Source organism: Cornus florida, unplaced genomic scaffold (assembly GCF_030987335.1).
Source record: "Cornus florida cultivar Cherokee Brave unplaced genomic scaffold, ASM3098733v1 CherokeeBrave_3.0.0_Hap2_Chr08, whole genome shotgun sequence".
Classification (NCBI taxonomy): domain Eukaryota; kingdom Viridiplantae; phylum Streptophyta; class Magnoliopsida; order Cornales; family Cornaceae; genus Cornus; species Cornus florida.
In genome coordinates this window covers 74,012,268-74,084,356 of record NW_026775578.1, presented here as the reverse complement: position 1 = coordinate 74,084,356, position 72,089 = coordinate 74,012,268, and the positions used below count along the sequence as shown (strand labels likewise).

The 72,089-nt window shown below is 36.8% G+C and overlaps 2 protein-coding genes across 6 annotated transcripts; both read left to right on the top strand.

The window, feature by feature from the left end:
* Positions 1-45,137: 45,137 nt before the first annotated feature.
* On the top strand, positions 45,138-50,753 carry LOC132268126 (trehalose-phosphate phosphatase A-like). 5 transcript variants are annotated; one of them, XM_059768864.1, is made up of 14 exons: positions 45,138-45,232; positions 47,296-47,352; positions 47,446-47,503; positions 47,665-47,926; positions 48,018-48,158; positions 48,278-48,349; positions 48,499-48,621; positions 48,734-48,790; positions 48,903-49,004; positions 49,268-49,345; positions 49,456-49,525; positions 49,637-49,707; positions 49,805-49,897; positions 50,423-50,753. In XM_059768864.1, exons 3-14 carry the CDS (start codon positions 47,460-47,462, stop codon positions 50,474-50,476), a joined length of 1,167 nt encoding a protein of 388 aa, XP_059624847.1. In that variant the 5' UTR covers positions 45,138-45,232; positions 47,296-47,352; positions 47,446-47,459; the 3' UTR covers positions 50,477-50,753. The 5 variants fall into 5 exon arrangements, with proteins under 5 accessions (XP_059624847.1, XP_059624850.1, XP_059624848.1 ...); XM_059768867.1 differs by lacking the exon at positions 45,138-45,232 and adding an exon at positions 46,571-46,589; XM_059768865.1 differs by lacking the exon at positions 45,138-45,232 and adding an exon at positions 46,591-46,609.
* A 10,738-nt stretch (positions 50,754-61,491) lies between these two features.
* LOC132268125 (acid beta-fructofuranosidase-like) lies at positions 61,492-66,455 on the top strand. The gene is made up of 7 exons (XM_059768861.1): positions 61,492-62,216; positions 62,446-62,454; positions 63,086-63,942; positions 64,886-65,047; positions 65,147-65,376; positions 65,567-65,654; positions 65,993-66,455. The coding sequence occupies exons 1-7, from the start codon at positions 61,787-61,789 to the stop codon at positions 66,197-66,199; spliced, it is 1,983 nt and encodes a 660-aa protein (XP_059624844.1). The 5' UTR covers positions 61,492-61,786; the 3' UTR covers positions 66,200-66,455.
* The last annotated feature ends 5,634 nt before the right edge of the window (positions 66,456-72,089 follow it).

The window sequence follows — 72,089 nt, the reverse complement described above, 5'->3', positions numbered from 1 at the left end:
CTCTCTTGGATGCTATCAAACAAATTCCTTCCTATGCCAAATTTCTCAAGGATTTGTGCACTCAAAAGCGTACTTCCAAAAGTCATATACCGAAGAAGGTAAGGCTAACTGAACAAGTGAGTGTGATAATTCAGCACAGCTCCCCTCCAAAGTATAAAGATCCAGGTGCCCTAACAATCTCATGTGTCATTGGTGACAACAAGATAGAAAGGGACCTCCTTGACTTAGGAGCAAGTGTTAACTTGATTCCTTATTCAATTTACTTACAACTTGGGTTAGGAGATCTTAAGCCAACCATCGTAGTCTTACAGCTTACTGACAGATCAGTCAAGCACCCACGGGGCATTCTTAAAGATGTCATCATCAAAGTGGACAAATTCTACTTCCCGGTAGACTTTGTGATTCTTGACACGGAACCGGTCCATAACCCAAATAAACATATTCCCGTGATCCTCGGTAGGCCTTTCTTAGCTATGGCTAATGCTTCAATAAATTGCCAAACCGGGGTGATGGATATCGCCTTTGGAAATATGCAAGTCAAACTTCACATTTTCCATGCAACTCAACATCCTTCCGAAGAGGATGATTGTTTTCTCATTGATGTGGTAGATGAAGTGGTCGAAGAATCTCTCCCCTTCATTCTAAGCAAGGATCCTCTTGAAACTTGCATGTCTCACTTTAATTTTGCAAACTTTGATATCAATTAATCCATCCAAGAAGTAAAATATTTGCGCGACATTGGTGCTATCATGGACTTTCCTCCTTAGAAAGTGCCAAGAGAACCACTTCCTCAACTTTCCACTACTCCTCCAGTACCTTCTTTGAAATCTCCACCACAACTTGAGTTAAAGCCGCTCTCGGTCCACCTCAAGTATATGTTTCTTAGTGCAAATAAAACTCTTCCAATCATCATTGCATCGAACCTTTTAAAGGACCAAGAAAAAACCTTTTAGCAGTGCTACAAGAGCACAAAGAAGCTATTGGCTAGGCTATGGCTGATTTGAAAGGAATCAACCCTTCTATTTGTATGCATCGCATTCATATTGAGGACAATGCTAAACCTTCTAGAGAGGTACAGCGCCGGTTGAATCCAAACATGAAGGAAGTGGTCATGAAAAAAGTGATCAAGCTACTAGATGCGGGAATCATCTACCCCATCTCTGATAGCAAGTGGGTAAGACCCACTCAAGTAGTTCCCAAGAAATCCGGCCTCACCATTATTAAAAATTTAGCAGGAGAACTCATGCCACAACGCACTACCACCAGGTGGCGTGTGTGCATTGACTACCGAAAACTCAATTCTACCACTAGGAAAGATCATTTCCCACTCCCATTCATTGATCAAATCCTGGAGAGGCTAGCCAGCCAAAGCTACTACTATTTCCTTGATGTTTATTCCTGCTATAACCAAGTGGCAATTGATCCTCAAGATCAAGAAAAGACCACATTCACATGTCCCTTTAGAATATTTGCCTATAGACGCATGCCCTTTGGGCTATGCAATGCATAGGCAACTTTCCAAAGGTGCATGATGTCTATTTTTTGATATGGTTGAAAAGTTTTTGGAAGTATTCATAGATGATTTCTCTGTCTTTAGATCTTCCTTTGACTCATGTCTCCATAATTTATCCCTTGTGCTTCAAAGATGCAAGGAGACAAATCTGATTCTAAGTTGGAAAAAGAGTCATTTTATGGTCCAAGAAGGCATTGTCTTGGGACATGTTATTTCAAAAAGGAGAATTGAGGTTGACAAGGCTAACGAAGAATTAATCTCTAACCTTCCTCCCCTGAATTCTGTCCGATAAATCCGTTCCTTCCTTGGTCATGCCGGCTTTTATCGCCACTTCATCAAAGAATTTAGCAAAATATCCCGGCCCTTGTGTAATCTTCTTGCCAAGGATATTCCCTTCAATTTTGATGAAGTATGTTTGGAAGCTTTCAAGAAGCTTCGTACTTTTCTCTCATCAGCCCCAATCATGAAACCACCTAATTGGTCTCTTCCATTTAAGATCATGTGTGATGCATCTGATTATGCATTGGGTACGGTTTTGGGCTAGCGTGTGGACAATCTACCACATGCTATTTATTATGCTAGCAAAACTCTTTCTGATGCTCAGTTGAATTACACCACCACTAAAAAAGAGTTGCTAGCCGTAGTGTATGCCTTGGATAAATTATGTTCTTACCTTCTTGGATCCAAGGTCATTGTCTTTTCGGACCATGCCGTTCTGAGGCATTTGCTCGCCAAAAAATAGACCAAACCCCATCTAATTCAATGGATACTCTTACTCCAAGACTTTGACATTGAAATCCAGGACAAAAAAGGGACAGACAATGTTGTTGCCAACCATCTCTCTCGTTTACTCATCGAGAAATCTTCTGAATATGCTACAGTTTGTGATTCCTTTCCGTATAAGCAACTGTTTCAAATTTCTCATTCAAATCTTTTGTGGTTTGCGGATATTGTCAACTACCTTGCGGTGGGAAAAATTTCATCCAAATGGTCTAAACAAGAGAAGGACCTGTTCTTCTCCCAAGTCAAAAATTTCTTTTAGGAAGATCCAAAATTATTCAAGTATTACCCGGACCAAATCATCCGGTGATGCATTCCGGAAACTGAATTCTCAAGTGTCCTAAATTTCTGCCACACTCTTACATATGGAAGACACTTCAGTGCCAAGAAAACTGCTGACAAAGTCCTTCAAATCAGATTTTATTACCCTCTTTGTTTCGGAATGCGTATAATTTTTGCAAATCATGTGAGCGTTGCCAAAAGCTCGGATCCATGTCCAGAAGAGACATGATGCCCCTGACCCCCATCTTAATCATAGAAATTTTTGATGTATGGGGAATTGACTTCATGGGACCATTTCTATCTTCTTATGGCTATGAGTATATTCTCATAGCGGTGGATTACGTATCTAAATGGGTTAAGTCGAAAGCTACCAAAACCAATGATCATAAAGTTGTGGTCAAGTTCGTTCAATCGAATATCTTCAGTCAATTTGGTATGCCAAAAGCCCTCATCAGTGATGGAGGATCTCATTTTTGTAATCGCTATCTCAAATTCATCCTTCTCAAGTACTCTGTCACTCACAAGGTTGCCACACCTTACCACCCTCAAATGAGTGATCAAGTGGAAGTATCTAATCCTGAGATCAAGCATATTCTGGAAAAAAAATGGTTCGACCGAACTGTAAAAATTGGTCATTAAGACTAAATGATGTTCTTTGGGCCTACCGGACAGCGTATAAGACGCCCATTGGCATGTCACCATGTCGACTTGTCTTTAGCAAAGCTTGTCATCTCCCAGTCGAGTTAGAGCACCGCGCTTTTTGCGCCATAAAATGGTTCAACTTTGATCTTAAGCAAGCCGGTTCTACTCATAAATTGTAGCTCAATGAGCTTCAGGAAATTTGAAATGATGCGAATAAAAGAGCCAAAATCTATAAGGCAAAGACTAAAGCATTTTATGACAAACACATTGTCAACAAGTCTTTTGCCCCTGGACAGAAAGTTTGGCTTTTCAATTCTCGGTTGCGACTCTTTCCCAGTAAACTCCGTTCACGGTGGGATGGTCCATATGTTATCTCATCCGTCTTTCCTCATGCTGCCGTTGAACTTCATGATCTTACCGATGGATCTCTCTTTAAGGTTAATAGCCAACGGCTTAAACCTTACATTGATGGCATCGTCCCACTTCGAAAAGTGGAAAAAGTCCTATTAACAGACCCAATTTACAAGGACTGATGTGGAATCATGGTTCGTCTAGCTATCAACATTAAATTTAGCACTCTTGAGAAGCAATTCTTTGAACTCTAAAGTTTCCCTTCTCCAAGTTGCCCTCCGCCAAAAATTTTCTAGAAATTAGCTAAGTGTAGGCCAAATTCGAAATTTGAATTGCGTTCCAAACACCACTTTAGGTTTACTTGGTTATCTTAAGGTTTCGGTACCATTTTCGGAATTTTTCATGGTCGCTTCAGCAATTTTCTCGTAACTCCGCAAATCACAGGGATTTCGGACCCTAAAAATTTGTGCCTTTGCCAACGCACTCCGATTCCCATTCCAAGGGTTATTCAAGGTGTCTAGGGTCCATAGGAGCTTAACTTTCTTAATGGCAAATTTTTGGATCCCCGGTACTGATCCCGTTCGGCTAAGAATGAAAATCCAGCATTCGGGGATTTAAAAAATTTTCCAAGGCACGGACGAGCACTTGTCCATCCATTTATGAGCACTCGTAACACCATAAAACTGCACTGTCTCATTTTTTAGAGCTCGTCCAGGCCGACGAGCGCTCGCCCGTCGGCGCCACTGCCTCCTCGTCCCTACCCTAATGCCGCGCAAGCGCTCGTCCATCCATTTACAAGCACTCTTATTTCCCCAAAACCCTACTGACCCATTTTCAAGCGCTCGTCCCTGTAGATGAGTGCTCATCTTGTTTTGGCCCACTTATTAATCGACCTCCCTCACCCACTCTTCACCTTCCCATATTCTTTCCCCCTACCCCCACGACCCCCCATGCATACACCCTCTCATAACTTCTCTAACCCTTCCTCATCTCATTCATACACTTCCTTCCTTTAAATACCCAACCCAATCAACCCTCTATTCTCATCCCCTACAAGATTGCTTGAGTCTTCTTCCTCATTCCTCATAAGGTATGCTCTCCTCCAATTTCTCTTTTCCTTTCTCTTTACTTTCCTATTAAGAAGTGTGGGCGTGGAATTTTTAGAGGCTTGTGTGTTACTGTTGATGTTGGTGTTTCTCTAAGATCATTCTAGGACAAAAAAATTTTGAGTTTTCTCCCCCATTGGTAACCTTCTTTCTCTTCCTATTTCTTTGTGCATACCAGGTGTTCGTTGAAATTCCCTATCCAATTCTCCATCTCCAAATGGCTCGTGGGGAATCATCTCGCTGTCCTAGACCATTTGAGGATACCCCTACTATAGCCCGAGAGCAACCAAGGGCTACTTGGCTTGCCAAAAAGCTCAACTATGAGCTCCTATTCCAACTTGCGGATGTCTTTGCCGACCACCCAATGTCCTCTTGGGCTGTCACTGAATTGACTAACCGGCATCTCCAGGGCATTTGCAATCCAGTTGCCAAGGTTGCCTACCCACGAGTGGTACGGCTATTCTACCAAAGCCTCCATTCCTCTGAAGAGTCAGCCAACACTCTCGCCACCTCCATTAATGGCGCTCTCTATTCTTTCAACATCGATGACATTGTGGCTATCTTGGGCTGTCCTCTTCAGTGTCCCGATGATCTTTTGGATGCTAGGGGTCGTCCATTGTATGAGCAAGTTGATGATTTGACCATCGAGCAAATTGTTGCCGTCATTTGTAATGTCGCTGATCCTCATTGTTACACTCTTAAATCCACTCTTCCCGAGCAGGTTTGGTTCCTTGATTCAGTTCTTAAGCATAGAGTGTGTCCTCTACTACACAGCACCAAGCGCCGTGGTTTGATGTTAGATGCTTTGTATGCCCTGGACTAAGGCTTTTGGATTTCTATTCCCGAATTGATTTAGAACTAGTTCATGAAGTTTTGGGACGAGTGCATTCATTTGAGGCATCAACCAGCCCAAACCTGGGCTTTGCCATTGCCATTCTTCATTACCAAACTCCTTAACCACAAAGATTTCATCATTCCTCCCCATAAAGAAAATGGTAAAAATATTCAAGCATTTTCCATGCAGCGTTGGAACAATGTTCTTGGCCATCTTCCACCTAATCCACCCGCTGCAGCTATGCCACCACGCGACCCATCTCCTCCCATCCATGAGGATGATCCTATAGCAGAAGATTTCAATTTGGAGGAGCCCCCTGTTGACCCTCCGCATGACCATGCTTCTCTTCAAGCTAGCATTACTAGTATCCAAGCTCGGATGGACAACTTTGAGAGCGCCCTAGCTGACTACAATAGGGCCATGCGGGAGGACTACCTTACCACAGCGGAAGACCGTCGTGTTACTGCGGAAGAGCATCGGGTGGCTTAAGAAGAAAGGCCTGAAACTAGATCCCTCCTCAATGTATTCCTTACCCGATTCCCTCCTGGCCCCTAGCCATCTTGACCCGTTCTTGTCTCTGTTTCGTGTTTCATATTTTATCGTTATTTCTATTTCTAGGTTCTTTTTATTTTATATGTTGTCCTTTTGTTGAAACTTGGGAATTTGTTTTGGTTTTAGCTTGTTAGGTTGGGCATTTTGTCGCTACACTCTCACCTGTAAAATGTTAACCTCATTTTTAACCAAAATTCCCTCTTTTATTTTTATTGCTTGTTAAATAACTGTGTTTCATCTTTCATTCTTATTTCTATCCTTAGTGTTATTTCTGTTTCTATCAGTGTTCTCTTTGCAGGTTATCCATCCCAAGTTTGGGGGCGTTACTTTTGCAAATTGCATGGTGGCATGTTTTTACCTCGCCACTGAATTTCTCCTTCGCTTGGTATTATTGCTCTTTGTACCCTCGTTATTTTTCATTTCCAATTCTTTTCTTTGTCTTCCCACATTGCGGACAATATGACACTCAAGTTTGGGGGTACATTTTGGTATTGCATTTTTGTTTGCATGTGCTAACTTGTTCATGTAAGTTAATAAATTTAATTTTTTGGGAAACAATGATCTTGTAATCTTGGAACTTGTTGGAGATTGAAGCATGTGTTTAATATTTTGTGTATAGAGGCAAATGATAGTTTTGAAAATAAAGAAAAATCTGAAATGATCATGTTGATTCAAATCGGTTTGTATAAATGCTTCAATTAGATTTTCATCGGATTTCATACTCTTCTATGCTTCACACTTCACAGATGCACACCGGAAACTTAATTGTGAGGCATGTAACCTGATTTACCTTAACCATGACTCAGTTGATTTGAAATGATGACCCTAATGAGTGGATATCTTTGTATTGATCTAAAAATTAAAAAAAAAATGAATAATGAAAATGACTAGTTTAAGTTCGTAGCCTTGCTAACTCGAATTATTAAGCCCTTGGAGTGTCCTTACACTTAGCACCCTAAAGCCATCTAGTTTAGGAGTTGCTGGCCTAACACTTGCTACATCAGTTAGTTAAAAAGCTTAAGGGACTTAGGCATTGCATGGTCATTCACGAAATAAAATAAATAAATATGGTTAGTTTGATTTTATAGCCTTGTTAACTCGAGTTATTAAGCCCTTGGAGTGTCTTTATATTTAGCACCCTAAAGTCATTCGGTTTGGGAGTTGTTGGCCTAACACTTGCTACATGGGTTAGTTAGAAAGCTTAAGGGACTTCGACATTGCACGGCCATAATCATAATAATAAAAAATAAAAATAAATAAATAAACAATAAAAGTTGTGTTTTGAATAAATTCATACCTTAGAGACCTCATTTAAAAAGGGAAATTCAATTATTTGAAGACTTGTGTTCTTGAGATGGGGCAGAGAAGGTAAAAGCCACATATTTGGAATCCGGTTCACTTTTAATGAAGCTAGAGATGATTTCTTTTATAGATATTCAAATTAAAGTATTTATATAGACTATGATGTTGATGCATGGAATTGAAATTTGTTTAGCCATTTTGTTATATCAAGGCTTCATATACACAAGGTAGTCTTCATAACGATTCCATCTCCAATGTTCTTTCTGTTCTAAATTGCAAATGAGCTTTGTGCATCTTCTTGCACCATGGTAGATATTTTTTAGTAGCATTCCAATTGTTGTCATTTCATTGAGTACTTCATTTTGGTTTTGCTATGGGACTAGCAAAATGTAAGTTTGGGTGTGTGATAAGAAACGAATATTGCATATTCAAATGCCCTTATTTGCATTTGCTAAGTCCATTAGTTGGTTTTATTGTATAGATTATCTGCAGTTCCTCGTTTTAGTAAATTTTTAGGCTGGTCTCCCGACAAGTAATAAAATGGAGGTTTTAAAGGCTTTTTGAAGATCAAGTCATTCCGAGCCTTTGCATCCTTTGACTTCTAAGAAGAAATTGCCGAATTGTGTTCATATAGATTCTTTACAAGACAAAAGGGCAGAAGATGGACTCAATGACTCATAACCAAGATTAAAGTGAAAGAGAATTAATAGCGTGAAGATTTGATAGTAGTGAAAGAAGTTCAAAGCAGGAGAAAAGAAAAATAAAGTCTAAGGCATGGACGAGTGCTCGTCCGGCATTCAGGAGCAAATGGCACACGCACTATGTCACAGAGCGCTCGTCCATCTTACGAGCGTTCCAATTCGAGGCAGAGAGAAACAGGCTATTTACGAGTGCTCGTAGCTTCATTTACGAGCGCTCGTCTCTGCAGCTTCGGACCATGAGAAGACTTCCAAGGCAATTACTAGCGCTCGTACTACGTCCTACGAGCGCTCATCCGAGCACTGTTGACCCACTTGGCTTTTTGATCCTTTCAATTGGATTCCCCCCTTAATGAGGTTGTTGGAAACACACTTTTAGGGGACATAGACCTCGGTTTTGGGGAGGTTTGGTAGACATCATGTCTATATAAGAAAGGTTGAATGATTAAGAAGGGGGATCTCACTTTTTAAGGATTTTCTAGAGAGAAAAATATTGTGTTCTTGAGGGTTGTGTGTATTTTGGCTCCTAGGTGCGAAAATGGAGGGGAAGATCTCCTCTACTCCTTCCTCCCTTGCCTCTATGGATAACTAACTCCCTTTCTAGGGAGGTAATGAAGCCCTTCCTTGTAAGCATGCTTTAGTTTTGTTTAATTTGGGGAATAAAATGTATATATGGTAGTTTCATAATCTAGAGCACTAAACTTGATGTAATGGAGCTTAATCGTTATAAATGATTATGTTGAATCTATTATCTTGTCTTAGATTATAATTTCTCTTGATTGTATGGCTTACATTTTCATAGTGAGAATGGAAATGAGATTATGAAATGGTTTTTATTGGCATGTATATGAGAAGCTTATTAGTTCATAGCTTAGGGTCTCCCTTTGATGGATTTTTATTGATTCTTGACTCCATGTGCTATCACCATAGTTATTGAGGGGTTTGATAATCCGTAGCTTAGTGAGCATGTCATAGCTACACTCTAATTTAGGTAGTTCAAACATATGGAACTTTGAGGGATTATGCTTAACTCTTGAATCTATGAACTTCTTGAAGATAATGTAGTAATCTTGTATTGCTACCTATCATTGCCATATATCTAATTTCTTTTCTAAGTTAATCATATGCTAGCATGTTTATAGGGTTGGTAGTTGATTCACCTCCCTAGCCCTCTCTACATAAGTTTCTCTCATCTTAAATTCCTTCCATTTAGTATTTTATGCAAATTTCAATTCTAGTTCTAAGTGACAAACAAACCAAAAACTCTCCACCACCTTCATCGAACAAAGAGATTTTAAAGACCTTGGTTGCCATAAACTTACAATCCTTGTGGTTCGACTTACTCCTATGATAGCCCTATTTTACAATGATTTGTGCTATTGCAAGGGTTGATTATAATTGGTAGCATATATCGAGGCCCACCAGTAACCACTTCATTCTCAGGAGCAGAGTCAAAATACGCACTAGTTGCTTGATCCCGTTATTCCTAACACTCTAGCTCAGACACCCGGCTTGGGGGAGCGTATCTAGACATTGGAGGATGAGGCCATCTCCCTCCGAGCAGATGTGGGCTCTCTCATCACAGATATGACTACTCTCCAAGCGGATATGCTGACTGCGCTGCGGAATCTTTCCAGAGATCTCCGGGGTTCACGCCTCTCTAGACCGACCTCTTGTACCTGATCTTTCTCTATCTTTATTATATATATCTGTGATCTTTGACTGCTATTTAAATACTAATACTATATTTTTGTGGCCAATCTGTTGGCCCAGTTACTGTGATGTGGATTATAGTGTTTCTATTTTTATTCTATTTTCTATGCATGATATTTTTGGATGTCAGATTATTATATTGATATATCTATTTATGATTGACTCCATTATTAGGTGCATCCCAGTAACTTCAGTGAGAGAGTGCTGTCCAAATTTTTTTCAGGACCACCCTTATTCCTCTCTATCTTTATTTCATTTCCTATCCCACTTACACTTGCATGTCCACTGTACACCATTATTATCCCCTTTGTTATCTGATAAGGTTTTACCCCAGTGCCATCTTTTCAGAAGCATAATTAATGCTAAGTTTGGGGGGGTTATACCACCCACCTCGGATACTTGTGTTCCGGTAAATCTTTGCCATAGCTACACTGGTATACTATTTCCTCTTTCTGTTGTTCTCTTTGCACATTAAGGACACTGCGCCTTTTAAGTTTGGGGGTAATGTGTGTTCTTTGCAGTCTTTGTATTTAATTCAAAATTTTGAGCATGACTTATGTATTTAAGGGATTTTCTATGATTGGTGCATGACTAGTTATGATTTTGATCTTCTGAGGACTATATTGCTTAAAATTTAAAAATTGCTTGACTTGAGAGTCCAATACTCCTTGTATGCTTTATGGATACCATTTAGGAGTAAATTTTTTGAAAGATTGATATCATACTTGCACTTGTGGTCCACATCATCTTGATTTTATGATTGTTTTGAGATTCACTCTAGGATTCTATACTAGCACAGACGCACACTAGTATTCATTTATGGGATACATGTTTTGTTGATTATTGATTTGGTTATATCCAAATTGAGCTAGTAGTACATTGAAAACTTTCATTCTTGATAAAGGTGGATAACAAACCCTTTTCATTGAGTAGCCGGGATTCTAGCCCCATCAAGTACTAAATTTCTCACGTCGAAAGGTGGAGGGCCCAAACTCGAGGTTAATAACTTGAAAAAAAAAAAAAAAAAAAAAAAAAAAAAAAAAAAAAAAAAAAAAAAGAGTTGTTGCAATAGCAAATAAAAAAGTAAGGACTTCTCCCAAAAAGTGAAAACTGGGAAATGATTAGATGAAGGTTGTTTTGATTTGTAGCCTAATTGATTTGAGCTTGTAAGTCCTTATGGGTGTTTAAACACCTAATGCCCTAAAGCCATCCAGTTTGGGAGTCATTGACCTAACGCTCGACCTCATGGATCGCTAGAAAGTTTAATAGATCAATACATTGCACTATGCTTCCATCTTTGATCCTTAGGATTAAAAAAAATAAAAATAAAAATAAAAAAATAAGCACACCTAGTGAATAAAGCTTTAATAAAAGGTCCACTATTTGTCTTGATGATCGGTACTAGATTTGTGTGCTAGTTTGGGGGTAAAGATGTGATTATTTCTTTAGTTGGCTTAGATAGCAACATATTTGATGCCAGTTCACTTAAAAAGGATTTTATAGTTGTTTTGATTTACATGATAATTGTCTTGATGTGTGGAGGACGATATTTGCTTACTTTATGTTGAAATTTTGAGAGATTGCTTAGAAATAGATGAAAAATTGCATACTTAAGGTAGTTTTCTCCCAATGCTTATTTGGAATATTGGTGCCTCTTTAGTAAGAAAGAGCTTAATGTTTGTGGGTATCATTTCTGGAAACCCTCACGAGACTTCACTTGTCCATTAGGGGTAACCCAGGGGTTTAAAAGGCTTGTTGTATACAGTAAATGCAATCGTGTTCCCTACGAAAGTGGCGTTATCCATTTATTGTTTTCTAGCTCATAGTTGTATAGTTGTTTATTTCATTTCTTCACTTCGTAATTCATTACTAGGGACTAGCAATATTTAAGTCTGGGGGTGTGATAAGCACTGAAAAGTGCGCGTTTAAACCCCTTAAGCTTGAACATTCTAGGACCTTATTCGATCTTATTTTCCTATTTTAGTCTAATTTCATGTTATTTCCCCTTTCAGACACTTATCCCCAAAATAAGTCAATTTAGCTGAATTAGAGCATAAAAGATGCAATCTCAAGCTTAGTGGAAGAAAGAAGCAAAGTGGTGGAAAACAACATTCTTCAATCGAATGAACCAAGCTCCGATCGATCTCACAGTGATCGTTCCAACCATACTAAGATGGATTGAGCCTTTTGTCCTTATCCTCAGGAAATTTCCCTCTTCGAATGATCCAACATTACTTCGATCGATCGGACATTTTTGATCTTATCCCCACCTACCACTTTTGTCATTATTCCAAAAATGCGCCGCCATAGTTTGATCGATCGAACCACCCTTGCGATTGATCAAACTTCCTCAAGTGAGAGAAAAACAGAGTTCCAGCCAATTAAAAGGTGTGTTCATGGTACAATCATTTGGAGGTCCTAGTGCACGAGGTCTGACCATTGGGTGTGACATTTGAGCTACCTATATAAGGATTTTAGGCTATTTTTACATATATACACATTATTAGAGAGGAACCATACACAAGAGAGGTTGGAGGAGTTTAGAGAGTAGAGAGACACACACCATTTGGGATTTCTTTCACTCATCTAGGGTTTCCAATCAAGGAGAACAAGATCATTCATACCATGGAGATAGTCCTTGAGGGTTGAATGACTACATCAATGAGTGGCTAAACCATTCTCTTGGGGCTAGAGATAGCCCTAAGCATGCCTCCTAGACTTTGATGTTTTGTAATTTGAGAGGATTTGTGTTGTAATTCTTGTCTTGACATTTGATATATATATATATGAATCTTGTTTCTACAATGATCTGTGTAGTTTAATACTTCCAATTGATCATTTCATTTTATTCATATGTCTATATATGCTAGAATAGATGTTCATGTGTTTGTCTCTAGGTTTTGTGATATTGATGCATGTCTATGTGTGTTGATGCTATGAATCTAGTAATGGTTAAGGCATGGTGCTTAAATGGAATACTCTTGATGTTTATTTGGTGGTTTATACTTATTTCTTGATTGGATGTGCCTCTTCCTTAGTTTAATTTTCATGTCCTTAGCTTAGTTGTAGTATAGTTGCCTTACTTTCTTAAATCGGAGGACAATCCATGCTTGTTGTTTGATGTTCCATGCTTATGAATGAAAGTAGTATATTTCTCTAATTTGATGATGTGCATTGATTGTGGACTTAAAGAAAGGAATAATGGTTTAACTTGATATGTTATGCTATTCACTAGTTTAGCTAGACAATGTATACTTATTTAGTCATCCATGCTTGTTGGTTCAATCAATGATAGACACTAGTATTACAACATATAATCCCCCTTATCCATTACACATTGAGTGTCTAGGAAGGTGATGTTTAGTGGTGACCTCTAAGTCCCAAGATCTTTCTCTTATATTCTCTACATTTCATTCTACTTCAATTGCTTTACCTTGCACCCATTTATTTGATATTGTAGTTTAATTAGCCAATCAAATCATCTTTGATCACTCGACCTACTAACCCGACATTGATTTCTAAGCTAAATACACTTCATTTCCCTTGGGACGATCCCTACTCACCTTAGCTATATTTATAGTTAGAAGTGGTAGTGGCAATCTCTAAATTTAAACTTGGCCACACTACACTCTTTTTGCAACTAGGTGCACGGACACACCACAAAGGTTTCCTCATAATCAATTCTTTCTTCTTGATTATAACCTTGAGCAACAAGCCTTGCCTTGTTTCTCATAATTATTCCCGATTCATCCTTTTTATTTCTAAATACCCACTTTCTGGCAATGATAGTTTTATCTTTAGGTCTTGGAACCAATTGCTAAAATTCATTTCTTTCAAATTAGTTAAGTTCTTCTTGCATAGCCAAAAGCCAAGATTCATCATTTTAGGCTTCATAAATATTTTTTTGTTTAAGTTGGGAAACAAAAGCTACATAGTTGCAAATATTACTAATTTGAGATCTAGTGCTTACTCTTTTGGATAGATCGCCAATAATTTGTTTTATTGGATGATTAGGAACTTGCTTCCAAGCCTTAGGAAGTGTGTCCTTATGAGAGTGACTTTCTTTTGGATCATCTTTAGGAAGATCTTCGAGAGATGGATCATTTAAATTAAGATTTTCAATGTCCTTTTCAATCTCAATCACATCTTCATTATCATCCAATGAACATTTAAGAGGGGGCAATGGTGATTCATCCAAAACAACATGTATAGATTCCACAACCACTAGTGTTATTTTGTTGAACACTCTAAATGCTTTGTTACGAGAGGAATATCCTAGGAAAATACCTTCATCCAATTTAGGATCAAATTTTCCTAGATTATCTTTGTCATTTAACACAAAGCATTTACACCCAAACTTTAAAGTAACCAATGTTTGGCTTTCTTTTGTTCCAAAGTTTATAAGGATTCTTATTAAGGACTTTTCTAATGATGACTCTATTTATGACATAGCATGAGGTACTAACGGCTTCGGCTCATTGAGTTCTAGGAGATTTATGTTCATTCAATAGAGTCTTACCCATTTCTTGGAGAGACCTATTCTTCCTTTCAACAACTCCATTTTATTGAGGAATTCTAGGAGCCGAATGATTATGATTGTATCCATTTTCATCATGAAATCTTCCTACATCTTGGTTTTCAAACTCTCTTCCTCTATCATTTCTAATGGTCTTAATCTTACACTATTTTTCGTTCTTGACTCTTTTACAAAATTTAGCAAAGATTGTATAAGCCTCGTTTTTGTGTGTAAGGAAAAATACCCAAGTGAATCTAAAGAAATCATCAACAATAACAAATGCATTGAGTTTTCCACCAAGACTAGCAGTTCTCTCTGGACCGAATAAGTCCATATGAATTAATTTAAGTGGTCTTGTAGTCGTTATGTCCTTTTTCCTTTTAAATGATTATTTGATTTGCTTGCCTATTTGGCATGCGCTAAAAGTTTTATCTTTTGAAAAAATTAGTCTTTGGGAGGCCTTTGACTAATTCATTTTTATATAGTTTTTAGATCAAATCCATGCTAACATGACCTACCTTCAATGTCATAACCAACTATTTTTCATTTGAAGATACAAAGCACTTAACATCTTGATCATGTAATTCGCATAAAAACAAAGTATACACATTACCGTTTCTAAGAGCAGGAAAAACTTCATTACTATCCTTTTTGACAACGCATTTATCCGATTTAAACGACACATCATATCATTTATCACACAGTTGGCTAATACTAAATAAGTTATGTTTTAAGCCTTTAACAAGTAAAGCATTGTCAATATATAAGGAAGAGGAGATACCAATAGTTCTGATGCCAATAACCTTGCCTTTTGAATTATCTCCAAACATAACACTTCCTCCTTTATGAGGATTTATGGAGAGAAATTTTGATTTATCTCCCGTCATATGTCTTGAGCATCCACTATCAAGAAACCTTTTGTCCTTGGATGAATATGGGGTCTTCAAGCAAATTTATAAGAGAAATTTGAGTAATCTTCTTTTGGTACCCACATTTTCTTTGGTCCATAAAAGCTAGGAAAAGGCATATATGTTCCTTTAATGGCCCAAATTTTTTTGACATGCATGGCCTAATAGGACAATAATTGATTTTGTGTCCTAATTTTCTTTAGCTATTTAGAGTGATTAGTATGTGGTTTAGTTGGGGACACAAGTTATGTGATCAGCCAACTACTGCTTTAAATAACATGGAGTAATGGCGTTATTTACGCTAAGATTGTGAGCATGTGGTCATAGGATTTGGTAGAAATACATAATTCTAGCCAATCTATTGGACCTGGACATGTGTCATTATGGTATATTGTTTGGGATGGGATAGTTAAACCATCACTACAAGCCAAATAATCTAGAACGATTAGGTTGTTATACTTTACACTGGGTATGGATTCGTATCATAGTACAACGCCATGATAATGGTGGTTGTTAATGTTTTGGTATTCATGAGGTTATGGTAAATATAGACCACTGTATCGCCATGATGGTTTATCAGAGGTGTCGGAGTTACAAAACATCTTCTTGGAAATTTCAGAAGTTGTCACCTATTCAGAAGGAGGATTTCGTACTGGTTTAAGTACTTATTGGAATGACACCGATTGAGGATAGTAGGCTGAATAAATCTTCATCAGTCTATTCTTAATTAAGAATTTTATTCATGAGGGCATGTCATTAGGAGGAGTTGACATTGTTGCACATGGAGGAGGAAACAAAGTCTCTTCGTTTGCATAAATAATATAGAACTTTTTTTTTAGGTCACAATTCACAACAATTAGTTGTTGCTAGGAAATTGATGACTCATTTGGAGGATGGAAAGGTTCCATATTCTTTTAAAGTTGGACAAGAAGTCTGATTGACACTTACTTATACTAAAGAAGCAAGGTGTGTCAAAGACAAGATGGAGAGACCGATCACCTATATAAAACAGGAAGAGGTACATGGTGTGTGTGGAAAAGTTGTAGTTAGTTGACTTTTGATTAATAGAGTTACCGATTGACTTTTATGATCAGTAAGTTTATCACAGATCAGTAGTGCATGGATTCAATTGCAGAGTTAGCTTTTTAAGATGCTCCAATTTAACCAATGGGTGCAGACGCAAGCTAGTGGTACCAGACTAACGGTACTTTTTACAGAAAAATTGGAGGGAGGATACAAGGACTGAGATTCACAACTCTTAGTTCTCTATTTCATCCAGGTGGAGATATGATGCATCATAATATGAAACGGATGTTTGGTGGACAGGCAGAAAGAGGAACATAAATATTTTGTCTCCAAGTCTACTATTTATTAGATAGTTGAGATTGACCATCAGAGATCACTAGATACTTTGCAGCCATTTCCTATGCCGAAGTGGAAATGAGAGAGCATTTTTTACGGATTTTGTTAAGGGATTGTTGACTTCGCACAAGGGTCATGATTCTGTTTGGGATATTGGTTGATTGATAAATTAAATCAGCTTAATTCTTGTCTATTTCGAACTGGCAGGACATCAGTTCATACGAATTGAACGAATCATGGTGTGGTGCTCGGAGGTCGCACCCCGAGAGTTTATATGCAAATGTGGCCAAGTTTTACATTTAGAAATTGCCACTACTACCTTTCACTAAAAATATAGCTAGAGTGAGTACGGATCGTCCCAATGGATTGAGTGTCGTACTAGGTTGAGAAATTAAAATTAGGGTTAGTAGGTTGAGTGATTAAAATAGTGGCTGGTTGGTTGAATTAAACTAGATGCAAATTAAACTAAGGTAAAAAATAATGCAATAGAGAGAATAAAAGAGAGAGAGATCTTGGGGTTTAGAGATCACCACTAAGCATAGCTTTTCTACACCTTTAATGAATGATTAATGAGGGGAAGGGCATGTATTGCAATAAATAGTGTGTGTGTGGTTGTTTCAACAAGCACGGATGACAAATTAAGCATATATTGTCTAAACAAAATGGTGGATAACACAACATATCAAATTAAGCCATTAATCCTTTCTTTAAGCTCACAATCCAAGCACATCACAAGGTTAGAGATACATGTTACTTGCTTTTCATAAGTATGGAACATCAACAACAAGCATGGATTGTCCTCTTATTTAACAACTACTCTACAACTAAGCTAATGACATGAAATTAAACTAATTAAACTAAGGAAGAGGTACAATCCATCAAGAAATGAGTATGAACCATCAAATAAATCACAAGAACATGACATTAAGCACTATGTCATGACAATCTCTAGATCTATAGCATCAACACACATAGACATGCATCAATAACACAAGAAATAGAGACAAACACATGAACATCTATTCTAGCATTCATAGACATATGGATAGAATGAAATGATCAATTGGAAGCATTAAACCACATAAATCATTGAATAAATAAGATATATACATATAAAAGTGTCAAAACATGAATCACAATACAAATCCCCTCAAAAATACATAAATCAAGAAGTAGAAAGCATGCTTAGGGCTAACTCTAGCCCCAAGAGGATGTCTAGCCACTCATGGATGATGTCCTCCAACCCTCAAGGGCAAGCTCCATGGAAGAAATTTGCTCATTGGTTGATGAAAAGTCTCCAATGGTGTCTCTAACCTCCTCCTCTTCTTTGCTTCATCCCTAAGAGTTCTACAAGGTATAACATGATATGATATGATACAATATGATATGATACAAAAAGTAATCCTTATCCTTATATAGGTAGGTCAAATGACACCCAAAATGAGCTGGGGTCGTACAGCAAATATTCTCTAATGATTGGATAAAGGACAACTTTTTGTGAGCTGGAAATTTAACTTTTTCGCACTGGAGGAAGTGTGATCGATCAAACCTTGGACTTGGATCGATCAAACATGGCTGAGATCTATCAAACTAAAGCTGGATCGATCCTCGATGGCGGCGCTTTTTTGGATAAAAACAAATCTGAGATATTTTGAAGATATTTTTGGGAAAAGGACAAAAGTGGTTGGTAGGGTGGTACAACTGGATAAGATCAATCATTTGGATAAGGACAAGAATGTTCAATCAATCAGAGAAGGAAGTTGGATCGATCGAACTTTTGAGATCTTTGAACAGGGACAAACATAGCTTAGATCCATCTTGAAGTGCTGAGATCGATGAAAGTTGGATCGATTGAACTTTTCTTGAGATCGATCGAAGTTGTTGAAATTCCACCCTTAGCTTCCTTTTGCTCTACTTTTGCTCCTTTCTTTGATTCATCCCAGAATTGCTTCAATTATGCTCTTATTTGGCTGAGTTAGCTTGTTTTGGGGATAAGTACCTGAAAATGGAAATAATACAAAATCAGTACAAAACGATATAATAAGATAGATAAAGGTTCTAAAATACCTAAGCTTAAGGGGTTTAAATATGCACTTTTTAGCGCTCATCAAATCATAAGACGACTTAGATGGATAGAAGTGGTGATTCACACTTTGTATTAAGTTATGTCTGGTGGAAGCGAATATGGAAGTGGATGCTCTTAATAACCGATATGATATTTAAATCTTTCGGTTAGTTGTGAGTTCTCAGTTGAATTTATAGCATGTGTAATAATAACACTTACTATTACCATGGTAATTAAGGCGATCAACTTAAAATATCGGAGCTGGCCCTAGAGTAAGTGTTACCTTACTCAGATATAACTTAAGGTACTAGAGGAGGATTAGTGGGTTCTGCAAAGGATGTCATAGTGACTGAGATGTAAAATTTGTAAATTTTTCTCGGTGCACTCAGATGGTTAGAAGTTACGTCAGGACATCAAATGTCAGTTTTGGCAAACAGATATGGGTAGACATATATACATAACTGTCTTTAAGAGTAACACCTGTTAAAAAGGTGAAAAATTTATAATCGGATATCATTGGAGATTTTTGCACTTCTATATCCAAATCGGAGTAGGACTAATTAGACGTGGATGGTATATAGGACTTATTGACTTTGCATTAGAATTTAAATTCCATATAGGTTGAGAGTGGTGGATTAACCAAGTTCGCTTGTGGACATTGATTCGAGTAAAGTTCACTTTAGAGCTTTGTATCAGTTCTATGTTGCACTGATAGTGGAGTTATAGTAGGTGTTTGTCCATTATAGTGGATGAAAGGTGCTATTTTGAATGAGTTTTTTTGAAGATTTTGGAACAGCAACTTTGCTTCATATATCTAGATGGAGGAATTGATCGAGAAATTAAATTAAACCGTATAGGATATGCTTGAGGCATATATCTTAGGTTTTCATGGACAATTAGAAGTATTTATTTCACTTTACAAAATTTTGTCTGTGATAATGTTGGCACAAGGAGGTTGGCGTGACAATGTTTGAGGTTTCGTATATTATATAGTGCAGACCTCTCATTAGTTGGTTTGAAATGGAAGCAAGGGTTGTACAATCATACCTTGACTTCATTTAAAGATACGTCAGAGAAAAATACACTTGTAGGTGCAATTTCTTACACCCGAACACCTAAAGAGATTAATTATGGAGAACACACAGAAAAAATCAAGAAGGCAACAAAGAAATCTTTGAGAGAGTAGCAGTATTGGGAATTCGATGCCTTTTCACCTTTGTTCAGGCTCTATTTATAAGTTTTTGCTTATAAATTTATATAGAGCCGTTTCTTGACATTTATTCCCAAACGTGGGTAATTATGCCTACAGATCGTGCATTCAATATTATTGCGGACGTTATAGAATTTGGGCCTTGTCAAGATTGGGCTGTCCATTTAGCCTTTGTATTAAGTAGAACTTCCTTTCCTTTAATTGGGTTGAGCTGGTACACGCGTAAGGCTTCCTCTATTTTGCTTACAGCTGATTATGGGCTTCTAGTTACCTTAAGTTGGTTGTGGGCCGCTTTTTGCCGCCACGTGGTGTTTTGCAATTGGTGTGGTTTTTTCCCTCCACACTTTGCCCCCGATTCCTTTTTATAAATTTGATTCATATAAGGAATTGTAATTGTTTTCGGGAAGTGGAGAAGATTTTCGGCTATTACTGCTGATCATTACTATTTGTGCTGTCGATTCTGGGACTTCGTGTTTGCACTTCCGTTATCTGCCCCTTTCAGCTTATATATTGGGTTTTCGTGATTTGGACACCTGCATCTGTGATCTTGTTCCTGAGTTTTGGCGAGAATCTGATTGCTGCTTCGACATCTCCTTCCATCCGCCAAGGTTAGTTTTCTTTTCATTCCATCTTTCTTACATTATGAGTTAAAAAAGTAGTGAAGAAACTCATAGTGTTCATATGTCTGATTCCGAGTCGGGAACTGTGGCGGCAAGTCTGAGCGATTATGCCGAGGGTCCTATAATCCTACCTACAGATGTTGTAGAAAGGAAGTCATTTTTGATTTCTCAGTTAAGAAAGAAGAATCGTGTTCCTTCTGACGTTACCCTTAAGGAGTACGACCATGATTTGAACTTCAGTATAGGTGAGGGTTTGGAGGAGGGTGAAATGCTCTTCTCAGCTTTGCATTTTCCCGCATTTCGATTCCCCTTAAATCCTTTTTACCTTCGGGTTTTGTCGGTGCTGAGACTGGCTCCTCTTTAAGTTAACCCTAATTTCTTCCGTATTCTCTCCTGTCTTCTTACTCTTAACAGGGTTCGAGGTTTAACCTTGAATCTTGCCGATCTTCTATTTTGCTACTCACTTGATAGATTGAAAGGAGGAGAGGGTAGGTTCCACCTCCATTCTAGACCGGGTAGAACTCTTTTCTCTCATCTTAATACCGTGGAAGTACAAAATTGTTGAGGTTGGAGGGGCGTGGCGATCTTCGTCCGCTCGGGATTTATTCGTCCGATCGAGCTTTCATGCCCCATCTGTTCCCGCATTTGATGATTCGGGCGAGTTTTCTTGCTTCGTCTATGTCGTAAAGCATTTTTGTTATATATATGACTTCCTAGGTCATAAAATTGATTTTTTCTCTTCAAAATTTGTAGATAGTCGTTTTGCTTATTTACAGGAAAGAGTTTGGAGCAACGTTCATTCTGCTAAGATCCGTCTCTCCTCTTCTCTTCTTGAGGTGATCTCGAGGGATTCTCCAGTAATTGCTCTAAATCCTGAGGAGCACATTGATCTTGACGCTTCCAATTCTGAGGCTATCTTATCGCCTGCCCTTTTTACCCTTTCTCAATCAGCGATGGAACTTCCTTCTCTAAAACCTCGTACAACGAAGAAGAAGAGGGAGACGGTTGCTAAGTTGTTGCAAGAAAGGAAGAACCTCCTTGTTGAGGTGAGCAAGCTTTCTCCCTCTCAAAAGCAAAAAGAAGTCCAGTCAGGGACTAAGCGTCCCTTAGCGAAGGATGATTCTTCTTCAAAGCATCCTAAGTTAATGGCTAGGGCCTTTGGAGGAAAAGTGCTTTAATTCCTGGCGCTGCTGATGTCACTAGGGGTGATTTTGTGGGGTCTACCGAGAAGTGGTTCCCCGAAATGATAAAGTCTGATGGGTCCCCTATCACCATTGGTGACACTGGAGCCGAAGACCCAAAGACGTTGATGGGTTAAGCTAGAGGGATATGGCCTCCCAGAGATGAAATTTTACAACAACAGATGAGTGTTGATGATCTGTTGTCTCTTGCTCCCAAGTCCATAATGGAGGTAACCCTTTCTTATCCCTTTATTCTATTTTATTTTTATTTTTTTAACGGTTTCTCTTTTCTTTTTTTTTTAACAATTCTATGTTGCCTTTGCGCAGAGCTCTTTCTTAATGTTTGCTCTTATAAAGAAGTTCTCAGCTGACTCCCTTCATGCGAACCAGTCTGCTTCCCTTCAGAAGAGGGTAAGCATTTTGGAGGCTTCCCTCGCCGAGGAAAAGAGGGAAAAAGCTCAGCAGCTTAAGTCAATTGAGTATTTTGACAAAAGAGCTAAGGAACTTGAGGACAAAGCAGTTGAGTTTAACCTGCAGCTTGGGAAGGCAAACTCTCCTATGCCAAAGGCTTCAGGCTTGGTTTTACTCAGGGGCAGCTTCCTTCTGAGGAGAGGGATTATGGCGACGCTAATGAGCATGATGCCAAACAGGGGCTCTTGATTATAGGTGAATATGCCGAGCCTTCGACTGGCCCTAAAGAGACAGAATTTGCTGTTCTACTAAAGGGTGAGGTGTCTGGCGAGGTTCTGCCTCCTCTCCAATATCCTTCAGGTTCCCAGGGATTACCTGCCTTGTCGCTCAATACCCCTTCCTCTATTCCAGCTAGGGTAGAGTTGGTTGATATGTTTACACAGAGGTTTAATACAGAAAGTGGAGCTGTGCCTGATAGTGATCCTGCGTAGCTCCTTTTTTTTTTTTTTTTTTGTTTGGAGGTGTTGGGTATGCCCTGCCTCCTTTGTAGAAAATCCTCACCTACTTTTAAGAACATGAAGGTTTGTTTTTGACAATCTTTAGGATTGTTTTTGCTTACATTATTGCTTGTGATTCAATGTATTTGTCCAATTTGTGATTAGCGTTCAAGCGTTAGACACTTGGGGCCTTCGCCTATTTTGCGATCGGCTCTTCGCCTATTTCACAATCGGCTTTTGGGGCTGTTTGGTTTTTTAGGACTTAAGTAGTTTCGGTCAAGCCCGTTCAGGCATCAGGCTCTTGGGGCCTTCGCCTATTTTGTAATCGGCTCTTCGCCTATTTCGCGATCGGCTCTTGGGGCCGTTCGATTTTTCAGGACTTGAGCAGTTTTGGTCAAGCCCGTTTGGGCGTCAGGCTCACGGGGCCTTCACCTATTTTGTGATCAGCTCTTCGCTTATTTCACGATCAGCTCTTGGGGCCATTCGGCTTTTTAGGACTTGAGCAGTTTCGGTCAAGCCCGTTCGGGCGTCAAGCTCTTGGGCCTTCACTTATTTTGCGATTGGCTCTTGGGGCCGTTCGGCTTTTTTGGACTTAAGCAGTTTATCTGGTCAAGCCCATTCGAGCGTTAGGCTCTTAGGACCTTCGCCTATTTTACGATCAGCTCTTGGGGCCATTCAGCTTTTTTGAACTTGAGCAATTTATCTGGTCAAGCCCGTTTGGGCGTTAGGCTCTTAGGGCCTTCCCCTATTTTACGATCGGCTCATGGATCCGTTTGGCTTTTTTGGACTTGACCAGTTTATCTGGTCAAGCCCATTCGGGCGTTAGGCTCTTGGGGCCTTTGCCTATTTTGCGATCTGCTCTTAAGGCCGTTCGGCTTTTTTGGGCTTGAGCAGTTTATCTGGACAAGCCCGTTCGGGCGTTAGGCTCTTGGGTCATTCATCTATTTTGCGATCGGCTCTTAGGGCTATTTAGTTTTTTTGGACTTGAGTAGTTTATCTCGTCAAGCTCGATCGGGCGTTAGGCTCTTGGGGCCTTCGCCTATTTTGTGATCGGCTCTTGGGGTCGTTCTGCTTTTTTAGACTTGAGCAGTTTATCTGGTCAAGCCGGTTTGGGCATTAGGCTCTTGGGGCCTTCGCCTATTTGTAGGTCCGTCTTGAGCATTTTGTTGTGACTTAACCCCTTTTTTATTGGGCCTTTTTTGGTTAACACGGGTGTCTGACCTTCTTTGTATGGGCGTTCCTTTGTTGACGTTTAAAATTAAATGATTATGTTTTATAGAAAACCCATTTTCTGTTTAAAGTGAGATAGGGATTTGAAAAGAAGCAACCTATCCCAAAAGAAAGCGAGGAAGGCTCTAAATTATAGACCCCCTTTGATAATGAGCTGTGACTATCTATGGGCCTCATAATTTAGGGCCCTCACCCACTGATTGTACACTCGGCAGGTCATATGATAATAATAAGGGATTTTTTTCCTTTTTTACCGATGTGGGACCATACTTTCTAAAAACGGGAAAATATCTTTTCATTTGAAAAATTGTGGGGAGTGTATGGAGGCCTCTGACAATGGGGCACTTTAGTGTCATAAGTGGGGTCCCATTGTCAATGGGTCCCACACACTGATAGGAGGTAAGTGTGGATCCTTATAAGAAATGGGTTAGATTCCACTTTTTGAACGATATGAGACATCATTTCTTGTAGGTGATGAGACCTTATCTATGGTAAGATAAAAAGTGTGATGTGGAGACTCCTGATGGTGGGTCACATTATGGGTTGCCTATTATCAGGGGGTCCACTCCACTGTTTAGATCTCGTGTTATTCCACCTTAAATGATAGCCAGAAGTTTTGTTTTTATTTAATGTGGGACATTCAAAAAAGGCTGTCAGCAACTTTATTCATTCAAAAAGTAAAGTACTGGAAAACACTGTATGATTTACTTTATTGAAAGTACCTTTTCAGGTTCATTGCATTCCTTGGCTTGGTCATTTCGGTGCCATCCAAGTGTCAAAGTCTATAAGCTCCTTTTCTAATCACATCTGATATTCGGTATGGCCCTTCCTAGTTAGGTTCCAATTTGCTAACATACTTTTCTAATTTTAGGAGTACCAGGTCTCCTAGATTGAAGCTTCTCCTTCTAACTCTTTTGTTATAACTATTTGCTATCTTCTGCTAGTAAGCTGCTAGCCGGATGGCTGCAGCTTCTCTTTTTCTTCCAATAGATCCAGATTGTGTTCAAGAAGCTGATTATTTGACTTCTGGTTCCAAGCTAAGCTTCGGATGGTGGGTGCTACCACTTTGGTGGGGATTACGGCCTCGGTGCCGTAAGCTAGAGAGAAAGGAGTTTCGTCGATGGGACATCTCGGGGTGGTTCTGTATGCCCATAGGACATTTGGCAATTCTTCTAACCACTTACCTTTTTTATCTTTAAGCTTTTTTTGATGCAGGCAAAGATTGTTCTGTTAGTTATCTCTGCTTGCCATTGCTTTGGGGGTGGTATGCAGCTGATACTTTCTGGTTAATACCATACTTATTGAAGAAATGTTGAGTATATTAATTATCCAGATTCGGCCCATTATCCATGATGATAGACTTTGGGATTCCGAATCTGCATATCAGATTGTTCCAAATGAATTTTTTCACTTGGACATTAGTCACACTTGCGTATGCCTCTGCCTTTACTCATTTAATGAAATAATCAGTGGCTAACAAGGCATACCTTTTTTGCGATGCCACCATTGGTAGGGGTCCTACCACATCGATTCCCCATTATGCGAATGGCCATGGGCTGCTCATGGTGTGTATTTCTTCTTGGGGTAGATGGACGAGGGTGGAATACCTTTGACACTTGTCACATCTGCGGGAGTATTCTTCCAGCTTCCCTTGCCATGTAGGGCCAGAAATAACCTTGAGTGAGAGCTTTATGAGCCAATGACCTGCCCCCAGAATGATTATCGTATTCCCCTTCGTGTATCTGTTTTAAAACTTCTCGGGACTCCGTAGGGGTCAAACACTTGAGGTAGGGCCCGAAATGCGATCACCTAAAGAGCTATCCTCCTACCACTGAATATTTGGCAGCTTTCATCTTTAGCTGTCGGGCCGCTTCCTTAGAGTTGGGGAGTTCTCCTCTTTCAAGGTAAGCCAATATTGGATCTATCCAACTTGGTTCCTATGGGATAACCAGTACCTGCATTCCCCTTGTGATGCTTGGCGTATCGAGGACATCAATGGGGATGACCCTGGTGAGTAATTCGTTCGCTATAGATGTTGCATTCGCCAAGCAATCAGCTATCGGATTTTCTTCCCTTGGGATCTGCTGAAATTTGATTGTATCAAAGTACTTTGTCAATTTTTCAACTTCTTCTCGGTATGCATTCATTCTGCCCTCTCTGGTGGTTTATTCTCCCATCACCTGCCTTGTGATGAGTTACGAATCACTATAGGCTCTGAGGTGCTTTACTTGGAGTTCCTTGGCCAATCTGAGCCCTACCAACAGTGCCTCATACTCCGCTTCATTGTTTGTGACTGGGAACTCTAGTCGGACTAATTATTGGATTTTGGTCCCCGCGGGGGTTCTTATCTCTAGTACTGCTCCAACTCCATTTTCGCTCGAGGAACCATCGACGTATAACTCCCAGCAGATCTTCTGTGGTTTGTTGTTCTTCCCCTGGGTCAGTGTCTAAGAGAAAATCTATAACCACTTGCCCTATTTTTGCAGTGCGCGATTCGTACTGAATGTCAAAGGAGCTTAATTCAATTGCCCACTTGGTGATCTGACCTGAGATATCTAGTTTATTGAGAATTGCTTTAATAGGGTGTATCGTGGGAACTACTATCTGATGAACCTCGAAATAGTGTCAAAGTTTCCTTTTGGCCTGAACTAAAGCAAGGATGATTTTTCTGTCATTGAGTACCAGCTTTCTGCGTCGGTCATGGCCTTGCTGGAGTAAAAGACCAGGTGTTTCTTTTTTCCCACTTCTCTTACTAGGGCTGAGCTGGTTACTGACTAAGATACTGCTAAGTAGAAGTACAATGGCTCTTCGGGTTCTAGAGCAGATAAGATTGGGGGACTTGTCATGTATTCCTTGAGTTTTATGAGAGCTTCTCTCTACTCTACCCCTCAAATATCTCCTTTTCTAGCTTTGATTGTGTCGAAGAATGGTTTGCATTTGTCTAATAGTCTGGATATAAAGCGGCTAAGAGCCGCTACTCTCCCAGTGAGGATTTGGACTTTTCTCATGGTTCGGGGCTCTTGACTCTATAGTAATTTTGCCAACTGAGTGGGACTTGCCTCTATTCCCCTTTTGCTCACCAGATGACTAAAGAACTGACCCGAGGACACTCCAAACGAACACTTTACTGGGTTTAACATCATTCTATGTTTCCTGAGAGTATCAAACACATCTTGCAGGTGTTGCTGATAATCTTTTTTATCTTTGCTTTTCACAACCATATCGTCTATGTAAGCTTTGACCGTTCGGTCAATCTGCTCTTCGAACATTTTGTTGATCAGCCTCTGATAATTTGCTCCCACATTTTTTAACCCGAAGGGCATTACCTTATAGCGATAGGTCCCACGTTCGGTGATGAAAGAAGTCTTCTTTTCGTCCCAAGGGTTCATCATGATCTGGTTGTAGCCTAAGTAAGCATTAAGGAAAGTTAATTTTTCATATATCGTCATAGCATCTACCATCTGATCGATCTTGGGGAGTGGGAAGCTATCTTTCAGGCACGCTTTATTCAGGTTAGTGAAGTCAATGTATACTCACCATTTGCAATTCTTTTTCTGGACAACCACCACGTTTGACAACCATTGAGGATACTGGACTTCTCTAATAAACCCTGTTTCTAAAAGTCGATTGACTTCCTTAGCAATGATTTTATTTCTTTCGGGGGCAAACCTTCTCTGCTTCTATTTCACTGGATGGTGGCTAGGGTCCATGTTCAGGCTATGACAGGCCGTCCGTGGGTCAATTCCCGGCATGTCCCAGTGATTTCAAGTGAAGATGTCAACGTTCTTCCTTAGGATTTCTGCCAGCTCCTCCTTTTCCTGAACTGACTGGAGAGTCCCTATGTAAGTCAGCTTGCGCTCGTCCCCTATGACTATCTGCATGACTTCTGGGGGTTCTACAGCAAGATGTTCTTCTTCTGGTTCCTCCGTCTCTTTTGGAGGGGAAGAGCTCTGTAATTGCTATTTTAGCGATTTCTTGTCCTTATCAGAAGGATAAACCATCGTGTGGTAGCACTCCTTTGCTGTTACCTAGTCCCCCCAGATATCGATGACCTTCTAACCATTCGGGCTTATGCATCTCATAACTTGGTGTAGGGTTGATGGGACTCCTTCCATGCGGTGGATCCATCCCCAACCCATTAGCAAATTGTAGGTAAGGTGAATATCCACAATCACGAAGTTCTCTTTCAGAGATCTTTTAGCAGCAGTGACTGACAGTGTGATCACACCTGTGGGCTCTACTCTTCTTCCATCGAATCCTACTAAAGGGCTTCTAGTGGGACGAATCTGGTCTGTGGCCAATTTTAACTGATCGAACATCCACTTTGTCATGATATTAGCACTACTGCCGGTGTCAATCAGTACTCGTCTAACTAGACAATTGGCCTAGTAGACTAACTACTAATGGGTCTTTGTACGGGTGTTGCACCCTTTTGAGATCTCCTTTATGAAAAGAAACTTGTGCTGGATTGGGTTTGCAGTCAGTGGTATTGATTTCCCCAATCCTCCGCAGCTTATGGGCTTGTTTGAGCTAGATCCTGTAGGAATTTCCTGATTGCTTGTCCTCTTTCGGATGGCCATGAATTGTGTTGATTACTAGGACAGGATGGCTCTCTACCATGGCTTTTGGAATTGCCCGGGCTTGATCCTACTGCCTTTGTTGTCCCAGGGTAATCAGGTAATCAGTTAACTCGCTCTTGGCTATTAACGCTTCCACTTGTCTTCTCAAGCTCCTGCAATCATTGGTTAGGTGACCAAAATTACTGTGGAATGCGCAGTGTTTACTCTGGTCTCTTTGCTCCATTAGCTGTCTGGTTGGTAGTGGGATATGGAAGATGTTTCTTGCCTTAGTCTCTTGGTATAGTCTGGCCAGTGTTACTTTGAGCGGTGTGACTCTTCCGACCGTTTAGGATTTCTTTTCAGGGGCTCGTCTCTCAATGGCCGAGGGTTCCCAATGGACCCTCGGGGTGCTCAATCGCTCCTTCAGCCAATTCTTTAATCTGATCAGTGTCGCTCTCTGTTGTCTTGTTACTTCATTTTCTTCGAGTCTGATGTAGTTTTACGCTCGTGAATTCAGCTCTGACATGTTAGTTGAGACTTGAGGAAGGTCTGCAGGCCTTCTCCCTTCATCTGCCAAATCGTAAAAAGACTGGCAATGGTTTTTTTCGGTTTCTTATTTCCATAATACTGGCCAACAACACAACGCATAGTGACTCAAAGTTTGGGATTGACTTGCATAGGCGATTCTTGAACTACTCTAGGGCCACCCCCGTCAGGCTGGACAAAAATATTTTGCACATGAATAGATCGTTGTGTGCCTCTAGTGTCATTTCCTGAGTATAGTGGTTTAGGTGTTAGAAGGGATCTCCAGTCCCATTGAATTTGATGAACTTTGGTATTGTGAATTTCTTGGGTCTTACGACCCATTCTATCTCATCTGTGAAAGGGGTTTTCACTATTGATGTAGTGAATTCTCTCGCCATGTCTTCGGGCGTTTGGGCTTTCAGCCCTTTAATTCGTTTTTCCATTTCTTTCCAGAGCCTGGTGATAAAGTCATTCCCCGAAGACGGCTGATTAGCTGCTGGGGTCCACACTTCTTTTCTACCTGAATCCGTGTCATCTAATGGATAGGCTTTGGTGACTCGAGGTACCCTAACATTGGAGTTCCCTAAGGTACGAGATTGACTTGCGGCATCGTTAATGTCTTCCAGCATTCCATTGAGCTGTTGGAGTGGAGCCTTCTATTGGTTAGGTGGATTATCATTGCCGGCTCCATGGGGGGATCCTCGTTCTCACGTTTGGGCCGGGGTCAATTGGCTGTTCATTCCGCCGAGCATTGCCTCGAAGTCTTTTGTTTTCCCTGCGTAGAGTGCTGATTTGTGCCACGCTGGCTTCCTGAGCCTACCTTAGCATATTGATTTACTCAGCACTGGCTTCATTTGCTTATCGAAGGACGTCAACTTACACTTGCATTTCTTCGTATATCTTCTACATGGTCTCCTGTTGCTGCGGTTGAATAGTGTCTAGCTCTGTTGCCATTCCGTAGTGATATTGCACGCAATGGATAGAGAACGGACTTTTTGTATCGAGCTTCCCACAGACGGCTCCAAAGTGTAGGTGCAATTTCTTACACCCGAACACCTAAAGAGATTAATTATGGAGAACACACAGAAAAAATCAAGAAGGCAACAAACAAATCTTTGAGAGAGTATCAGTATTGGTAATTTGATGCCTCTTCACCTTTGTTCAGGCTCTATTTATAAGTTTTTGCTTAGAAATTTACATGGAGCCATTTCTTGGCTTTTATTCCCAAAAGTGGGTAATTATGCCTACAGATCGTGCATTCAACATTATTGCGGATGTTATAGAATTTGGGCCTTGTCAAGATTGGGCCGTCCATTTAGCCTTTGTATTAAGTAGAACTTCCTTTGCTTTAATTGGGTTAAGCTGGTACACGCGTAAAGCTTCCTTTGTTGGGCGTACAGCTGATTGTGGGCTTCTAGTTACCTTAACTTGGTTGTGGGCTACTTTTTACCGCCACGTGGTGTTTTGAAATTGGTGTGATATTTTCCCTCCACAATACTCCTTTGTAATGGTTTGCGTATGGTTTAGAGGTGGTAACAGATTTTCATAAATAGTTGAACTCGTATACTAGAGTTTTCTATCAGAAAGTAGTTTGCCCATGATGTCTTCCATATAGAAAGCACGGCGATTTTTTAAGGAAGGTCAATTTTACTTATTAACTCGACTTTTCGTGGATTGTGTTTATTACCTGAGGCAGTAGCTTATAGATTAGCGTTACCAAATCATAAGCGCTAGGAGTTTTGTGAGTATATGCTATGTCACTTGAAAGAGTATCGATCATTACCCTCAGCTCAATATTGGGTACGATGGAGTTGTTGTTAGGTACAACCTATTTGTATGACGGTTATTGTGTTTCTTACATATAGGAACCATGGATACTATTTGATACATTGGAGTTAAGTGGAGCCTTCATAATGAGGCTGAGTCTACTTGGGAACGGGTGGATGTCATTCGCTTACAGTTTCCAAAAATAATGGAATAAAGTAAGGGCGAATTCCGATGACGAAATTCCTTTTATTATGGGGGAAGAATATAATACTCCTAATTTTAAAAGAATGGTCTCGGCATTAATTTGTTTGTTTTAATTGCATTTTTAATTAATTACTTGATTACATGGCTAATTGCTTTATTGTTTAAATTAATTGTGTACTTAAATGATTTGTCTTAATTAATTTGCTTGCTTTGATAAGGTGTAATTTGTTTGTATGATTTTACTTGCTTAGATGATGTATTGCTTAATTATAATTTTGTGTTAGAATTGAATGATTTTAATTGTTTTATTTTATTTTATATTTTAAGGAGTATGGAGATGGATAGTAGTAATGGACTAAACAGCTGGGTCGCATGGACTACTTGGATAGGAGTTGTAATGGGTACGGATATTACCCATGGATGGTTGCACATATATATATGGGTATATATGTATAGGAGGATAATTTATTAGTATTATCATTATTGTTAAATAATTAATATTAATGATAATATTTTAATAGTCATTAAATACATATATATAGCTTTAATTATACACATATGTATAAATCACGTTAGTTCTATAACTTATATATATATATGTATTATTTATTTTATTTTATTTTTGTTATTTATTTTCCTTATATGCTGACTTAGGGTATGGACTAGGATTAGGGTTTTGTGTATCCTTTATACATATACTATTATATATCTATAGAGGGGCTAAGATATTACGTATATATTATTAGAGAGTTTTAGAGGAGAAACTGAGAGGAAGAAAGTTAGGGTTCGACCAAGAGGGCTGAACCAAGGAAGAGGGGCTGGCTCGTGGGTTAAACCTAGAGCGGCAGAGGAGGTTCAATGGCAACTAAGGTCGCCGGAAAACCTAGGAAGAAGTCGGTTAAAGGTTTCAAACCGAAACCTTAAGAGGCAAGTTCTTCTCCTACTCTCTTCCTTTGATTTGTGTTTCCATATATGCTTAGAAGATTTTAGGATACTTAAACAATATAATTAAACAATTATGCATGTTTGAATCGGTTTAGAACATAAGATTTCATAGTTTTATTCACCTGTTCTTGTTTTGTTTATTTTTGGATTTATATTGCATGATTTGTTGTTTAAGTTTGATCTTTACATGTTAGGACATCTAAAATAAATTAGTATGAGAATGCGGGACTTAGATTGAAATCTAAAATTCTATCAATGGAGGTTGGATGGAAAAACAGAGGAGTTATAGGAAGAAGTAGTCGACTATATTGAAGGCCATAGGAGACTATGCATAGTCGACTATATGGAATGGCATAGTAGACTACGCATAGTGGACTATATTGAAGGGCATAGTAAACTACGCATAGTCAACTATATTGAAGAGCACATTGAAGTAGTAGTTAACTATGTATAGTAGACTATCTTGAAGGCACAGAAGACTACGTATAGTCGACTATGTTGGGGGCACAGTCGACTATGCTGAGGGTGGTTTTAGCTGTGATTTGGGTTCTTGGTTATTTTGCCTATAATGTGTATTATTCCATTTTAATTGCTTTAAAATGGGCATGGAAAAATCCTAGAATGCATAATCTACCGTAATGCGCTATGGACTTGAACAATATGAAGTTTTAAAATAAATTTGCATACTATTATTGAATATAGGTGTTTTAAATTGCTTACTTTTGTTCTAGCAATTTAAATGGATGTTGTATGATTTTAATCATGTATTAGCAGTATAATGTGCTCAGTTAATTATCTGATTTTCATTATACTTATCTCTGGATTAATTGATGTATTGTTTTATTTCTTCATCAATTAGTGGATGGAATGGAGGAATTAATTGTTTAAAAATAACTTAGCAATTAATATGGATGTTATATGATTTTAATCATACATTGGCAGAATAATATGGTCATGTATTTGATCTGATTTATATTATACTCATTTCTGGATTTAAATTGATGTAATATTATATTTATTTTCATCAATTATGGATTGTGTGGCTTAATGCACCGGTATTAAAGGGTGGCATTCTAGGGATCGATGGATTAACCAAAGAAATTAAGTCTACCTATTTTTGTATAAGGGAATGAATTAACTAAAATGTTAAGTCCTCCTTATATTCGAGTCAAGTCAACTAAACAAGTTGAATGACTTATAGAGGATTACTTTATATTGGATAGGATGGTTACTGTATTTATATACATATGGATATGAGTCATGATATAAGCTTGAGTCTCAGGATCTATGGTTAGTGTGACGGCCCAAGTTTTTCAACCCGGTGCGTCAGTGATAACCCGAAAGTTGACCCGATAACGGATCCGAAATGCAAAAGCAAAAGATGAAACCAAGGTCTTTTGAGATATAAATCATCTCTAAGACATCAATGAGACATTCCATGAAGTCACAAAACCTAAAGAGAGCGAAAGAAGAAACTAGTGTCAAAATGGGGCAAAATCAGTTAATTAAGGGCAAAATGGTCAATTCACAATTAAAAAGAGAGAATTAACTCTAAATAAGTCAAAAAAAGGTTAATACAACCTAATCTAATCATTTCACAACATTCCAAGAGGTTCCAAGGACATTGCCCTTTCCCGGTTTAAGTGAAAACTGATAGTACCTCACTAAAACATGAATAACTTCCATTGTGATTAGAATCTGAGAATTGCATAAGTACCATTGGAAATCTAACTCAAAATCCTTGAGTTTAGGCTCAAGAATCACCCCATTTAGATTAGAAACGAAGAAGTTATGACCCTTTGAAGTTGGAACTTCAGTACTAAAACATAACAGAGAGGCTGTGTGTATACAAGTTATTTCAATTGACCGAAATAGAGTTTCGGATGACCGAATTAGGCACAATGTTGCTGAAAACATGAATTTTGAGAGGAGGTTGTTTCGGTCGACCGAAATGACCCTGAACAATGCAAAAGCCTACTGGAATGAGTGATTTACTGTACAAAGGAATTTCCAAAAGCCATCGATCGACTAAAACACCTCGAAAAGTTGCTGTAAGACCTACTATATGCCAAATGTGTTAAGGTTTAACCCATACTTCAAATCCCCTCATGAATTAGTTCAAAAATGAAAGTTTAAAACTGATTTTTCAATGAGATTTGAGTATGTGAGCATGTCAATAACCTTGAAATGAATAATTGAATGTATTAAAACAACTTATGGCCTTATACATATTGATTATAAAGATTTCATATGCCAAGCCTCCAAGTTGGTAAAAATGCATTTTTAAAGCAAAAGTTTAATACCAAATGAATGCAAGTACAAAAGTAAACTTGCTTATAATGTCAAAAGTAAATACTTAAGTACCATTACACATCAAGGAAGTTACATTAGCTTCCAAAATACCATACACCCATGGTATGCAAAGATATAACATCAAAAGTAAAGCAAGCTAAACACTTACATGTTAATATACAAAAATGCTTCTAATTGCTCATAAGCCTCTAAGGATGATAAGCATCCAAGAACATAGTCTCTTTACTTGTAAAACAACCCAAACCACTAGGGTGAGTAATCAAGTTACTCATAGGATGTGGTGCATGCGCATACCCTATAGTTTCAAGTATAATGCAAACCAAACATAGATCATTACAAGGGTGCATTCCACCTAACGTCTATATTTTTAAGGTACTTTAAGGGATCATCTCAAGTTATACAAATGTTTGAAATGATAAACACATAGCATCCAAGTATACATAAACAAGTACACTAACCATATTAAAACTAAGATTTACCAAATCACAAGTTACAAGAAATCCATGATTTACAACTTGGAAAGTAATACGAAATCAAATAATGGAAAGACTATGATATGTGGCCACGAGACCATACAAGTTATTTTGGGTAATTACGACCCACAAGCTACTACCTAGGGTTTTGAAGAACAAAGGAAATAAGAAAGATAAAATGGAAATGGTGAGTGGAAGGTCTAGAAATCCTCTACTCACTATGTGCTCTTGCACTACCTCTCATACACACACTTGTAAGACTAAGTATGGTGCCTACACTTGTCACCATCCTAAGTAAACATCCAAGGCTTAATATTAAGCCTACACCTGTCAACCATCCATGCCAACAAGTGCTCCTATCCTAGGCCAACAAATGGGTGAATCTCCACCCTCTATGTGTCAAGAGATTAAGCCTTCAAGTGGTTCCACCACAATGTCAACAAGTGGCTCCATGAGTGTGTGACACTTGTCACATTTTCTGGAAATTGCAAAAAAGGTCCTTTTTGAAAATATCTTCCAAATTAAATAGCAAAATGGTCCCTAAGACGGAAAATAATTACTTTGCATAATTACACTAAAACCCTAAAAGTTATGAATAATTATAAGAAGTTATGCGTCAATGCCCTTTACAAGAAAAGTAAACATTTAGCACGTTTTTCCACAAAAGTGAAAATATAGATATCATGGAAATTAAATATCATGGATGTATGGAAAGTCGAAAACAAATCCGAGTACAAAAAGTGAGGTTATGCAAGGAAAAATGATAAATGAGAAAAAGACAAAATAGGGAAAAAGACGAAAAAATAATTTACCGAAAAAAGAAAAGAAGGAAAATGACCAGGTTATTACAGTTAAGAAGCGTATACTACCCTGGGAAGTCTTGTTGGTTATAGGAGTGTTGAGAACCCTGGTAGGTTGAGGTACTCATGCCCACTATATGTGCGTTTTGTGCCTATTATTCAGGTCGAGTCTGTCCTATAGTCCAATAGTAACCCTTTAGTGGGTACCTATATATATATATTTACGGACTATTAGTTATTGTTGAGTTAACTAGGATGTACACATGTATCAAATCTCTGTTTGGACTGTAGTATAATAGAACTTGTTTGTGGGCCTGACCTACCATTATTTTTCAGGTATTCTCCAAGAGTAGAGATTGTTCATGCTGAGCAGGGATCAGTCTACTTCATTCTTTCGAATTGTCTACATAGGAGTTTCCTTTATGATCCAGTATCTAGTTGTAGACCATTGATTATTTGATTTTGGTTTTTCCAGAGGTCCATAAAGTATGGATTCACTCATTGTATAAATTGGAAGATTATTTGTATCAAAAGAATTTGTTAATGGAAATTTATTCTGAGGATTTGTTTATCATTTTAGTTTCTTATCAGCATTTTAGTTATTCTTATTTTATCCTATTTGTATTCTGTGTTCAATTATTACCGATTTGTTTCTGATATCCTCGGGTATTCGGGTGTGACGGCCCAGGTTTTCCAAGCCAGTGCGTCCTGTGATAAACCAAAGATTGACCCGATAACGGATCCAAATGCGGAAGCGAAAACAGAAAACAAGACCATGGAGATGCAATGCATCTCTAAGAAGCCAGAGTGACCTTCCATGAGGCCACGGATCTCAACGAGAATAATGCGGAAACGAATGATCAGAAAAAGACCAAACAGGCCCCCAAAGGCAAAGTAGTCTTTTCACATGAAAGTAATGTCCTTGGGAATATACATCATTCCTAAGACATATCCGTGACTTCCCATAAAGTCACGCAACTCAAAAGAAAGTAGCGGAAACAAATTAAAAGAAAACTAGACAAATTTAGCCCCAATGGCAAAATAGTCATTTCCGAAAATATAAAATCGAGTGCTACCAAGCACACTACTAGAAAGACAGCAAAAAATTAATCAAGTTATATCCAAGAATTACTTGATTCGGGGTCCGGATGAAGAAGATATGAAACTCCAAAGTTTCAAAAAAATCAAACTTTCCAGGTTAAAAAATCAGTGCAGCAAGGGTACTTTACAAGGGTTAAAATGATCTTTTCAGACGAAACTAGATGTAATTAAGTATACCATTAGATAGACCAGGAAAAATTAATGAATCTAGACTCAAGAATCACTTGATTCAGAATCTGGACGAAGAAGATATGAAACGTCAAAGTTTCAAAAAAACCAACTTTTGGGTTTAAAATCAGTGCGGCAAGGGTACTTTGCAAGGGGTAAAATGGTCTTTTCAAATAGAATTAGATTCAACCGTTCATACCATTGGATAGACAGGCAAAAGTTAATAAACCTAGATTCAAAAATCACTTGATTTGGAATTGGGACGAAGAAGATATGAAACGTTAAAGTTTCAAAAAAACCAACTTTTACGAGTAAGAAATCTGGGCAGGAATAGTGTTTTAACAAAAAACATCTTTTAATTTTTTTCCCAGAACTGAGACTAAAAACGGACCCTTAAACGAACTTTTCTGGAAAAACACGAAGAATAAACCCCCCTTAAAAACACATTTTCTACTCGGCTCCACAAAAGGAAACAAAAAAACACACGCTGTAAAATCCCTAAAATGCCCCCTAGATCAGCATAGATCAACAAGTCCAAAAAGCTGCTACAAGATTTTTTTTCAGAATCTGTCCATAACTGAGAGTAAAAACAGGCTATCAAATGAATTCTTCTGGAAAAACATGAAAAAGAAACCCCTCCCAAAATCGAGTTTTCTACCCGGCAGCATGGAAGAAAATAAAAAAAAATAAAAAAACACACTGTAAAATGCCCAAAATGCCCCTAGATCAGAAGAGGGCTAAAAACTCAAAAAATGCATCTTTGCACCAAGTATGCATTTGACCCTAAATGCATTTCTAGGTTAAAACGAATGTGCACGCAAGTGTAAATAGTGATTCCAAGCGCGCGGGAATGGTTCGCAGCTTCCGAGAAGCCCTGACTCAAAATCCGACCCCCCGACGGCCAAATATGAGAAAAATGGACTTTAAATAGAAAATTTGAAATCCAAAAATATATAATGGAGTCAAATTACCGTTTAACCCTTGGCCACACTTCAAACATGATTCAAAAGATTCTATGAAAGAATAAAAACGGAATTCCCACACCCGATGCAAACATGGTGAAGCAATGACTTGGCATTTTTCAATATTTTCATAATAAACCTTGAAAGTGAAAATGCATAGAATACAAATTAGATGTCATTGGCCTATAGCCTCATCTCATACATGTCAAATACATTGTAAAAGGTGTACTTATGTACACGTTACATATATGGAATCAAATTTACACATTTTGACATATAAAGCTATAAATGGCATTTCAAGCCAACATTTACAATAAATGAGAACTTCAAGTTTACAAATCATCCAAGCATGATGTGAATCCCAAATCTTGATCCTGGTACCTGAAAAATGTCTCCGCTACGTGGGTGAGTAACATAAAGCTACTCGTAGGAGATGAACATGCAAAGACCTAACGTTTTACAAACCTATTAAGTTACTATAATTTAACTCAAATGGTCATGCCACCTAGCGTCTATGTCAAAGGTGAGACTCAGTGAGCATCCTAAGCTACCTAGAGTATTCATAACATAAACCACATCATTCATACAATTTAAACAATATAGAAGCATGCGGTACACGTAACAAGATATTCAATATACAAGTATACGTACACAAGTATACAATCAATATTGAAATGCTCTTAAGACAAGTATACAAGACACAAGCATACTAGGTTATCTAGAAAGTAAATCATCAATATACAAGCATCCATACCAAGTGCGCTAAGCAATATTGAAATAGAATACAACATATATATTCAAGTATACATTTCTAACTATACTAAGTAATGTTGACATACATGGCATACAAGTATAAAAATCCAAGTATACAAAGCATTTTTGATATACAAGGCATACAAGCATACAAGTACAAGTATAGTACCATGCGTCCAAGCACAAATTAAAAGTAATCCACAATTACAACTTGGAATTGAATGCAAAATTAACTAATGGCGAAAAGACAAAAGACATATGGTCTTAATGACCAAACAAGTGATCTCGGGTTACTAGCCCGCAAGGAACTACCTAGTGCGCACTATATGTTGTAGAGGGAACTTTCATCCCCCGTACTAGAGACATACTCTAGCCTTAACATATTACAATGTCCATACAAGCTTTCCAAAAATCATCAAGTTGTGTAACAAGTATATCACATATACACAATGCACATTGTCAATTACCATGCACAACCAAGTCATGGAATACACACAAGATATGCTCTAGGCCTTCAAGCTACAATGGCATATTAAATGTCATTTAAGTATAATGTGTATACAACAAGTTATATCATAACTTCTACTCATGGAATACCATCTTGTAATCATACACCAAGTTGCAAATTATAAGTTTAGTAAGAATATAACATCAATACTTAATTACCTCAATAAAAGCATACAAATGGAACTTAATTAAATTAAATAATTAAATTCTCAAGATTATAAAGCAACTCCAAAAATTCTAAATATATTATATGTCAAAGGTCATAGCAAAGCCTAATTTAATTTCAAGTTACAAGTCAATTATACCAAAGTTACAACAAGGTAAATTAAGATCAATACCAAGAAAATAATTAAAAAAAATTCTCAAAACTCATTCAAATATTCTCTATTTAATATATATGAAAGAACATGTCAAGACATTATTTAAAATCAAGTTACAAGTTAATTCTACATTAGGTACAACTAGGTGAATTAAATTTCATACAAGAAAATAATTAAATAAAGTTTTCCAAACTCATTCAAATATTCTCAATTTAATATATGTTAAAGAACATACTATACTCATTACATATATCAAGTCAAAGGTCGATTTAAATGAATGTAACACTTGAATAGAAATTAATTAAGCTAACTAATTAATTTCTCTAGAATTTAAATCAATTTCAAATGACTCCAAATAATTATATGCCAATGGTACTATCATGGTAATTACATATATCAACTCGAAATCTTAATTAAGTAAGTGGAGCAATTAAATAGAAATTAATTAATTTTAAATAATTAATTCTCTAGATTCTAACACAACTCCAAATGACTTTATACTAATACAAGTTATAGATCAAGTCATGGCCTTTAAGAATATCATTTCCTAACTTAATTTCATGTAAGGTGCTACAACCTATTAATGTAAAAATTAAGTATAAGACATGTAAACAATTTATTATAAGCTATAAAAACAATTAAAACACTTAGATTAAAAACCTAAATCACCCCCTACCTCACAAGAGGATTGTTCCTCTTGAATCCAAAGCAAACAAATGAATTTTTGAATTTCCTTCAAAGGTTATATAAAGGAAGGTGAGGCAAGTGTTTTGTGTTCCAAGCTTTTAGGTCTAAGGTGAGTGGAAGGAAATCAAAACCAAGGTTTTAAGCCTAAGTTAATGGTTTCTTTCAATAGTGGCTAGGTAACTAAGTGAGGAAGAAGAAGTTTAATGTGTAAAATGAAATAATTAAAACACTTTAGTGTATTCCTCCACTCACTTGGTCAATGGAAGTCAAACACACCTAGTCTTACACCATCCCCTCACACGCACAAAAGCTAGAGTTTAATTACAAGCCTACACTTGTCATTAATCCAATGGTTCATTTTAGGCTTAATCTAAAGCCTACACTTGTCAACAATCCAAGCCAACAAGTGCACCAATGCTAGGCCAACAAGTGGGTGAATCTCCACCCTCCACATGTCAACATCCAAGGCTTCCAAGTGTTAACCAATGACATGCTTACAAGTGGACTAATGGAAATGCGACACTTGTCACACTTTTCGGTAATTACAAAAAGGTCCTTTTTGAAAATATTTTTCAAAATAAATTACAAAAAGGTCCCTAAGAAATAAAATAATTACTTTCTATAATTACGAAAAAAAACCCCAAAAATAAATAATGTTTCCGAATAAATTATGCATACATGCCCTTTACGGAAAAGTAAGCCATTAGCTTGCTTTTCTACAAAAAGTAAAAATACAAATATCATGGAAATAATATATCATGGATGCATGCAAAATTGGAACCTAATCAGAACACAAAAAGTGAGGTTACGCGAAGAAAATCATTCTCGGAAAAAAAGACGAAAAGTGAATAGTGTCAAAAAAAATAAAAAAAAATGAAAATGACTCGGTCCTTAAAGGAAGTTGTCAATCCATAAGAAAGAGTCTCGAAAATCATTTCTGAGCACTCAAGACGAAACTAAGTGATGAGTACCCAAACTCAGAAAAGAAATTCAACGGAAAAAATTTATCCGTAAAATTTCAGGAAAAGTTAAGGAAGGAAAATGACCAAGTCCATTACATTGGGTGTGGGCCTGGACAACCTGCATTCAAAAATTCGGGGGTATCACATTTTTGGCTGGAATTAGTGGTTGAGAAGAGGTACGATCTTAGAGGTGGTGGCGCGTGGTTCTAGGGGAACGATTGCGTGTTTAGATCGATGTGGGTTATAATATGTCTTGCCATGGGAGAGTATGTCAGTCTAATTTGGAGTTAGATTCTTCAAGCTTCTGTTGAGACTCTTTAGTGATGGTGTCGGTGTGAACAGAGAGGTCGATTGCGCCATCAAACGACGATGTCGTCTTGCACAAAGTCATCAACAAAAGCTCTAGGCACGACATTCAGATCGGATCAAAGGTTGGCTCTGATTTATAGCCTTTCGTTCTTAACGCTCTTCGAGATCTGATCGTATTAACGGGCTCTCAACTTTCGATCTCTGTTTGTTTTGTGAATCAGTACCCCAACTCATGCTTCACCACCTTATCCCCCCTCAATCATCCATTATCCAAACTCGAGGATTGGAGGCGTCAATGGGTATGGGTTCAACGATGGAAGAGATGATAACGGAGGTGACGACGAAAATGATTCTTTGTCTTCAACGACGACGACCAGATTCGCGGGTTCAACGACAACGACTTTTTTGGTGGTGATGGCGGTAGCGGTTGCAAGTGATTATGGTGGTGCTTGGGTTGGGTTGTTTCATTTTTTTCTTTCTGCTATGTTTGTGGTTGGTGTCACGTATGGTGGTGGTGTTAAGAGATGACAGAAAGAGGAAAAGGGGGGAGGGCTTTTTTCGCACATGTTGATGTTGGTGGTGATATGAATTGGTTATGGTGGGTGTGGTGGGGGTGGTTATTTTAATTTTTTTTATAAATATTATACAAGGGTAGAAAGTAATTTTATTAATTAAATTAATCAATTCATTAGTCAAAGGACAATAATGTCAAATGTGATGGGGTGTCTTTGTTAATTTTATCAAACTTGAAGAGGTGCCATTATCTAAAAAATGTTCAACTTGCATATGGTTGTCCTTATAGCAAAGTTGAGGGTGTATCATTGTACTTTACCGTATTATAATATAAGGATATTACTCACTTTTCACACTCAAATTTACTTGTATAAGGATATTACTTACTTTTCACACTCAAATTTACTTAAATGTCATTGGAGAACGGATCTAGAGGATGTCAAAATAATAAATATTGATCGATCTACTATACATGAGAAGTGTAATTTATTGTTAATAAAAAGCCAAAAAAGAAGAAGTATATTTATAAGTATTTATCACTTGCCAAATTAAAATACCTAAAGAGATTTTACTCAATTACAAAGTATAATTAACTTCGTTGACCGTTGACTCTTTTTTTTTCCCGGAATAAAAACAAACTTCATTGAAGAACAGAAACATTACAATCATCATTCAGAGAAGCAAGAAGCCATGGGGGATAGATATCCCAATCAACTTCCCCACTCTGATTTTGAAATGTAAATCTACCTAAACAGTGAGCAACCTTATTACAGGACTTGGACACCAACTCAAAACCCACTTAGGATGAAGCTTAAGAAGATGTTTAATGTCATTACAAACCATGGCAGCAAGACAATCAACTGGAGTCAAAGCAACAATCCCTTTGCAGTCATCTTCAATAATAACATCTTCAGCATAACCAAATTGTAACATGAACTTTAAACCTTCCTGAAACATCACCGCTTCAACCATCTCTGCATTCCCCACATGCTAAGTCACAGTAGTAGCAACCTTTACAACTCTTCCATGAGAGTCTCGCAACACAAAACCCCCACCACAAATCTACCTAAACAGTGAGCAACCTTATTACAGGACCTTGGACACCAACTCAAAACCCACTTAAGATGAAGCTTAAGAAAATGTTTAATGTCATCACAAACCATGGCAGCAAGACAATCAACTAATGTCAAAGCAACAATCCCTTTGTAGTAACCTTCAATAATAACATCTTCAACATAACCCCATTGTAATAGGAACTTTAAACCTTCCTGAAACATCACCGCTTCAGCCATCTCTACATTCCCTACAAGCTGAATCACAGTGGTAACAACTTTTACAACTCTACCATGAGAGTCTCGCAACACAAAACCCCCACCACATAAGGTTTTCCCTGACACAAAGGATGCATCAAAATTTAACTTCAACATTTCACAATTTGGAGCAATCCACTTCTTAACCGGATTAGAAGGGCCATCCAGATTTGAATTTGGCAACTCCATGGCTTTATCTTGAAAAGAAATACCTTGAAACTCATAAAAGTTAAACATAATTTTATCGAAAATTTTAGAAGGTTTCCATCTAACCCTATTAAAACACCAAGAATTTCTAGCCTTCCATAATTGCCAGTAAATAAAAGCCCCCAAACTTAACAAATCAGCATAATTTTCCAGTTGAGACCAAAGACAATTCAATCGGATCCACACTTGCTTCCAAGAAACTTGAACCCCCAAAATTACATTACGCACAATCCACTAAACCTCTAAAAAAAAACAGATTACTCAACATAGGTTGTCTCTCGTGACAACATTGTCACGCGAAAAAATGAATCTTGACCGTTGACTTGAGAATGTTTAACTTTTTCCATTGAATTTAATAATAGTCGGGTACAATGAACATGGGCGCATATTTTAATTTAGAATTCGTAACCAGCATTAAAAAGTCAATGTTAAATTGAATTTTAGGCATTATAGTATTATTCGTTTCCAGAACAATTAGCCCTTCTAGATCTCCTCTCCACATGTCTGTAGTTTTCTTGAATATTATAGTCTTTATTTTTCTAGAATTTGGTAAGAGTGAGATATGACAACGAAATGGAAGATAAAAATATGAGTTTTTTTAAAAAAAGAATTTACTTAAAACTTTAAGAAACTAAATTTGAAGTGTAGTTTTAAATATTAAATATTTATAAATTGAGAGCTGCTTTAATCCTTGTTGAATATTCAATAATAAGTGAAGTCTCTTTCCAAAAAAACTTACTATTTATTAAAAAGTAAGCACTCAATAGAGGTTTTAGACAATACTTTAATAGAGTCTACATCCAACATATTCTTTCTAATTCTGAAAGCACAATTGGTGTATCATCATTAAGTTTTTCACCAATACAATTGCAATTCTTGGATCCCATTAGAAAACACCAATATTGTATAATTTTGTTAGATAATCCTAAACTGCGTTCTTTAAGATTCGGCACGAATTGAATTGATTCGGTCTACATATAAAAGTAGAGGTTCGAACTCGCGACTTTTTTCGAAAAAGTATAAATCGAGTATCAACAGACCCTTTGATAATACGGACATACTTACTCGATGAGAGTTAGGAGTCTACCAACTAGATTACTGGGTAATATTCGAGTCAAACTAACACCGGCTCTTTTTACTAAACCTAAACCCTTTTAACTCTTGTCGTGTTCGTGTCGTGTTATCGTATTGTATCGTAATTTGCCACCCCTAGTTTAGATATAAAAGTAGAGATTCGAACGCATGACTTTTCTTCGAAAAGTATAGGTTGAGTATCCACATACCCTTTGCTAATATGGACATACTTGCTCGATAATCTAGGAGTAGGGACAGATCTATGAAGGGTTCAGTGGGGGCATTTGACAATACTAAAAAATTTTATTATTGCATTTTATACCCTTAAATTTATATTTTTTTATATTTTCACTCATAAAATTTTAAAATTACCGTCACTAAAATTTTGAAAAAATCGCTTTATATAAAATTTTCTTCCCCCATCATATAAATTCTTAGATCTGAGATTCTTCCTCAAAGTCTACCGAGGCTGAGAGTCTACCAACTAAACTAGTAGGTAATGTTTAGTCAAACTAACACCGGCTTTATTTGCAATTAAACACGTCATTGACTCTGGTATATGCTCTTAAACTTTGAGGAAGCAACCAAGAACTTACCATTCAGTCCATTCTGGCTAACTTTCCAAAGGAAGCATTTTCCACCGAAGATTCTAATGCAAGTTCTCGTGTTGCACACCCCATGGTTGGAGTGTGCTTTCCACGCGCTTCTAGAAAAGCGTGGGGAAATTAAATCAGATTTGAAAATTACAGAGATTCTGTTTCCGAATTCAACAACCCAGACTCGCTTTCTTAGGTACGGTAACGACTAACCCACCTCTAATATATATATATATATATATATAGAAGTCTCGTTCTCTGCAATTTCTAGGGTTTTGGTTTTATTGGCGATTCCATTTTTATTTTTTGCTGAAAGGCTTTGGAGCTGAGCATTAGCATTTTAAAATACAGGTTTAGGCGTTTCGTTTCTTTATACGCTTTGCATTTGGAGCTATTGAAACAGGTGCGCCGTCATTGATCTCTCTCTGAAATTTCTTTCTCAAAGATTTGTGGTTTTTGCAAGTAATGTTGCTGAGAAGTGTTGTAGAGCTGCATGTTTCTTGAATGCATTTTGATTCTGGTATGATTTTTTATTTTTTTTGTTTTGTTGGATGTGAGTTTAGGATTAATCGTTGATTCTGTTATTAATGTGAGGTATGATATAATTTTTTTTTCCTTTCCATATCAATCAAAGCCTTTTATCATACGGAGTGGTCAATCTAGAAAATTGATTGTAGTCTTTTGCTGGTTAGGAGTTTATGAAATCTAATTAACTTGAAACAACTTTCCTTTTATTTCTTTTAAGAGAAACTATAACCTTTTCCAGATTATTTATTTATTTATTTATATTATTATTATTATTATTATTTTTTTTTTTTTTTTTTTTTGGTAGACAGGAGAATTATGTTTAGTGAAAACAAACAGCCTTGGAGGGTTTTCCAGATTACATTACCTTTTTTTTTTTTTTTTTTTTTCAGTGGGACTTCCCTCGATTTTATACTTTAGAAGGTATGGAATTAGGCTTACAGCCTTGGTTACCTAGTTAATTATTGTGGAATTTTTTTTTATTTTTTGGTGCTTTTTCCCCAACCACAAGACAGATATTAAAACACTGATTCTAAATTGTCTACCTTAAAGTTGTGTTTGAACATGTTGGTGTTTTCATCTTCAAATTATTGTAATATTTTCTTAATGTTTAATGTTTTTCATGTGTCAGCTGCCAGAAAGTCAATTGTCTGTCTTGAGTCCTAATCAGTCCTCTATTCTAGTATGAGATACTAATAAAAATAAAAGAAAAAAGTTATCTGAATTTTTCATATAAATTACTTTTTTTACAATGATGAAAATGTGCCTATATTTTGGAACTGGGCCAAGTTTGATTTTTATTGTATTATCGTTCATGTTGAGAAGCTATATATACACATATTTTAATATCTATATTGTTTTTTTAAAGAGAAAAAATCTTGGGGAGGAAATGAGTTGAATGGTAATCCTATTCTCAGAAATATGATGTTTCTTCCTGGCTATCACAATGGGTCCTGGGATATCTGAAATTATAGTTTTTTTATTTATTATTATTGTTGTTTTATTGTTTTCGGAATCCTTTTGTGTTGGGTCCATATAGTTAATAACTCAAATGGCTTCTTCTATATGTGTAGGCCCAAACTATGTGGTCACATATGCCATTGTTTCCTCTCCACTTCATGGGATAGGACAACTTCTAATTTTATGCAACTACTGGTTCTCGAAATGTGATTTGAGTATATGTGTTCTGCATTTTTTTCTTTCTTCCTCAATTAGTGATGTGAATGCATGTTCAGGTCATCTTCTATTAGTGGAAGTATTGTCTATCCTATCTTGTCTTTTATCTTTACATGTTTTCGAAATCTTTTACTATATCCCGATAAGTGGGGACATCAGTTCCAACACCCTTGATTAATAGGAACCACACTTCGTAGTAAGCCTCTTTTTGGTTTCCATTCTGTTAGATATGGGATCAAGCGACAAAAACCAAGTGTATTGAAATTCGTGAAAAGTGAAAATATATGCTTTAAATCTTCGAGAGCAGCAACTGATTTAAATCATCTAATGCTTGTTCAGACATTGTAAAACGTTCAAGTATTGTCTTTCTTTGGTGCAGTTTGTTTTGTTTGCAGGCTTATATTGTTTTCAGGCTTATATGTATCTTTGGTTCCTTCAATCATCTTGTTGTATATTTATCTTTATGAGTTTTAGTTAAATGATTATGCATGTGACGTTATAGGTTTCTGTGAAAGCTCTTTCTCTCTCTGCTTTATGACCTATGATTTATTAATTGGTTGGTCTCTATTATGTTCTAGTATAGTGTGGGTAGTATAGTACTAATCTACGACACCAAGCATTATGATGCGGTATCCAAGCTTTTCTCAAATTCCAACTTTGAAGATATTGCTCTGTTCTTTTAAAATCCAGTACTTAGAAGTTTTCTGTGGGATGTAGAAGCTATATAATGGCTTACCACTTCTTTTTCAAATATATTTTTTGCAGATATTGTTCTGTTACCTGATTTAGATAGGCGTTGGCTAGGGAAGCAATGATGTACAAGTAAGACTTTTCAGTCAAGTTCCATTTGACAATTTCTTGATCTTGAATCGTCCATTAGCTCTTCACTTACAACTTCTGATCATTGGTTTTCAGGAGTACTGCACTTGATGGACCGCTTTCCAATTAGTTCTGACCAGAAAACTTTGAAGAGGTGGTTTTTTATTGGCAAGAGAGTTGGCTAAAACTTTTATCTGCAAAACTGAGTTTTTGAAACCAAGTAACCAACTGCTTTGCACTTGTTTGTAACCATCTGTCAACTGTCTCATATTGTTCAACAAATCTGGATCCAATGGACCTGAAATCAAATAGCAGTGCTCCTGTTCTCACCGATTTACCACCCATGAGCAACTTTGGAATGGACATTTATTCTGCTTTGCTGCCATGCCCATCTCAGGGTGCAGTTTTTTCTCCCGGCCTCTTAACAATCCCAAGGAAGAAACTAGGAATACTCGATCAGTCCAGCTCTTGGCTGGATTCCATGAGAAACTCATCACCCACACATAATAAGACTACCAAAGATTCCAGCAATGAACTATCATCATCTCCTACCGATGTTGCATATCGCAATTGGATGGTACTATTTTTTCTTGAATGGTTTTCACATTTGAATGTTATCTTGGGCCAATATTATACATGTTATTTAACATTCTCTTTGATTTATGCAGCTTAATTATCCGTCAGCACTGGCATCTTTTCAGAAATTAACAAATTATGCGAAGGGCAAGAGAATAGCATTGTTTTTGGATTATGACGGGACTCTCTCCCCGATTGTTGACAACCCAGAGGATGCCATTATGTCGAATAATGTGAGAATCTACCTGTTTAAATTTGTTTATCATATAAAAAGAAAAATATATTTTACAGGAACTCTCTTCTTTCCCACATCCCTCTAATTCTTATGGAATTCCGAATAACTTGTTTTCAGATGCGTTCTGCTGTGAGAAATGTGGCAAAATATTTCCCAACAGCAATCATTAGTGGGAGAGGCCGTGATAAGGTACTTTACAGACCTCTATTTAAGTACACAATTGTTTTGGTGCTGCATGACAGCTTCTGTGATAATTCTCAATTTGATTATATTGCCAGTTATGACTCTGGATGGTCTTTGCTTCTGATTGTACATGTTCCATGCCTTCATTCTTTCAGGTCTATGAGTTTGTACGAATAAATGAACTTTATTATGCCGGAAGTCATGGCATGGACATCATGGGCCCTGTTCGGCCTGCTTCTATTGACCATCCAAACTGTATTAAGTCAACTGACAAGCAGGTACAGGCCCATGAAACTATATTCTTCACATTGTATTAACCTGCACTCCCCTTTTCTCTTTCTATGAAATGTTTCTGACGTAATTCGGTTATTTTATTTCTTGTGAACACAGGGTAAGGAAGTTGATTTGTTCCAGCCTGCAAGTGAATTCTTACCGATGATCGATGAGGTATGTTAATAATATCTTGGTGCCATAATAAATAATATGGTGAATCAATTCATGAATTCATATATTCCATTTTGTAAAATAAAAGCATTCTGATCTATTCATGATTGAGCAGGTTTTTAGATCCCTTGTCGAGATTACTAAAGATATTAAAGGAGCAAAAGTTGAGAACAATAAGTTCTGCATCTCGGTACATTACCGTAATGTAGATGAGAAGGTGAGGGTTGTTATTGCATTATAATAATCTGAATAAGTTTTACTGGTTGGATGAATAAGTTGTTCTCAGTGCTGTTTGGCTAACGAAAGGTATTTATAATTTCTGCGTCTCAGTACATTACCATAATGTAGATGAGAAGGTGAGGGTTGTTATTGCATTATAATAATCTGAATAAGTTTTACTGGTTGGATGAATAAGTTGTTCTCAATGCTGTTTGGCTAACGAAAGGTATTTATAATTTCTGATTTTCTTATTTATTTCAGAGTTGGACAACAATTGGGCAAGCCGTACATGAGATTCTAGAAGACTACCCACGTCTGCGATTGACACATGGGCGCAAGGTAAAATTCAAATCCAGCTTGTAGACAGATCCATTTTTTAATAAATATATAACTCTTGCCTTCTTTTGTTTCCCCAACCTCTAATTTCCTTCCTGTACTCTCCATGTTAGGTTTTGGAGGTCCGGCCAGTGCTCAACTGGGATAAGGGGAAAGCTGTTGAGTTTTTACTTGAATCACTTGGTGAGTAGATTATTGGATTACTATATATGATTTCAAACACTTCTCTTTGTTGTTTTTTGAGTTTTGACTCCACCATGGATCAATAATTTTAAAAAATAAAAATTGATGTAGGATTAAGTAATTGTGATGATGTACTGCCAATTTATGTTGGAGATGACCGTACAGACGAAGATGCATTTAAGGTACTGCCTACTAACCCTAATATTGGTATTGCTTTCCAACGAGTCAATATTTTTCATGCAAATCATGTAATGAATCAACTTGATTGACTTACAACAGGTTCTGAGAGAGGGAAACCAAGGTTATGGTATCTTAGTGTCTCCAGTGCCCAAGGAAAGCAATGCATTATTCTCTCTGAAGGACCCATCTGAGGTACAAATTATATTCTTTTATTTAAATCAGGTTCGGTTTTGTTTTTGGATATATATATATATATATATTTGGCAAGAAACTCACGCACCCACTTTGTCCTTAAGAGTGGCAACTTGAACTCTCCACCTTCTACTTTGGAAAGTGAGAAAATATCACTAAGTTAGAGCCCTTGGTAATCGGTGAATGGCGTATGCTGTTCTTAATAACTAAACACCAACTTGTTAGGGTTTGTTTGTTTGTTTGTTTTTTGAACAAAAAACTAGAAACAAACATGTATTTTATTTTTTTTTATTTTTTTTTTGTAACGAGGATACTTCAATCAATGTACGATCGAGATAAAAACTTAGTACAGGTAGATACACACGCACACATATTTATATATACCAATATATAATTGGGATAGGTCTTAGGACATTGTAATGATTTTACTCTCTTTAAGGCAAATAAAGCTTTTGTGCTTGTATTGTTTGTGTTTGTTTGCAATCAACAAAGGAATCATTTGCCAGTTTTGTTATATATATGCAGGTAATGGAGTTCCTCAAGTCCCTTGCAACATGGAAGAAGTCAAGTGCACTATAATATTGATATAAAGATGATATACATATATATACCCACGTTAGAAAGATTGTGATTTGTAATGGTTACATGACATATTGTCTAGCTCTGCTTAGAGCCTTTTTCTTTGTAAATCCTTCTCTTTCTATTTTCCTTGGCTGCACAATTGTGGCCTTCAAATGTGAGTGTATTAATTAATCATTTCTTTTTGGGTTGAGGGATTTCCCTAGGAGGGTATCTTTGGAAATATATTTATTTGTTCATTATTTATTTATTTATTTATTTATTAATCATTTCTTTTTCTTTTTCTTTTTTTACTTTTTTTTTTACTTTATTGCAGTTGCACTAAAGTTAATGTTAGAGAACGGTATCTTTGGAAATATATTTATTTGGGGCGCATGAAAATGTAGTTTTCCATCTAAAGTTGAATCAATTATTGGACTTTATAAGCCTTGAATAACTAAGTTTTATCTAATAAAATCCAAAGGTATATTTAATTCCTATGTCAACTGAGAGCTGTCAATTGAGAGCTGTTGAATACTTCGGTTATGGCACTGGACAGTGAGAATCGTTGGATCGTGAATGTAGTGGTGGACTCCATCACATTCAAGAGGGGTATTCAATAGAATCAATACTTTCTCATCAAAGACTAAACTGAAATGTGAATAGAGGGGCATTCAATAGAATCAATACTTTCTCATCAAAGACTAAACTCATCATTTAGATTCATAATTTGTGAGATGTGATGCATTTTTTTTAAAAAAAGTTAAAGCAATTACGTACACACGTTATCTTCACCTCTTTAGGGGCAGCGACCTCCCCAAAAGGGGGAAGGGGTGATACTGTTGGGCTATTTGGTCCTTTGGTGAGATGTGATGCATTGCTTGTGAAAGAGAGATGTGATTTCTAGGATATAACTCATCTACAATGTTGCAAATACTATTACTCCATCAGTCCCAAAATGCATATTTTGTTTGAAAAATCTAACTTTTTATGATAGTGGAGTTTTAATAATTTTTTATTGTATTGATAGTGCTCCGCAATTAGTGTATTTGTTTAGTTAAAAGGATAGTTTAGTAATGTTATAAAAAAAATAGTACATTCAATTTTGGAATGAAATATGTTTTTTTTGGACATCCCAAAATCAAAAAATGGTAGGAGGGAGGAAGTATTTTATAAGCATTCTTAGTTTCTAATAATGGGTCCGCTAAACAATCTTGGTTTCTAATAATCCGTCGATATAATATAATATAAATATACTAATGCTATAATATACAATATTTACTATTCTTTCTTGGCACTGCACTTCACCACATCTACCCTACACTTTTTTTTTTTTTTTTTCCCTTTAAAGTGAATGACAAAAAAGTTAATAAACTAATTAAGGCATCATCTCTTATTTGGTTATACCCTAACTACCCTTTGTACTATAAATATTCATTTTTTACCTTCTTTACTTACTCTATTTTTTATTTTTTATTTTTTTAAAGAGCCTAAAACCAATTTTAATTCATTAAAAACCTCTCTCGCCACTCTCTATGTGACGGCCCTGGTGGTTTTTCAAGCCAGTGCGCCCTGTGATGAACCGAAGATTGACCCGATAATGGATCCGAATGCGGAAGCGAAAATAGAAAAAAAGACTCTAAGAAGTCAAAGTGACATTCCATGAGGTCGTGGAACTCAATGAGAACTAATGCGGAAGTAAAAGATCGAAAATATGATAAATAAGCCCCTAGGGGCAAAATAGTAATTTTTTAAAAATATGAATTCAGGTGCCACCGAGTACACCACTAGAAAGACAACGAAAAATTAATCAAGATGGACTCAAGAATCACACGATTCGGAGTTTGGACGAAGGAGAAACGGTATGACGAAAAAAAAAGAGCACTTAAGGCTAAAAGGGTAAACTGGTAATTTTTCAGAAAGATCCGGGTGCAACCGAGCACACCGTTGGAAAGACAGTGAAAAATTAGTCAAGTTCAAAAAAAAATTCACTCAATTTGGAGTCCGGACGAAGGAGAATGAGCGAAAACAAGAATCGACGTTACGACGTCGAGACGAGCACCCCACGAGCATCCTGACATGCTAAGGGAAAAAAAAGGCTCAGCCAGAACTAAGAGCCGAAATGAGGTCCGAAACGACTTTTTCTGGAAAAACACAAAAAAGAAGGCCCCCCCTAAAATCGAGTTTTCTACCCGACTATGCAGAAGAAAATGAAAAAAAACTCAATGTAAAATACCTAAAATGCCCCTAGATCAGAAGAGGTCAAGAGGGCCAAAAAGAACTGCTGCAGTAACTGTCCACATCTGAGAGTAGAAACAGGCTATCAAACAAATTTTTCTGGAAAAATACAAAGAAGAAACCCCTCCCAAAATCGAATTTTCTACCCAACTACATGGAATAAAAAGAAAAAAAAAACACAATGTGAAATACCAGAAATGCCCCTAGATCAGAAGAGGTCTAAAGGGCCCAAAAAGATGTTATAGTGACTGTCCACATCTGAGATAAAAAACGGGCTATCAAACGAATTTTTCTAGAAACGAAGAAGAAACCCCACCCGAAATCAAATTTTCTACTCGGCCAAGTGAAAGAAAATGAAAAAAACACACTGTAAAACAGCCAAAATGCCCCTAGATCAGTAAGGGCTTAAAAACTCAAAAAATGTAACTTTGCACCAAGTATGTAATTGATCCTAAATGCATTTCTAGGTTGAAGCGAATGTGCACGCAAGTGTAATAAATGATTCTAAGCGTGTGGGAATGGTCCGCGGCTCCCAAGAAGCCCCGACTCAAAATCCGACCCCCCCGACGGCCAAAAATGATAAAAATGAACAAGAAATGGGAAATTTGAAAACCAAAATTAACAAATGACTTCAAATTACCATTTGACCCTTGGCCACACTTCAAATATGGTTAATGAGATACTATGAAAGAATAAAAATGGAATTCCTACACCCGATGCAAACATGGTGAAGCAATGACTTGTCATTTTTCAATATTTTCATAATATTTCATGAAATCAAGAATTACATAAGATGCAATATAAATGTCATTGGCCTCCGGCCTCATCTCACACAAGTCAAATACATCGTAAAATGTGTACTTATGTACACATTATATATATGTAATCAAAGATATAAGTTTAGATATATAAGGTTACAAAATGACATTTTATGCTAACATTTGCATTAAATGGAAACTTAAAAGTTACAAGTCATCCAAAATATGATGAGTATCACAAACCAAGTCTTCATACCTAAAACAAATCCCCAATAACTTCGGGGTGAGTAATATAAAGTTACTCGTAGGAAATGAGCATGCATTGACCTAACATTTTACAAAATTATCACCTTAAGGTGAAACAAGTTAAAGGGACTCATGCCACCTAACGTCTATGTCAAGATGAGATTCAGGGAGCATCTTAAGTTATCTTAGATCATTTCTAACATAAATCATGTCATTCATGCAATTAAACAATATAGAAACATACTATACAACGCAACAAGATATAGGTTCTCAAAAGTATCAACTTGCAATCTAAGATACGAAAACAACTAAAGTGGGTCATGCCACCTAGCGTCTATGTTCCAAATGAGTTTAAGGAATCATCCTAAGCTACATTAGAAAAATAAAACACAAGTTATGATATCGATGCAATTTGACCAACATTGGAACTTCCAATACAGCACATAAAACATGATTTCTCAAAATTAACATCTTGAAACTCAAAATGGGAAATCAATTAAAGAACAACAAGTTACGATATCATCTAGTTATCAACTTGAAATGAAATGCAAAATCAAACAAAGTGGATACTTGGATATCACGTCGGATCAGACCGACACCATAGTTACTTTAGGGTTACTAGCCCATGGGTAACCTCCCTATGTGCGCACTAGACTGTAGAGGGACAATCCCTCGTACTAGAATCATGTCATAACCATAGTCAAACAACGACATCCCTAAGTTTTCAAAATCAACAAGTGGTACAACAACGTATATATCAACATATATGTACAAGATAATCAACTATCTACCATGCACAATCGAATTTGGAAACATATACAATACATGCATTAAGTCCACAACTACTACGGCATGACAAATGTCGAATCTTCAGTGTGCGATTCGTTACACGTTATGACAATATATTTCAACATTGAAAATATAAACTCATGAATCTAATACAAATCCAAAATCATGATTTAAACATATAACCAAAGTCAAACACATAATTAAATCATTAATGCTATAGAAACGGAAATTAAGTAAATAAACTAATTAATTTCTTTAAGTTTCAAATCTCAATCAAATGACCCCTATTTAACAAATGTTAAATAACATTGCATGGTCATTACATACATGTATTCAAAATCTTAATTAGGTCAATAGAACAACAAAGTAGAATTTAAATAAATCATGATAATTAAATCTTTAACTTCTAAAGCAACTTCAAATGGTCCCAAATTAATATATATGCTAGTAAACAAGTCCTAGTCATTTCAAATATCAAGTTTAATACTCAATTAAGCCAATGGAACCCTTAAATCGATTTTAATTAATTCTTTCAATTAAAATCTCTAGATTTTCATACTCATCCAAATGCTCCAAAATTAAAGTATGTTAAAGAGCATGCCAAGACTTAATTTAATAGCCTATCACAAGTTAATTCCATGCAAGGTATTAAACTTTCGCAAAAGAAAATTATTAAATAAAATATGCAAACTTTATTCAAATAATCCCAATTTAATATATATTAACAAACATACCAAAGCCTAATTTACTAGCATGCCACAATTTAATTCTAAGTTGAATATCATCATGAGAATTAAATCTTAAATATAGAAAATAATTAAATTATATTCTAGATTTTGAACAAAAGCAAGCATACAAGTTGTATAAGCATCAATAGAATGCAAGATAACAAAAATAATAACCTATAACACCCCTTACCTCAATTTGAGATGAAAATCTCAAATGCCACCAAAATGAAACCGCTCCGAATCTGAAGAAACTTCGGGATTTTGTCAGGGACAACACGGTGAACGATAAACTCCAAAGAGGACATACCAAAATCCTAACTTGACCTCAAACCCGAACTCAAAAAATGGTCAAAAAGGGATTCTAATAAGGGGGAAAGATGTGCGTAGTCAAAACAAATATAAAACACAAAGGAACTACAACTTTTTAACAAAGGGAAGAGCTCAAAAGAAGATAGAGAAGGTGGCAGCCCCTTAGCTGACATGGAATTCCGCCCAAGAGAGGGAGGAAGAAGGTGAAAAGGTGATTTTTCACTTTAAGGTATTCTATTTATAGTAAAACCCTAAAAGTGCCCCGCCAAGTTGGGAAAAGTAGAATTTGCGCAGACGCGCTCAAACGGCAAAACTCCATAAATGAAAAAGAACCGAAATGAGAAAAGATGAATAACGAAAGAAACAGTGTCGAAAATCGAGTCCCGAGCAGAGAGATATGCCTCAAACAAGTTCAGCGGCAACTAGGGCCAGAAACTCTGTAACTGGGGGGAAACGACTAGAAGACAATTCTAAGAGTACACGACTTGATGAAAAAGTGAAAGTGAATCAAGTACAAGAATCCAGGCTCAAAACGAGGCATTTTTGCAATAACTTTCCTTAATTGCACAATGGTCCCTCCAAAAAGTGAAAACTGCACTAATGACCCAGAATAAAAATATCTTCCAAAAATATTTTCTTAAAAACCCCTGAAATAAAATATCTTCAAAAGATATTTATGAAAAATACCCCAAGAAAAGAAAAAGATTCTGAAAAATTATGCATTCATGCCTCTATGGATACCGGAAGCAACCAGAGTACTTTACTGCAAAAGTAAAGATACGTATTTCGTGGGTCACTTGAAAAGATACGTATTTTGTGAAAACCACTTAGAATGAAGATACGTGAAGTCAAAAATCAACTCCGAACACAAAAAGTGAGGTTATGCCAACAAAGTGACATACGGGGAAAAGACAAAATAGGGAAAAGGACGAAACGTGAATAGTATCGAAAAAATAAAAATGTGGAAATGACGCGATCCTCAAAGGAAGTTGTCAATCCAAAGAAAAGAGTCTTGAAAATTATTCCAGAGCACCCGAGATGACACTAAGTGACGAGAAATTGAACTCAGAAAGGAAAAGATCAATGGAAAAAAAAATATCCGTGAAAATCTGATAAAAAGGAAAGGAAGGAAAATGACCGGGTCATTACATTTTACCTAATTTATAGACAAGAAAATCTCTCTTTTATATTAGGGGTTTGATTGTTGATAGGGTTTCAACTTCTACTATTCCTTTAATATAGTTCAGTCCAGGTCAAAAACCTTCTGCATCTCCAGTGATAGTTTTTAATGCGTTTAGTGTGGTTGCTAATCTTGATGATGGGTTGGCATCCAAACACAACTAGGCAACACTTTATTTCACTGGGATGCACATGTGCTCTGTTTGTATTCTTCTTTCTATTTTATTTTTGTATAATTAGGAGCAGAGCCAAAAATCACAATTTAGGGGTTGAACGAAAAAAAAATTTAAAAATAAAGTTCAATCCGGTGCATGAGAAAAAAAAATACAGTTCTAAATATGAGAAAAATGAACCTAAATAAGTAATTATGAAAACTAATATAAAAAAATAAATAAATAAAGAAGAGGAAGAAATGAATTATAGGTATTTTATTTTATTTATTTATTTTTTTTTTTTTGTAAACTCAGTGACAAAATGGTGAATAATTATTAAGCAAAAAAAGATTGTAAGATCGCGTGAATGTGTGGAGACTAATAAGAGAGGAAAAAGAAAAAAAAGAGATGTTGACTCAACATTCCAATTCAATGACAATGTCTCTAACATTTATTTCTTCCATACTTCATATGCACTTTATTAACTGCAATTTATTTATTTTTATTTTTCCCTTTTTCCTTTCTAAAATTGATATGTAGTAGCTACATAATTTTACAACGCCTAAATTGAACGAAGATAGAAAAAAATTTCACCATATATCATATACGCCAATTGTAGGAATACCAATTGGACTTCTTGAAGATATCACAAGCCAATTGTGAGGAGAGAGGGGAGAGGTAGAAGGTTGATCGTGGTACTTGAAAAGATACGTATTTTGTGGAAACCACTTAGAATGAAGATACGTGAAGTCAAAAACCAACTCCGAACACAAAAAGTGAATTTATGCCAACAAAGTGACATACGGGGAAAAGACAAAATAGGGAAAAGGACGAAAAGTGAATAGTGTCGAAAAAATAAAAATGTGAAAATGACGCGATCCTCAAAAGAAGTTGTCAATCCAAAGAAAAGAGTCTCGAAAATTATTCCAAAGCACCCGAGATTACACTAAGTGACGAGAAATTGAACTCAGAAAGGAAAAGATCAATGAAAAAAAAAAAATATCCGTGAAAATCTGATAAAAAGAAAAGGAAGGAAAATGACTGGGTCATTACATTCTACCCAATTTATAGACAAGAAAATCTCTCTTTTATATTAGGGGTTTGATTGTTGATAGGGTTTCAACTTCTACTATTCCTTCAATATAGTTTAGTCCAGGTCAAAAACCTTTTGCATCTCCAGTGATAGTTTTTAATGGGTTTAGTGTGGTTGCTAATCTTGATGATGGGTTGGCATCCAAACACAACTAGGCAACACTTTATTTCACTGGGATGCACATGTGCTCTGTTTGTATTCTTCTTTCTATTTTATTTTTGTATAATTAGGAGCAAAGCCAAAAATCACAATTTAGGGGTTGAACGAAAAAAAAATTTAAAAATAAATTTCAATCCGGTGCATGAGAAAAAAAAAATACAGTTCTAAATATGAGAAAAATGAACCTAAATAAGTAATTATGAAAACTAATATAAAAAAATAAATAAATAAAGAAGAGGAAGAAATGAATTATAGGTATTTTATTTTATTTATTTATTTATTTTTTTTTGTAAACTCAGTGACAAAATGGTGAATAATTATTAAGCAAAAAAAGATTGTAAAATCGCGTGAATGTGTGGAGACTAATAAGAGAGGAAAAAGGAAAAAAAAAGATGTTGACTCAACATTCCAATTCAATGACAATGTCTCTAACATTTATTTCTTCCATACTTCATATGCACTTTATTAACTGCAATTTATTTATTTTTATTTTTCCCTTTTTCCTTTCTAAAATTGATATGTAGTAGCTACATAATTTTACAACGCCTAAATTGAATGAAGATAGAAAAAAATTTCACCATATATCATATACGCCAATTGTAGGAATACCAATTGGACTTCTTGAAGATATCACAAGCCAATTGTGAGGAGAGAGGGGAGAGGGAGAAGGTTGATTATGGTACTTGAAAAGATACGTATTTTGTGGAAACCACTTAGAATGAAGATACGTGAAGTCAAAAACCAACTCCGTACATAAAAAGTGAGGTTATGCCAACAAAGTGACATATGGGGAAAAGACAAAATAGGGAAAAGGACGAAAAGTGAATAGTGTCGAAACAATAAAAATGTGGAAATGACGCGATCCTCAAAGGAAGTTGTCAATCTAAAGAAAAGAGTCTTGGAAGTTATTCCAGAGTACCCGAGATGACACTAAGTGACGAGAAATTGAACTCAGAAAGGAAAAGATCAATGGAAAAAAAAATATCCGTGAAAATCTGATAAAAAGGAAAGGAAGGAAAATGACCGGGTCATTACATTCTACCCAATTTATAAACAATAAAATCTCTCTTTTATATTAGGGGTTTGATTGTTGATAGGGTTTCAACTTCTACTATTCCTTCAATATAGTTCAGTCCAGGTCAAAAACTTTCTGCATCTCCAGTGATAGTTTTTAATGCGTTTAGTGTGGTTGCTAATCTTGATGATGGGTTGGCATTCAAACACAACTAGGCAACACTTTATTTCACTGGGATGCACATGTGCTCTGTTTGTATTCTTCTTTCTATTTTATTTTTGTATAATTAGGAGCAGAGCCAAAAATCACAATTTAGGGGTTGAACGAAAAAAAAATTTAAAAATAAAGTTCAATCCGGTGCATGAGAAAAAAAAATACAGTTCTAAATATGAGAAAAATGAACCTAAATAAGTAATTATGAAAACTAATATAAAAAAATAAATAAATAAAGAAGAGGAAGAAATGAATTATAGGTATTTTATTTTATTTATTTATTTATTTATTTATTTTTGTAAACTCAGTGACAAAATGGTGAATAATTATTAAGTAAAAAAAGATTGTAAGATCGCGTGAATGTGTGGAGACTAATAAGAGAGGAAAAAGAAAAAAAAGAGACGTTGACTCAACATTCCAATTCAATGACAATGTCTCTAACATTTATTTCTTCCATACTTCATATGCACTTTATTAACTGCAATTTATTTATTTTTATTTTTCCCTTTGTCCTTTCTAAAATTGATATGTAGTAGCTACATTATTTTACAACGCCTAAATTGCCTAAATTGAATGAAGATAGAAAAAAATTTCACCATATATCATATATGCCAATTGTAGGAATACCATTTGGACTTCTTGAAGATATCACAAGCCAATTGTGAGGAGAGAGGGGAGAGGGAGAAGGTTGATTGTGGTACTTGAAAAATAATAATTATTTATTTATAAAATCAGGAATAGAAGTGTCATGTCTTTCAGGGGGTGTAGTGTAAAATGTAAAGAAGTATAACGCAAATATGGTTTCTCTATTTTTATTTTTATTATCAGAGTGATGCTGATTAAGTGGGTCCCTTCAAAATTGCCGTAATTAGATGAATTACGACGGTGAGGGTTTGATTTGATACGAGGAAAGATTATGGATTCCAATACCGATTAAAAAGGAAACTAAGCATATGGGGAATTTTTATTTTTTTATTTTGGGTAAGTTTCATATTTGGATTTAAATAAAAAAACGGTAAGAATGAAATTTCATGGTTAAATGGATTTGAGTTTTTGGAATCTCTTGATCGCACCATTTGTCAGATTTTTCCAAATTTGAGAGATCTCTACATAAATGTACTCTTATATATATAAATTAAAAATACTAGTGCAGTGTATTTATAAAAAAGTGAGTGCGAATATTATTTATTATTATTAGTATTATAATTTTATTATTATTATTATAAATGGTAAGGAGATGAATTTGGAACAACTTTTCTTTAGAAGGTAAGTCGTACAGCTAAGATTAATAAAGAATTGGAAAAATTCCATTTTAGTCCTACTTTTATACTTAAAAGACAATCAAGTCCTAATTTTTTTTTTTCAAATGATAAATAAATCTTACTTTTACAATTTATTTCCAGTGTTTGATCCCAATTTCTTTCCCCATTTTTTTTTTCCCCTTTGTGAAGCAAAAATACTTTATTGACAGAAAAAAAAGAAGCAAAAATACTAGTTTGCAGCGAAATCAAAAGCAAAGCAGAGCACGAAATTCTTCTGAGAGAATGCACAAACTAAAGGAATTGTTTCAAATCTCTCACACTAATTTTATATCATCACATTACCTCTTTCATTCCTTTCAATCTCCGACCACCCTTCTTCTTCGCTGGCGACCATGGTGTCTGTTGATTCCTGCGGCGATCTACCATGTGTTTGTGGAAGAACGAATCGACTGCGTCGGCGATTTGCGGCGACGGGGTATGAGGATTGGATTTGGAAACAACGGCAGATCATCTCCATGGGCGAATCAATCTGCAGCAACGGCATGATCGGTGGCAGTGAGAATTATGTTGGACGGCGACTTTATATTTTTCAACGGTGACATTTGTCGTGGCACTCTGTAATTTTTGTGTTGAGAGAGATGATCGGCGGACGACGAGTTTTGTGCTTTAGTTTCCGCGGGAGGCAGCTTTGGTCCCGACACAATGCAATTTGCAATTCTGTGTGGAGAGATGTGATGAGTCCAAGACATTGTTGCTATTCTATACTAATAAGGGCAAATAAGGTATTATAATTTATTAAGAACTTGGATGGAAATAAATGATAAAATTTGGACTTATTTGCCTGATAAATTATTTTAGGAGTTGATTGTCTATTAAGTGGAAAAGTAAGACTAAGAGGGAATTTTCCCTATAAAAAAAAAATTCTGCAGAAGCCAAGACAAAAATGTTAACAAAATATTCGGTCCCTTGCGTGATCCAAAGTTTCCCAATCTCTCACTCTCTCGCTCTCTCTATGTGTGTGTATTAATTACACCATAGTGATAAAACTCAAGTTTCCAACGGAGATGGACAATCAACCAGCCTAGCACACCCCGCCCCACCCACCGGGCAAATCCATATCTGACCCACCACCCCTTTTTTCTGACACACTTCCACCAGTCCAACACCACAAACTCAATCAACCAAAATATATGGATACCCACACCACCACTACCACTTCAACCCCCGATGATCCGGAGAATGCAACTTCTTACACCCTCCTACCGGACCAACCCGATTCGGCCGGATCTCCGGCTAGTCAACGGCGACCCACGAAGGGTCTCACCTGTATCTTCTTCCTCTCCGCATTGGGTTTTCTCTCTTTGATCGTTTTGATCCTAAACCAAAGATCACAACTTCTCCGAGCTACAGTCAACTCCTATGGACCTTCTCCGATGTCCTCGCCGGAGACCTTCCAACGGCCACCGTCGAGAGGGGTATCATTGGGAGTGTCGGAGAAGACTTTCCGGCTGCTTTCCGTCGACGGAGAGGTGGTCGGAGAGGTGTACCCGTGGACCAATGCTATGTTGACGTGGCAAAGAACAACCTATCATTTTCAACCAGAAAAGAATTGGATGAATGGTGGGTAAACAACACTTTATTACCTTTCAATATATATATATATATTTTTGTATTACACGTGACTCCGTTATTATTTGTTGATACACATAAATATATGCCTTATGGTTTTGGTTTACTTACTAATCTAATTTTATGGGTCATTTTTCATGGTTGCGTTTGTGGGGTATCTTCGTAATTGGTCATTTTTCATGGTTGCTGTTGTGGTGCATCTTGGTAATTTCTGCATCAGATCCTAATGGTACGTTTTTACATTACTCTGTACTTAAACTTAAGGGATAATTAGCCAATCTAATTATGCCAAAAAGCATTTATTAACCTAATTTGACAAGTGTGTCTTGCATTTCGGGGCGAAAGTGGCTTTCACTTTTGAAACATAAAATGGGCAAAAACGCATCCATTGGATCATTGGTTAGTCTAAGCTAAGAGAAAACTTGTGCAATGGGAGCAATAAAGTTTTTACTTTCATAGTCAGAACAAATTTCACTAATTTTATATGAGTATAGGTTGATGTGAGTCCTTATTCACATAAATCAATCTGAATTTTCCTAATTGGTGACTCCATATCCATGTTTTATTTGTTAAAGCTTAATTCGAGAAGTTATTATATGGTCTGGGATTACATGATCTCATTCAATCACAATTAATTCAAATAAATCACAACCGGACACATTAATAAATGTAAAAATTTAATTTAAATTTTTATGTGTTGAATTGTATATAATCTCAAATCATGTAAAAATTTCTTAATTTTATTTCCTTGTATCTACGGAGTGGATCACAATCATTCACCTAAAATTTATAAATACTGTAAACACACATACAAATACATGTTACACGTACGAAATGGGGAATAATTGCATGTTTTTTAGGTCCATTGTTCCACATGGGGTGGTACCACTTTTTCTACCAGTACAATCCGGATTCTGCGGTTTGGGGCAACATAACATGGGGCCATGCGGTATCAAGGGACATGATCCACTGGCTCCACCTCCCCTTTGCTATGACCCCAGATAGCTGGTTCGACCGCAACGGTGTGTGGACAGGTTCTGCCACGATCCTTCCCGATGGTCAGATCAGAATGCTCTACACTGGGGTCACCGATGATTATGTGCAGGTGCAAAACCTTGCCTACCCTGCCAACCTATCTGATCCTCTCCTCCTTAATTGGGTGAAGTATTCAGGTAACCCGGTGTTGGGCGCTCCACCCGGTGTTTCTCCCAAAGACTTTAGAGACCCGACAACAGCGTGGCTTGGCCCGGATGGGAATTGGCGGGTCATGATCGGGTCAAAGGTTAACATGACGGGCATTTCGCTAGTGTACCAAACAACCAACTTCACAAGCTACGAGCTCTTGGACGGAGTCTTGCACGCGGTTCCGGGTACGGGCATGTGGGAATGTGTGGACTTCTACCCGGTTTCAATAACTGGGAAGAATGGTTTGGACACATCAGCTAATGGACCGGGTACGAAGCATGTGCTGAAGGCGAGTTTGGATAGCGTCATGATTGATTATTATGCGGTTGGGACATATGATCCGGTTAATGGTACTTGGACACCCGATAACCCGGAGTTGGATGTGGGTATTGGGTTCCGGGTGGATTATGGGAAATACTATGCATCGAAGACATTCTATGACCGAAATAAGGATAGGAGGATCCTGTGGGCTTGGACTGGAGAAACTGATAGTGAAGCTGATGATCTTTTGAAGGGATGGGCCTCTATTCAGGTAATAATACTCATTCTAATTGTCATTAAAAAAAAGTTTATTTATTTATTTTAAGAAGGTATCATCGTACCGATCTTCTTATTATACTCCCTTCGTCTTAATTTAAATGTCGTCATTGGGATTTGTGAGTCACAATTTTCAATAATGAGAATTAAATTGGGACGAAAGGAGTATTTAATTATTGGTGCTACCATTTCAAACAAGATAATTCTATATCCTTCAGGCTTAAGCTAATAACTTCTCTTTCCTAGTCATTTTGCAATAATTGAATTTATTGTCTGAAAACATAGTAAGAACATAGCAATAATTGGATTTATTGTCTAGCAATAATTGTCTCTGAATGTCTCTTCATAGTTGATCTAAATTTATTTTCAGCTATTGATGAGTGTTAAGAAGAATACCCAAAAAGCTGAGAGGCCCCACATTTTTTTTAGATAGCATCTGATATATATGGATCATTGAAGAATATCATAAACACTTCACAACTGGTGATGATTTCAATAGAGGAAGTGATAGGAAGAAAAGTTTAAAATTGGTCAAAATTTTATCCATTGTATTACTAGACTTCCATTTTGCTTATTGACCCCATTGATAATAATGAACTATTAACACTTAAAATATGTGAAATAAAAATATTCAATTTAACCAATAAAATATAAAATAAAATTAGCACCTTTTCATCTCCTGTATATATAATATATATATTTATATATTTACTTATACCAATTAGTTTTATTATAAGCTAATTTTGAATATGCAACAAAACAGAAGTAAGTACCATAAAGAGCTCAAGAATGACCGGAGGGGCCTTGTAGCCTAGTGATACTTGGTTACCTCCCTACGAGAGTTCAAGTTCCAGTAAGGACAAAATTGGCTGTGTGAGTAAGAAAAGAAAAGAAAAATTAAGCATAAAGAAAAATTAATTTCTTCTTGTGTTTCACAGGCCATTCCCAGGACTGTTTTGTTTGACAATAAGACCGGAACCAATTTACTTCACTGGCCTGTGGAGGAAGTGGAGAGCTTGAGATTGAACAGCACCGAATTCAATGAAGTTGAGGTTGAACCTGGATCAGTTGTGCTACTGAACATTACTTCAGCTACTCAGGTCATTCGTTTATTTTGCTAAGATTTCCAGATTATTACTGTTTTATATTTCCCGAAAAAATTGTTAGCTTACAATGTACTTGTTTGGCAATGGTTGCAGCTAGACATAAGTGCCACCTTTGAAATAGATAAAGAGGCACTGGAGGCGACAGCTGAAGCCGACGTGAACTACAATTGCAGCGGTGGTGCCACTGCAAGGGGTGCTTTGGGACCATTTGGACTTCTGGTTATTGCTGATGAAACACTTTCTGAACTAACACCGGTTTATTTCCACATCGCCAAAGACACTGATGGGAGTGCCAAGACTTGGTTCTGTGCTGATGAAACGAGGTATGCTTCTCTTTTACTTGAATGTATATCTTATGCATTTAGTCCCCTGTATTATCTCTCGAATTAAATTACTACTATACCAGTTATCCGATTTTTGAATTGCACATGCTTATATAAGTCAGTAGTCTGTGTTTTTGGAGTTACTATTTCTTGAATCCAGAGTTATAACACCATATGTTTGTCTATGCAGATCATCCAAGGCTTCCCATGTTTACAGAAGTATTTATGGAAGCATAGTCCCTGTGCTTGATGGTGAAAAATTCTCCATGAGGTTATTGGTATGTCACAATCTCTTATTATCTTTTTATTTCCACACACACACACACACACACATATATATATTTATATGTAGTTAAATTGGAGCCTAAAGCTTGAAATATAGTAAGGAAACTATTAAGAGCAAAAAAATGTTTTAGATCCATTTAGATGTAAATAAAAGTTATATGAGTATATAGTACTTCTAAATCAAAATTCTGCATCAGAAATGGCTCCTTACCAAAGGGGTTGATACTTGTTATGCTATACATGAATTCTCCTAAAAGTTTTCGATAATCAACACAATCGGATTTAACTAAAAGAGAACATTCAACAAATTTTCTCCCGAAATTGGATTCAGGTTGATCATTCCATTGTGGAGAGCTTTGCCCAAGGAGGGAGATCAGTGATCACATCAAGAGTTTATCCAACAAGTGCGATTGATGGGGCAGCGCGGGTATTCCTGTTTAACAATGCCACAGGATTGAAGGTCACAGCTTCACTCAAGATTTGGCAAATGGATTCAGCTTCCATTCACACTTTCCCCTTAGATCAGATACAATACTGAGTCCAAACTGTTGTATATAATTCTTTTTTTTTTTTTTTGTTTGGTTATACAAAAAAAAAAAAAAAATTAAAAAAAAAAAAAAAAAAAATCAGAATATCAAGAATCTTGTGGCAACCGAACGTTAGATATTTTATCCTTTCATTTTTCTGCAGAACTGCAATTTGAGGTCTTAGGCATTTCCATTGGCAATATCTGTTGTAATTCATCTGGAAAATAATTTTGAGATTTTCCTAATTTGGGTTATTCTTAAAACAAACTTCTCTTCTTTTTTTTTATTTTTTTATTTTATATATATATATATATATATATATTGAATTTGCTTATTTATTTAACCACGATGCTTGATGATCACCTAGTTACCTTGAGCTTCATACACATTCACTATAACAATCAATTACTTCTTCGAGTTCTTCTCACATTGTTACTTGTAATCCTCTCCTAAAAATGTAAAATGACAGATTGCTTCATAGGAATTCTCCCTCTTGAATACTCGGGGAACAATACAAAGAGTTAATTTTGGAATATGTTTCTGATTATAAATCTTGTCTAAATAGTTGACATCTGATTTACTAGACATTTAGTAAAGAATATTATTTGTAAAATGACTAAAATGGATAGTTTCTTAAAGGAAAAAAGAATCAATTTCTTCAATCTCATTAATTTTGAATTGCCATAGTTGCCTCGATCCGTCGCACCACCTCCTCCACCGCCGTCGGCGCCGTCACTGAAGGTGGAGGAAAAGGTGGATGTGATGGTGTAGATGGTGGTAGTGGCAGTGCTGTGGTGGCGGTGGTCCTTTCCCTTTTTTGATCATATTTTTAATATCATTCTTGCACATGTGCAAGTTTTACATGGATTAATGATTTTCTTTGATCTTTTGATTCATCTTTATGTACACGCATAGAAAAAAAGGGTTAATAAGGTATTACATGATTGATGGAGGAGGCGGTGTGGTTCAATCACATTAAAGAAAATTGAATTTGTTTTCCCTTTTAAGAAACTACCCTTTATAGTCCTTTCACAAATTAGGACTAAATTAAAGAATGATAGTTTAAAACAACTATTATTCCTATTAACGGTAAGATTAAATTCTAAAATTATGATTAAAAGTAAGTATACTCTTCTCGCTCAAAATATGACCAAATCAGCTAATTTAGTACTCAGGATAAATAGAAAAAAGAAAAGACACTTGTATCATACTTTAATGAGTTGATTGACCTGATTTGGATAATAGTGTCATCTTGAAGAACCACTCCCATTGACATCTCTATCATGGATATGAGTAAATAGTGTCTTCTCGAGAAGTGCCATTGTCTGTTTCAAGCTTGCATGTAAAACGTTAGTAGGTTCGGAGTCTTTTCCCTAATTACTAATCCTAAGATTAGGATTAAAAGTAAGTATAATCTTCTCGCTCAAAATACGACCAAATCAAGTGCATTTCCATGGCTAATTTAGTACTCAAGATAAATAGAAAAAAGAAAAGACACTTGTGTCATACTTTAATGAGTTGATTGACCCGATCTGGATAATAGTGTCCTTTTGAGGAATCACTCCCATTGACTTCTCAATCAAGGGTATGAGTAAATAGAGTCCTCTGGAGAAATGTTATTGTTCGTTTCAAGTTTGTTTGTAAAACGTTAGTGGGTTCGGAATATTTTCCCTAATTACCGAGTTAGGTAAACAATAGCAGAGAAACATAGATGCTGCACTACAAACATACAAAATTATATAAATAGAATAACTCCATAGATAGGAAAATAAAAATAAAAATAAATAAAAAAATAAAAAAATCATACGTGTATATGACCTGGGAAGATTTCTTTATGGTATTATTAATTATGTGATGCAGGAGAGAGAGTTTTAAATTTTTATTTATTTATTTTTTAAACATTTCTTGGAGGTGTCAATAAAGTCACATTCAAAGTGTGACACATGTAGCCTTTGCCGATGTGTGGACACGTGGTAATGATTTTATTATTACAAAGCAAAATTCATATTCAATGAACAAAACGTGGATATACATTTACTTTCCTATGCAATCCTGATGCTTTGCCACTTGTCAACCAAATAATGTATACTCTTGTTATTCAAATGCTATATTATTGGGAACTTTACTCTATTAACAAATATATATATGTAATTGAGTGGCGCTACCTTTCTTGGAAGTCCCTGTCACTCAGTTGTTTGTGAATTTATTTAGGAAGCTTTTAGACGGGGTTTTTATATATACATGCATATATATATATATATATATATATATATATATATATTATCTATTTCTAAAAGTACATAGACACCTCCCAAGGTTTGGGGTAAGGACAGGCAAATAAAACTTAGCCTATTTTGGGACAAAGACACCCCCAAATTTGATACAGTAATCAAAGACACCCCAATGGTAATAAATTGACATTTTTACCCTTTGACTTTTATATTGATCCATGTGAATATTGAAATTACCTTTCTAAACTATATATATATATATATATATATATTTATCTCTCAATAATTTGTGTATACACATATATATAATCAACGAAGAAGATGACGCGTCATTTACCTCAGTGCCGACGGTGGCCTGCTCCTCACCGACTCATGATTCTTGTATAGAGCTTCGACGAGTCTGTAGACACTAAAAATTTAATGGACTTTGGTGTTGACAAATTGACCCATTCAATATGGGTTTAATGTTTAATTAAATTGTTTAATTGGCCCAAGCTTGGTCCACTTAAATTATTTAATCAGCCCAACCCAGATGATTAAATGGAAAGATAATTATTCTTACTAAAATATATTTGGAATAATTATTTTTAAGGATAATTATCACAATATAACCGGCCAGGCCCAGTTATAATTTTATTCTTATCAGGAGATGACACGTGTCATCATCCTATTAATCCAAGAAGCTTATAAATAGAGGCCTAGAGGAAGAAGAAGAGGGTACACAAATTCAGAATTCAGAAATCCAGAATTCCAGAGAGAAATACAAAAGCTCTCACCCGTAACAACCAAACCCAAAGGCGAAGAACACCAAGCACATCAAATCGTGCCGGTCTTCATCAAATTCCACAGTGATCAACAATAAGCACATCTAAAGTTGTGCCGTTCGTCATCCAAATTCCACGGTGATTCAAGATCAAGCCTGTGCAGTCCTTGGATCCAACCAACCAACCAACAAAAAAAGGAGATTTAATCAGAGGACCAATTCTTTCTTTTGTAAAGAATATTACAGAGGATTGTACCTCAATTTCTCAAATTAATAAAATTATATTATTTGCTCTCTATTTTGTTTCTATTGCAAACTTACAAAATTTGTGTGTACAAATTTCTGGCACGCCCGGTGGGACCTCCTTTGCCTCTCATCTCTTTGTCCTACCATCAAGTTTTTTTCTATTAGATTCTATGGCTTCCCCTAAGACTCCGACAGAGAAGAAAGCCCAAAAGAACATCGTTACCGCAAAGGTCGACGCCAAAGCCACCATGAAAAGTGGCACGAAGGCCAAATCAAGTGATGGAAGTACCTTGGCGGGCCCGGTAACACGTAGCAAGTCCCAGGTGATGGCTTCATCCAAACATCAGCAAGACTTGGTGAAAACCAATCCTGCAAAGCCGGCAAACGTGAAAACCCAACATGTCAAGAACCTTGACGTTGTTCCAGAGGAGATTCCGCCACCAGATTCACCTCATTCCATCCATGATGCTAGCTCTAGTGTCAGTTCACCCCCAGAGTCACCACGTCAGACTTCGAAGTATTCAATCACTTGAAGAAACGCTGACTCTCAAGGCCTATCATACTCAGATGTGGTCACTGCTATGATGACTGGAGCTGCCACAGTGGAGGAACAACTGGCAACTATGTCTCGTGCAATTGAGAACCTCACAAAGACTGTTGAAGAAAAAGACTTACAAATCGCTACGCTGATGAACAAATTGGAAGTTCAGACCTTCGGTGAATCACCAGTACAATCTGGGCATCTTGTATCTTCCACACCACCGCCAACTGGGAATCGTGCAACTTTCACACCACCACCGTCTGGGAATCCTACATCTTCCACAGCAATACCGACGGAGAATCTTAATTCTACCGTGCAAGGTACTGGCATGGAGGACCCCAAACAGACGCTGGTCATAGAACAGGTGGCTAATCAAAACCAAACACCGGTGACAGAACAGGCAGCTAGTCAAACCAATCATATTTCTTCAGTCTTTTCATTATCTGTCGCACAATTCCAAGATATGATAACGAATACAATCTGAGCCCAATATGGAGGCGTCTCATAGAGCACTCTTATGTACTCAAAGCCTTATACAAGGAGAATTGACAGTATGATGATGCATGTAGAATACCAACCTCTGAAGATTCAGCAATTTGACGGGAAAGGTAACCCCAAGCAACACATTGCCCATTTTGTCGAGACTTGTAACAATGCCGGAACAGAAGGAGACTTACTAGTTAAACAGTTTGTCCGCTCCTTTAAAGGAAACGCGTTCGAGTGGTACACCGACCTAAAGTCAGAGTCAATTGATAGTTAGGACCAAATGGAATGAGAATTCTTGAACAGGTTCTATAGCACTCGTCGTACTGTTAGTATGATAGAGTTAACTAACACGAAGCAATGGAAGGATGAGCCTGTAATTGATTACATTAATCGGTGGAGAGCACTCAGTTTTGACTGCAAGGACCAATTGTCAGAAATCTCTGCTGTGGAGATGTGTATGCAGGGAATGCATTGGGGCCTTCTTTACATTCTGTAAGGTATAAAACCTCACACATTTGAAGAATTGGCAACACGCGCCAATGACATGGAGATCAGTATGAAATCCCTTGAAGGCAAAAGTCCCATGGCTATAGAATCACGCAAGGATAAGAAAGACTGGAAGAAGGGCGATAAGTCGTCAAAGACCGCTGCTAAAGATTCCATGGCTATCTCAACCACCCCAAGCAAGATATCTGTTAAAGATGATAAGAAGGATGATAAAAAGCTTCGCCAGGTTCAAGAAAGGGAAAAACAGCGTCCTACGCTAAAGGTGTGATACCCCTTGGATCCGAGGCACGGGTTGATCAGGCCCAGGCCCAAATCCGAGGGAATATCAAACAATTAAAGTATTTTAAAGCGAACATAGATGACAAAAAAAAAAAAAAAAAGATAGAATAAAGCTGAAAGAAATAATAATAATAAAACCCTCCATATATAACTGAAAAATGAAACTCCAATCCTCCAAAACTTCAAGGTTACAACTTGGGAATCCACTGGTGGACCCCTAACCAAAAGTTCAACTGAAACTGAAAACTGAAAATAGATAATGCTAGAAACATCGAGAGAATTCCTACGTAATCAGATGAATGTGAGACTGTCCTCGATAAGCACGATCAAGCTCTAAGGCTGGAACCGTCCAGTACCTGAAAAGAATAATAAAGGAGTGGGTCAGACCCACGAGTAAGTTCTAATCTAACTACAATCCATATAGTGACCCGATACGCAGATACACCGTAGACACCTCACAATATCTATATAGTCCATACGTATAAATATATCCACACTAAGGGACATTCACTAGTCTATAATAGAGGTCTCAACCTGAATAGAAGGCAACATGCGAATATGCACCCAAAGGTGGGCATGAGTACCTAGACCTAACAGGGTACACCTCAACCTATTATAACCAGCTACGCATCCACCACATATACGCACCCTAACCAACGAGTCTAAGACTCAAGCTTAGCTCGTGGTACCATAAACACATATATAAAGTTCGTCCAAATCCAGGGTATGTAGTTCAAATATTTAATAAACTGATATACAACAAACCAACTAGTTAGTCATTCAACTTATTTAGTTGATGTGACTTAACTACCGTCCACTAATCTAGGAAGCCACTCAACTTAGTTGCA

Bases quoted from the DNA above. Each gene is read 5' to 3' on its own strand.
- LOC132268126 (XM_059768864.1), top strand. From the start codon at position 47,460: ATGGACCGCTTTCCAATTAGTTCTGACCAGAAAACTTTGAAGAG. The intron at 47,504-47,664 runs GTGGTTTTTTAT...ATCAAATAGCAG, and splicing joins GACCAGAAAACTTTGAAGAG to TGCTCCTGTTCTCACCGATT. The intron at 48,159-48,277 runs GTGAGAATCTAC...ACTTGTTTTCAG, and splicing joins ATGCCATTATGTCGAATAAT to ATGCGTTCTGCTGTGAGAAA.
- LOC132268125 (XM_059768861.1), top strand. From the start codon at position 61,787: ATGGATACCCACACCACCACTACCACTTCAACCCCCGATGATCCGGAG. The intron at 63,943-64,885 runs GTAATAATACTC...TGTGTTTCACAG, and splicing joins AGGGATGGGCCTCTATTCAG to GCCATTCCCAGGACTGTTTT. The intron at 65,377-65,566 runs GTATGCTTCTCT...TTGTCTATGCAG, and splicing joins TTCTGTGCTGATGAAACGAG to ATCATCCAAGGCTTCCCATG.